Raw genomic sequence first — 72,089 nt, 5'->3', positions numbered from 1 at the left:
TGTGTTGGCTTAATGCTTTTCTCCTCTTCCGAAGACTCTTTTTTTATAAGTACACAAAAAATGTTCAGCAGACCGTCCTCGGAAAACTAACCCATAGTGGGGGTATCAATCGCGTAACGGAATTTATAGACGGGCTACAACAGCTTAAGCCGGTGGACGTCTCGCTTTTTTTCCTCCAAAAAATGTTGTTTTGAGCATCTTTGTTTTGCTTTTTCCTCGATATCCAAGGTTTAAGCACTACTTCTACTTCTGCCTCTTCTTCCCGAAACAAATAAAAATATTCAGCAGTTAAAAAGAAGAGAGAGATTTTTTTGTTGAATTGAACCACATCAAGCTGTGTGTGCTTGTGTGCTGGCCTCGGACGCAAAGGTTTAATAAACAAATAAATCCCTAATTCAGTATTCACGCCACGGCCACGGCACTGTTGTTAGTTTCGCTTCATATTTATTTATGATAAATTTTCGTACTACATGCGCTAGTCGCTTTACTTAGGAGTGCCCGGGGGGGGATGGGATTGGGTAGCATCGCTGAAGATAAGCTGGTTGGGCCTGGGCCCGGCAGTGTTATGGTAATCGCGAGTAGATCGGCCTGCTGAAGCGCGCCTAACCTGGTCTAATAGGTGACTTTATATCAATCGTAAAACAGGACAACGTGGCGAATCGAAAGTTATTTAATTTAAAATTAAAAAAAAACGATAAAATACCACCAAGATGTGAAATAGAGCATTTCTTACATGATGATGAAAATCCGTCAAAAATATTGGTGCTATTCATTTTTCAGAAACAAGTCGTCAAGTCGGCTTCTAATAATAGATCGACCAAGTGCAATATCGATACATATTTTTTTAAGTTAATCATAGACCAACATTGAATGCTGAGTACCCTTTACATTTTTCTAATAATGTGAATCCAATATGTTTTTCTTTATTCAATATCACGGTGTATTTTTCCGAGAACATTAAGATAAAAAATTCGGCAAGTCTGATATTTGGCACCATGAAAGAAGGGCTCTTTCCCGACATTTTGCGGGGTATACCGAAATATTTCGTCGGGGGGTCTAGACAAAGGGCAATTCACTTCTGATATTGCACCAATATGAAGCCAATATTGGAGTCGATACGGTATGCAGCCTAGGAATACTGCGCGAGTATTATGCGCGTATGATATTCACGCTGATATTTGGGTAGATATGACCTCAAATGCGACGAATATGGGGTCTATATCGTCAATACGGTATGCAGACAATGATAATATTATGTGCGTATGATACGCGTATGCAGTATACTCGAAGTGATTAGCCCCTAGGGTCTAGAACATTTTTTTTTTTTGATGATTTTTTTCGATTTTATAGGATTTTTCTTCAGAAAAGTCGATAGAAATCGAAGGGTTCATGTTCATATCCATCAAATTTCTTATGAATGTGCCTAAAGCGACTCTTATTTATATATTTGAACTAAAATAAAAAGTTTCCAACACAAACTTAACAGATTTTTTGCTTTCTTCGAAATGACCCCAACATCCAAGCTGTAAACCTCAAAACGACCGAATAAAAATCTTATCTTTGTACAATTTGTCATAAAAAATCAGCAATAGATTGCCCGGATACAAATTCGAGCTTAAACCATTGCTAAACATAGAGTATATAATTTAAAAGCTATTTATTACCCAAAAGGTTCCCAACATTATTTTTTTCAATCCTCTGCCATACAAAACTAAAATATTTTAAAACATTTTCGAATCAATCGCATTGTAGAGAACAGTTTTCTGAACAATTTCCATAAAAAAAAGTATCAATTTTGGTTCAATATAAGCAGAGATATACCCAATTGCGTAAAACAAAAAGTGACTTTCTCCAAAATTTGTGGATTTAATCCCCAATCAAACGATGAACACCGCCTACTGAGTTTTTTTTATGATTCTAATAACATAATTTCAATAAATTTCATCAACATTTTCTGATTTAAGTTTCAGCTAAATGTTTGCATCCTTAACCTTCGGGAAGTCGCGTGTTTTCGCCTTTCTTACAAGTGCCCTTACAAACTGTGTACAAAGTACACGTACGTGACCTCCGGTGGGTTAAAAATATCATAGTAAGCAGTGCACTATGGGGTTTCAGGCGGCCATAAATCGAAAAACCGACATACTCTAATTATTTTTTTTGGTATTTTTTTCGAAAATAAACATTCTAACTAAGAAAAATCCGGAGTTTGAAAGTTGTAGGTTCAAAATTCACTGAATTGCAGACCTTCAAAGGCGAAAATGGTAAGAAAAAACATGTTTTTTGACAAAAAAATGATTATTTTTCATAGTTGTACTGTGTAGCTGTTTATGTATTTTTTCCTGCATCATTATATATATTCAGAATGGTAATTGATTCAACTTTTCAATAACATTTTACAAAACACACTTTTACAGGCTAAAAAAAATAATAAAAATCAAAAAAGATGGATTTTTATTCAAAATTTAGTTTTTTTCAACTTTGTTAATGGAGTACTTTTTTTGTGTGCGTTTGTGCGATCTGAAAATTTTGCAGCTTAAAATTTGAACCATGTCCTAACTTGTCTCCAAATTTCAAAGTGCACTTATGTGCACTTTTTGAGTTATGCCATTTTGAACATTTTGATTCATTCAAGAAAATTAATGATTTCGCGTATACGCTTGGTTAAAATCACATTATTTACCTGCGGAGGCAGAAATGACGTACCTGCTATGTATGTTTTGAAATTGATTTGATATTCATGACTTTGTTGGTACTTAGGTACGTTTAATAAAATTAGAAATTCCTATTCTAAGTATTTTACAGAAACGATTCGTCGAATATTCATATCAGTTCGTTGTTGTGTTCTTTTGCAAGTATGGATAATAATACCGTAGTGTCCCTGTACGATATAACGAAGCACTATTCTGAAAACGTGAGAACTGCTTTCGAGTATATTTGTAAGAATTACAACATTGCAGAACCATCACATGATCAACTCAGGGAAAAACCACAGAGGAAAAACTACGCATGTTGTTCTGTAGCTTCAAAACGAGGAATACAAAATCCCATAAAAGAAGTTCATATTTTAAGTAATCTAACGACAATCGGTTACATAGTGATTTTGATTTAGAAGAATTTATCGTGGAAAACGTGAATTTTGCAAGTGGATCAACAAAAAACGTGGACGAGAATCCATACAATGTTCCATAAAATAAACCGTCTAAAATTCTAAAACACCGCAAAAATCAAATTTTAATTGGAGGGGGAGGGGGGGGGGAAGTCTTCAAAGAGAGGTGGATTTTAACTCAAGAAGAAGGGGAGGGAGATTGAACGGAAATCAGAAACTTTAACATAGCATAAACCGCCATTCCGGGCATCAAATAGACAGAGCAAGAATATTAAAATTCACCACTTTAATGCATGTGGCCTCAAATATATGAAAAAATCGAAAATTAAACTTTTTTTTTTGGAAAAATATCAAAATTCATTTGTTTTCATTACACTAAGTACAAACAACACAAAAAAGTCACAAAAAAAGCAAAAAAATATTTTTGGCCGCTCGCTTATATGGAAATACCCCATAGTGCAGTGTTCATCGTTTGAATAGGAATTAAATCTAGAAATTTTGGAGAAAGTCACTTTTTATTTTACGAAATTGGGTATATCTCTGCTCTGAACCAAAATTGATACTTTTTTATAAACATTGTTCAGAAAACTGTTCTCTACAATGCGATTGATTCGAAAAGGTTTTAAAATATTTTAGTCTTGTATGACAGAGGATTGAAAAAATAATGTTGGGAACCTTTTATTTTTATATAGGTACTCCAAGTTTAGCAATGATTTAAGCTCTAATTTGTATCCGGGCAATCTGTTGCTGAATTTTCATGACAAATTGTACAAAGAAAAGATTTTCATTCGGTCGTTTTGAGGTTTACAGCTTGGATATTGGGGTTATTTCAAAGAAAGCTAGAAATTTGTTAAATTTGGGTTGGAAACTTTTTATTTGAGTTCAAATGTGTAATTTAGAGTCGCTTAAGGCACAATCATAAGAAATTTGATGGATATGAACATGAACCCATCGATTTCTATCGACTTTTCTGAAGAAAAATCCTATAAAATCGAAAATAATTCTTCAAAAAACATTTTATGTCAAAAAACAATTGCTCTGGACCCCCGACGAAATATTTCGCCGGACCCCGCAAAATTTCGGAAAAGGTGCCAAATATCAGACTTGCCGATTATTTTTATCTTTAGTTTGCTCTAGGAATCACACCGTGAATATAATCATCATGCGACCCATAATTTACCATTGAAATTAAAAAAAATAGGCATTCGAGATTGAGCCTAAAATGTTTTGAAGATTTAGGTCCAATTCTCACTGGGTGGTAACATTATGTTTCTGAAAAACTAATTGCACCAATATTTTTTCGGGTTCGGGTTTTTTGAAATTGAATTCTTTGAATTTTGAAGTTTTATCTGTAAAAAATAGCCCAAAAAATACTTTTAAAAATCTTATCTAAGATATAATAATAATATATTTTACGAGCGGTTTTCCAATGATGGAAGGCACCAATTTTTAAGAGCGGACACAGACATTGCACAAGAATTTCAGAAAAAGAGCACTCAAAAATCAGGCTTTGCGTTCCGGGTTTCGGGCCAAAATTCAATTGAAAGAGCGCATCACCTTCAAATTAGTAATAGGATTTTATTCTGGGACGATTCCCTGCCGTGCATGATATTTAGGCTTAGTGATTTTTCACGCTCGAGAATAGCAAATTTCACGGGAACCTCAATTTCAAAACACCAAATTTCACGCAAATTTCGCGGAACGTGAAAAATGTTAAAAAAAAAACTCTGAAAATGTTTTGTTTTTTGAAACAGAAACATCTTTTTATGCTTCATTATATATTGTTCTTCAACTATAAAAAACTTTACTGTCACGTTCAAACACAACAAAAAATCTCATAATTTTCATAAAAGTTTCTACCTGGTTTATGAATGAGCTCTATTTATATTTTGAAACTAAATGTAGGGCATGCGTATACTCATTTATGGAACTTCTTTTCAAATATTCGACTTATAAAGAAAAAACGTTTACGCTGATTTGCTTCTGTTTTATCAGTTTACATTTTATTGAATTTCATATCAAAGCAAGATTCAACAATCTTGCCCAGCCAAAATGAGTAAAATAGTTTGAATTTTCTGCGATATTTAGCCCATTCAAAATATTTTTTAAGGATTTCATCTCTCTTTCAAAAACTAAATTTAAAATTAATAGGCAAAAATAATATACTTTGCAACGAAATCGATTTCTTTTTCAAAATGAGAACAGAAAACGGAAAAATGTGGCATTTTTTAACTTTCACGAGAATTATCCACCAAAATAATCAAATATTGTTAAAATTAAACAGGACTTAGAAAAAATCCGAAATGTTTTTAAAAGGAGTTTTCAAAGATAAAAAAAAACTCTTCATTAAATTTTGGATAAAACAAAGCTTATTTCGTTTAATTCCTGTTGAAATTTTACATTTCAAATAAAATCGTAGTAAAATATTTACTTCAGCTAACAAAATATTACTAAATCTAAACAATTCTTCAAATGGTTCATATCAAGCTTTTCAATTGAAAACTTTTAAAATTTACGTTAATTGAGAAGAAAAAATTGATTTGAGAAAATTTATAAATTTAAAGAATTTCACAAAATTCGCGAAATCATCAAAATTCACGAACCCTGTATTAGTAATTGTACAAGGGTATTCACTCGCTTAATTCTACAGTAGTTTTTTAAATTATTTTTATTCCTATTTGAGATTGATAAAATATTTTGAGAAAAATCGTTACACTTTCACACAAACATAAAATTTCACGGGATTTCGCGGAAGAAGAAAAATTTCACGGATTTCACGCTGTCCGCGAAATCGTGAAATTTCACTAACCCTAATGATATTTTCTAAGATTTCTGAGTAAAGCGTTTTTCCAAAAGTAAACCTCAAACCATTTTCTTATAAGAAAGGCAAAAGTTTATTTTTTACATATTTTTTTTGCCAAAAGTTCACGCAAATTTAGCTGTTCAGTAAACTTACGAGTGATAAATATTCAACAAAAAAAACCAGTAGGTGAATTATCGAAACAAAATTGTTTTTTTTTTTGTATTCTCTTCCTCTGCCTTTCTACAACTTCGATAGTGGCAGACGGATTTATTGTGGGTACCAGAAAACTGTCAACATTTTTTTTGTACTGCCGTATTTCCGTGCAAATTCCTCCCATAACTCATTATGCAATATGTTGCATGCAAAAACGGGTTCAGTGTCGTTTATCGCGCAGGGACACTCGAGGAAAAACGATCACCGATTAGCGGCCAAACGCTTGTTGATTAATCGCAAGCTTTTCCCCGAGTGTTTTTGGGGGGACAAGACGGATTCAGAAATGCTTTCAAGTGGATTGTGGAGTTATGGCCTCTGTGCAGAAGCAGAGAGTTGAACACAGTTTCTGGTTGCATTTTAATCCTCTGCTTTTTTATACATTTATTTATTCTTAACAAACTGGAAATAAACGTACAGTTCAGAGTCGATTATCCGAAGGCCTTGGTTGGGTCTTGGAAAAATTTTACTTCGAATAAATCGCATTACAAAAAAAGGGCGTTTTTTTGTAGAATTATTTTTGATTGTCGTGCTTAAGTAAGTCTTCTAAACTACGATTTAGAATGTTTAAGAGGCAGTTTTGCTCGGTTTGTTCTAGAGGTTGTATCGAGGTTCGCCGATTTGGATGAAAGTTTCAGCGTTTGTTTGTCTATACATGAGATATGAGCCCTCTACGTCAAAGAGAAGTGGGGTTAAACGGGCTTTGAAGTTTGAGATCCAAAAAACATAAAAAATCTTAAAATTGATCGCATTTCCGTAAAACTTCATCAATTCCAACACTCTGATATGCATTCTTAAGGTCTTTTGAAGCACTTCAAAATGTGTTATAGACATCCAGGATTGGTTTGACTTTTTCTCTTAGTTTTTGCAAATTACTGTTAAAAATTGATTTCCTTAAAACCTTAGGCTGGTACAAATATTTTTAAAAGTTTTTGTCACCCCGCCCCTTCAAAATTGGCCCGAAAAATCAGGGGGCAAAAAAAAATATTTTTACAATAAACTTCAAAATTTCAATGAAAATTCAAGTGCAACCAGCTGAAATCAAATTAAAATACATTCTTCTGCGTTTAAAATCATTTTTAGCATGTTTGGGTTTATTAAAAAATCTTAAGATTTTTTGAAAATTTTCGATGCAAAATCTTTTTTTTCGATACAATTTTTGTTTTTGTCAGATCTTAGATTTTTTGAAAACTAATGATTGCAAAACAACTGAACTAGTGTAAAATGCCTTTTAAAACACTTTTTTCATTTAAATGTGAAGACTATGGCTTGTTATTTAAATTTTTATATTTTTTTTATTTTTTTGCCCCCCCCCCTTGACCTCGGCCAGGGCCGAGGGACAAAAACTTTTTTAAATATTTGCATCGGCCTTAATAACTTTTTGCAACAATCTCCAATAGCCATACTCCTCTAGGTAAAAAGATAGGTAATTTCATGGACTATAAGCCTACGGTATTAACTTTTTGGCCAATCGCAGTTTTTCTCATAGTTTTTTTCAATTTTTCTATAACAAACATTTTACAACGTTAGTTTTTGCCCTGTAGGCTACCATAGCGGCACTTTTTGGTCTCAATTTTGTCATATTCGGAATCCTCGGAAAATTTCACGTTAGTTCGAAGTATTTGAGTTGCAAATTTTAATTAAATAGAAAGCTATTTAGGATGAATTATGTATAATATTTTTTAACAATTTGTTGGATTAGGTGTAAAACAGGTTTTCGCCTACTTGATACAACATTTGACGTATTGATCACACCCAGTCACGAAATATTCTAGCAGAGCTGGTTCTGTCAGAATCCTGCTAGAACGGTGGAACATTTCTGCTAGAATGCTCTAAGAATATCCAGCTCTCTAAGAATTCTGCTAGAATCTTGCTAGAACGTCGTGACTGGGCAGGGTAAATAAGATCTATTTCTTTTTTCAAAAATGTTTATCTAATTATTTTTTAAATCAAACTTACAATTGCAATTGCATATTAATTACATTTAAGGAGGGAAAATGATAGTTTTAAAGGGAAAATATTTTTTAAAACGTCGTTCCGATGACTTCCGATAAATATACCGTTATTCTTTGAAATCAAAAACCCAAGAACAATGGATTTCTTTATTCCTAGCACAAACCATTCCAGCATTCTTCGAGCCGCGGACACTGACCATGGAGGAAGAGTTAGTTGGGACGAAGTTTTTTTTTTGCTTTCGAAAAACAACTTCACTTAGCATGATTACTTTCCGATAAGGCGCGTATTTACGATTTTGTCGTCGGTTACACGCCGCGCAGAGTTGGTCAGTCACTACAACGTAAACAAATAAATAACGTTGATAACGCGCAACGTGGTCGCACTCTTACGCTCTGTCGGTAACGGATTAACTGATGTTGCATAGTATTCCTTTTTTTCATCAGCGAAATTAAGGAGCGTTCTTTTATTACGTAACGCAGTTAGAGGGGCGGCCCATAATATCAGGGGCAAAACAACAATTTTAAGAAAAGTTCAAGTTTTCAATGGAAATTTTAGTGCATTCAACTGAAATCAATTTAAAATGCATGCATTGAATGCATGAAAATAAGGCAAAACAAGTTTGTCCCACACATAAGGCTACGTGTAATGTTTTCGCAAAAAAAAAACTGAATTTCCTCCTGATTTCTAATGTTAAAGAGCACACGATTTTTAACCAAACTGCATCAATAACTCAAAAGTGATTGAAATGCATATGAGACATTTATGCGTTCAGGGGCAGTGCATTCCCCTTTTCATCCCGAGCAGGTGGTAATAACTGAAAAAGTTCAAGTTCTGTTATAGTCAGGAGGTCAGAACTTGTTATTAATGATAACAGAGCTTTGTTCGTAAAATAACTCATTCTGTTATCAAAAATGTTCCCGACACCTTTTTTTATATTGGTGAGATATGTGACTGATTTTGATATTGATTTCTTATTATTAGCTAGCTATAAAATTTTAATAGTATTGTACGGTTCCAATTAAATATTACATATTTTCAAATGCTGAATAAAGCCAGTAAACATTGGCTGACAGTTTACAAATTTTGTTCAACATTCGAAAAAAAAAGTAAAATTTAACAGAGACCAGGCAAAGTATCCAGGTGAGCAAATAACCAAAAATGTTTGAAAAATCCAAGCGATAAAATAATAACAAAATATTTCATTGTGCAAAACATTTTCGATCAAACTCTTGGATTCTTCTAATTATTGATATATCAAAATTGGTTAACACATAAGTTCTAGCCATATTTAACCAATTACAAAATAATAGGGTAATTCTCTACCAACTCACACGAAATCGGGAAAAGTTGCCCCGACCCCTCTTCGATTTGCGTTAAACTTTGTTCTAAGGGGTAACTTTTGTCCCTGATCACGAATCCGAGGTCCGTTTTTTGATATCTCGTGACGGAGGGGCAGTACGACCCCTTCCATTTTTGAACATGCGAAAAAAGAGGTGTTTTTCAATAATTTGCTGCCTGAAACGGTGATGAGATAGAAATTTGATGTCAAAGTGACTTTTATGTAAAATTAGACGCCCGATTTGATGGCGTACTCAGAATTTCGAAAACACGTATTTTTCATCGAAAAAAACACTAAAGAAGTTTGAAAAATTCTCCCATTTTCTGTTGCTCGACTGTAAAAAATTTTGGAACATGTCATTTTATGGGAAATTCAATGTACTTTTCGAATCTACATTGACCCAGAAGGGTCATTTTTTCATTTAGAACAAAATTTTTCATTTTAAAATTTTGTGTTTTTCTAACTTTGCAGGGTTATTTTTTAGAGTGTAACAATGTTCTACAAAGTTGTAGAGCAGACCATTACAAAAATTTTGATGTATAGACATAAGTGGTTTGCTTATAAACATCACGAGTTATCGCGATTTTACGAAAAAAAAAAGTTTTGAAAAAGTTGGTCGTCATCGATCATGGCCGTTCAAGGTCACCCGCGACAGACACGGACGACGAAACAAAGAAAAACGCAAAAAGTAACTTTTTCATAACTTTTGACGAAGAACTTCGTCTTAGGGCTCTATACAGGGTAGCAATCCAAAATTTCCAAATGAAACCGAAAAATGAAACGCCTTCCCCAAGCAGAGGGGAAAATCACAGAAGCAGCGCGGCCGACGGTTTTGATATAAATATATACGCCACCCCCTCCACAGCATTAGTTTAGTCGGTGGTCTACCACCGAAGCGAGAGGAGCTCAGCTCTCCTCGCGAGCGCCAGCCTTCTCTCTTCCCTACAAAACCACGGGAAATTTGAAAGCTTGCTTCAGTCGGTGGTCTACCACCGAAGCGAGAGGAGCTCAGCTCCTCTCGCAAGCGCCACTAGGTGGCGTCTTCAGAAACTAGCCTTCCCGCTTCCCTACAAAACCATGGGAAATCGGAAGGCTGGCTTCAGTCGGTGGTCTACCACCGAAGCGAGAGGAGAGGAGGAGAATTTTGATACTGGACATGAAATTTGACATTTTGGCAGTAGTGGCCACCACCTGGAGTGGCCGTAGGCCCCGGGGATGTTCCGATAAGGGGACATTTGCGGAACCATAAGAGTTGGGGCAATATAAGTATCAAACTTCAGGGTTTTTGATACTGGACATGAAATTTGAAATTGGCGGAACCATAAGAGTTGGGGCAATAAAGGTATCAAAATGTAGCTGCTCCTCTGTGATGTTGCTGCACGGTTACGCAAAACGGAAATGAAATTAAATCCAGCCTCGGAATAGAGTTATCTACGTGCGTATGTATTGCGTGTACGTACACGAAAAAGATTGAGGTTAAATTTTGTACAGTCCAGCAAAACAAATGGCGTGCTAGTGTGCGTGAGAGCGGGCTTAGATAACTCTATCAGAATCACCTCGAAATTGACGAGCGATTACATATGTGTGTGTGTGAGTGTAAGCGCGTGCAGTCCAAAAATCTCAGCCTGCTGCGCCCCACTTCAGCTCATAATTTTTGGATCGTCGTCGAGGCCACATCAGCTGTAGCAGAAGAGGGCGCAGAAGGCGAAAATTTCCCTAGGCAGCCCAACGGACAAACAACGAAGAACAACCGCTGCACCGCAGGAGAAGCAAACCACAGGCCAAGGTTCCGAAGGAGAGAGGAAACCGGCCAAGCCCGCGGCCCGTCCGCTGGTTGACGAAACGAATCTGGCCGCCATCACCCCGAAGGATCGGAACTTCGGAACGAATCGCCACTGCAGACCATCGGGAAAGAAGAAGAGCAGCTCCTCCACCATCGCAAGTGTAACGGACAAGAAGCAAAAGCCCCGCCGCAAGTAGCACTTAGGAACGTGGTGCTGATGCAGGTTGATCCAGACCAAAGCCATGGACATCTTCCTCAACGTTGACCGGAGAAGCGGCCCGAATGAAGCACTACACCTCGCGGAAGATTTGATAAACAAACGGCCCTTTTCAGGGCCACCAAATATCTCACGAAAGAGTTGTTCCTTCAAAATTTCCCTCTAAGAATGTTCCCTAAAAATTTAAAAAAAGATCGAATAAAAATCATTTCACCACAGAGTTAGCATGAAACCACTGTTTCTGTGTGGTAGAATGTCATACGCGCTTGTGTGTGTGTGTGTGTGTGTGTGTGTGTGTGTGTGTGTGTGTGTGTGTGTGTGTGTGTGTGTGTGTGTGTGAGCACGGAGAGGGAAAAATCGCCTGCTGCAAAAATGCACAAGTCAGAATAACTTTTTCGAAAATTTGGAGCCGTCGCCGATTGCTGGCAACAGCCTTAAAAAAACACTGGCTCAGAAAAAGCCCCATCGAAACGACGTTGAACGCTTCAACTTTATCCTCAGCTCAAGCAGTCAGGTATTCCCGGTTTGGTTGACTCGTCCGACCGGGAACTGCGGCCCAGCTCGAGACTACCGTGTCTGTTTCTCGCCTTCACCTTTCCTCATTTGCTGACGCGTCGTCCCTTCCTCGTTGAAAGTCGAGAGTGAAATGATTGCGAAAATGACAAATCGACCTATATTTATAGATTTTTGTTTTGGCATATCGCGGAACGATAAAATCTTGGTGGCGAATGCAGTAGGAAGGCAGAGAGAATGCAGTAGGAACGGCAAAATGAGGAAAAAATCTTGCGTGCTTGTGAAAAGAGGGGAAGTAATAGCGAAGTAGAAGTATAAAAATGCGTTCTACCCTTTCCACTCCACTTAGTTGCCACCGAGATGCTGAACAAGTCGGGTCGGCTCATAATAACTATCTGAGCCGCAGACGCTTGAAGCAGCAGCAGCAGGGAGAGAGAGCCCCAAATTCTCTCTTCCGGAGAAGGATTTCTTCTGAAAAATTACCTTTATTTTCTAGAGAGAGAGAGAGAGAGAGAATCGGAGAGGAGCACCGAAGAGGGCAAATTGTATGCGAATGCCGTAGAATGACACACCATACATACACACTCCCGTTTCATGGTACACGCTGATTGGGTTCGATGCGTCGAGTTTCCCTTCCACGGATGTTCGATTGATGTATCTAAATTCGTCACCTGAAAAGGCCATCAAAGACTGCGACCAACTACAGATACACCCGGGGACGAGCAAAACCGCCAGCGGAGGCAACTTTTAGGCAGTGGAGTAAAATCGTTTAACCTAGTAGACTGTGTGAAAATTGTTGTAGCCCTGTTGTATGGGTTAGTACAACGAATCTACTACGAGCTCGTGTAATTGGTCACGGTCCCGGGATGCACAGCCGGGTCAGTCAGGAAGCTTCCCCCAATTCGTTCAAAGATTTTGTTTACGCCAGTGGTGGCCAAAACCTGGAGTGGCCGGTGCCCTCAAAGAAGGTTCCCCCGGGGCCCGGAGGGCCTTTTACAGAACCATATGAGTTTTGGCAATATAGGTATCAAAATTCATGGTTTTTGATACTGAACATGATAATTGCCATTTCGGCAGTGGTGGCTAAAACCTGGAGTGGCCGGTGCCCTCAAAGCAGGTTCCTCTTGGGCCCAGGGTAACATTAACCGAAACATACGGGTTGTTGCAATATGCACCCAAAGGAAAAATATATCTCAAAATCTGCAACAGTGGATTTGCTGCAGAAAATGTCACATTTTATAACATTTTATGCAGCAAGCCCCTAGATCATTTTTGCCCGCTTGTAAACATTTCAGCGATCTGCAGTTCTCACCAACACATATAATGCTGGCCCGTCCCCGAGCAACACTCTAAAGAGAAGCATATGTTGGTGCTCTTTCACTAACTTTTCGTCAAGCGTCCATGGCGCGGTGGTAGCGTGTCGGATCAAAAACCAAGAAGTTGGTGGTTCAATCCTCGATCTGTTAAGGGTTTTTTTTGTAAAATACAACCAAAAAGCCTTCGGTAATGTCGATAATTGTCGGTAACGGGCAAAAATGTCATACCCCTATATCGCAAAAAATGCATGAGGACAGATTTCATGCAGATTCTGATATACTTTCATGCCGCCATGTATCACAATCATGCGACCGCCGGTTGGGTGTGGGTATCAAAATTCATTGTTTTGATATTGAACCTGCAAATGGCCATTTCGACAGTAGTGGCCACAACCTGGAGTTGCCGGTGCCCTCATGGAAAGTTCACATTGCACAGTGGTCCAGATCGCAAAATTAAGTGGAAAATGGATTTTCCGAAAAATGGTGACGTTTTGGAGCTTTGGTGTCTTCAGAAGAGTTGTTGCAAATGGAAAGGGGCAACTTTTGGTTTGGTTCAAAATTAGGGTGGTTCACGATTAGGGTGATTTTGAAAATCTAACTTTTCAGGAATATTTTTGGGAATTTTTGTCTTCTAAAAGTTGATGGGCTTGCCAATCCAAGCAACTTTGTCGAAGACCAAAATTTTATCTCGTAATCTACGCCTTCTATGACCAAATTTATAAAAGCATCTGAGCAAACCTTCAAAATCAGTTTTTGAACGTGGCAATTCAGGGTTAACTTTTAGAGAAAGTGATATTCGGAGCACTTTTAGAGCTCTACAAAACAAACATTTTCATTTTTGACATGTCAATTTGGACTTAAGGGTCAGTTACAGCCATTTTAAGGTAAAGATGCAAATTTAAAACTTAAATATCTCAAAATGGCGCAAGCCAAATTTTAAGCACTAGGTTGCATTTGAAAGAAGAGATCTAGCACTACAAACGCTGAAATGTTTTTCTTTAAACTTGAGATATCTTCATTTGAAAAGTCTAATTTTCAAGGAAAACCACCTAACGAAATTCGAAAATTGTCCAAATATATGTTTTCCATGTAATTTTGCCCGCTGAATCTGAATCTGCCCTCAGAATTGAGCCAAAATGTCAACAAATCGATTTTGGTCATATTTTGGGTTTCCATGTAAAATTATCATTTAAACCCAAAATATGACCAAAATCGATTTGTTGACATTTTGGCTCAATTCTGAGGGCAGATTCAGATTTAGCGGGCAAAATTACATGGAAAACATATATTTGGACAATTTTCGAATTTCGTTAGGTGGTCCCATATGGTTTTCCCTTGAAAATTAGACTTTTTCAAATGAAGATATCTCAAGTTTAAAGAAAAACACCCCTGAGATTTTTTCAGCGTTTGTAATGCTAGATCTCTTCTTTCAAATGCAACCTAGTGCTCAAAATTTGGCTTGCGCCATTTTGAGATATTTAAGTTTTAAATTTGCATCTTTTTTACCTTAAAATGGCTGTAACTTTTGACCCTTAAGTCCAAATTGACATGTCAAAAAATGAAAATGTTTGTTTTGTAGAGCTCTAAAAGTGCTCCGAATATCACTTTTCTCTAAAAGTTAACCCTGAATTGCCACGTTCAAAAAACTGATTTTTGAAGGTTTGCTCAGATGCTTTTTATAAATTTGGTCATAGAAGGCGTAGATTACGAGATAAAATTTTGGTGTCTTCGACAAAGTTGCTTGGATTGGCAAGCCCATCAACTTTCTAGAAGACAAAAAAATTCCCAAAAATATTCCTGAAAAGTTAGATTTTCAAAATCACCCTAATCGTGAACCACCCTAATTTTGAACCAAACCAAAAGTTGCCCCTTTCCATTTGCAACAACTCTTCTGAAGACACCAAAGCTCCAAAACGTCACCATTTTTCGGAAAATCCATTTTCCACTTAATTTTGCGATCTGGACCACTGTGCATTGGGGGAACATTTAGGACAATTTTGCCGACAAATCTATGAAACAAAATACAATAATCTTATCCCAGATTTCACTAGCAATCCAAAAACTCATTCAAAATGTTTGGTCCTATGTCTTTCGGTTATGTCTCTGACATACCATCTTCAACTTTTTGGCAATATGAGTAATAAATCGCTGGGGGTAATAAATCGATAATTGCGAAATTATTGAAATTGAGAATAACTCTTTCGTAATCAATTTGAGCCCTAAAAAGGGCTTTTAATGCTTGCTGTTGAAATTTACTTGGCTGTCGCCGATGGCTGGCAAGAGCCTTGCCAAAACATTTCCCCATCGCGAACAACATTGAACCCTTCCAGGTTCGGTCTGCTCCTTCGCCACGATGCTTCTCCGCCTTCAGCTATCTTTGTTGCCGCTGTGTCGTCCCTTCCTCGTAGACTGTCGAGAATGATTTGAGTACGCAAATGAAATAGATTTTCGTTTTGGGATTTCGTGGAACGAAGAAATCTAGGTGGCGAATGCCGTAGGAAGGCAGAGAGAACGCCGTAGAAACGTCAAAACGAGAAAAAAGTCTTGTAATGTGTGGGAATAAATCGTTTAATGTGATTCAAATTTGTTGTGACGCAAAGAAAATCTTTAACACATGGTTCAGACTGGCTCTTTGTAATGAATTAGAGTCCTGATAATGGCTTTCAATTATTTCAAAATATTTCTAAAAAATTGTTCAATGCCAAAAGTTTAATTGATGAAATGATTTCAAATCAACTGGCACGAAAATCTTGACATTACGATTAGCTGTGAAGCGTTTCAAAACTTTAGACGTTATCCAACGTCAAAATACCATAAGATCTTAGAGCAGAAATACCATAAGATCTTAGAGCAGAAATAAATAGATCTTAAGAAATAACCGTTTCGTGATTGATGTTGTGGCCAAGAAACGCAAATAATAAAACTATAAAAAAAATCATTAACTTTTGTATCCGAAGTTCTTCGTCATGATGGTTATGCCTGTAGCATTACCACTGCACCTTTTTTTCGTAAAATCGCGATAACTCGTGATGTTCACAAGCAAACCCCTTATGTCTATGTATCAAAATTTTTGTAATTGTCTGCTCTACATCTTTGTAGAACATTGTTACACTCTAAAAAATAACCCTGCAAAGTTAGAAAAAACACGAAATTTTAAAATGAAAAATTTTGTTCTAAATGAAAAAATGACCCTTCTGGGTAAATGTAGATTCGAAAAGTACATTAAATTTCCCATAAAATGACATGTTCCAAAATTTTTTACCCTTCCATTTTTGAACATGCGAAAAAAGAGGTGTTTTTCAATCATTTGCAGCCTGAAACGGTGATGAGATAGAAATTTGGTGTCAAAGAGACTTTTATGTAAAATTAGACGCCCAATTTGATGGCGTACTCAGAATTCCGAAAAAACGCATTTTTCATCGAAAAAAAAAACACTAAAAAAGTTTCAAAATTCTCCCATTTTCCGTTACTTGACTGTAAAAAATTTTGGAACATGTTATTTTATGGGAAATGTAATGTACTTTTCGAATCTACATTGACCCAGAAGGGTCATTTTTTCATTTAGAACAAAATTTTTCATTTTAAAATTTCGTGTTTTTTTCTAACTTTGCAGGGTAATTTTTTAGAGTATAACAATGTTCTACAAGGTTGTAGAGCAGACAATTACAAAAATTTTGATATATAGACATTTTTTTCGTAAAATCGCGATAACTCGTGATGTTTATAAGCAAACTCCTTAAACCTTACTACAAGTGCGGATTTTTATTTCCCTTCCTTGATGCCCACTTAAGTGATATTGATGTACTTTTTGGAAGCCGGATCTCACTTAAATGTATGTAAACTATGCCCGGATCCACCATCCGACCCATCGTTGTTTAGGTTATCAAAAGACCTTTCTAACGAGTTCAAAACATTGAAAATCTGGCAACCCTGTCTCGAGATATGGCTACTTAAGTGATATTGATGTACTTTTTTGAAGCCGGATCTCACTTAAATGTATGTAAACTATGTCCGCATGCGATATCCGACTCATCGTTGGTTAGGTTATCAAAAGACCTTTCCAACGAGTCCAAAACATTGATGATCTGGCAACCCTGTCTCGAGGTATGGCCACTTAAGTGATTTTTATGTACTTTTTTATTCCGGATCTAAAAAATAAATGATATTTTTGCACAATTCCATCATATCAGCCATTGTTGGTAATAAGTGAGGAAGGCTCCAACCACATAGGTGGATTAAGTTAGTTTTGGAACATGCCACTGCTAGCACAATTGACTTTAACATGGTTTTATTTTAGTCACTAGAAGAATGCTTGAAAATCTTATTAAAAACCAGTAAATAAAACTTGTTCCGACATTCCTCAAAACCTACTAGAAAAGTTTTCAAGATATTATCTTGCAAGAAAAGCGAGGGTAGAACAACTCAATCTGTTGATTCATAGTTGTTATGAAACTTGGTTACATTTTTCAAAGCTTTAATTAAACTTGTGAAAAGTATTAGGCAAATCGTTTGTTACTTGGGTAGCCAAGCAAAAAATAATAACAAATTTCTATCACTTAAATATTTATAAGCTAAAAATTATTTAAAAAAAAAATGAGCACCATTTTTTGGTTTTTAACTTTTAACCCAAGAAGTTATTAATTTCCGAAAATGATAATTTTTACACAACCAGCTCTAAATAATAGTCGATATGGGAAATCTCTGAAAATTTCATTATTGTTTTTGTTTGATTAGGTCAACTAAAAAATATTGGAAAGGCCAAAAACAACCAAAAGTTTGCTTATTTATCAGCAAAGAGCTTGACCGGTATCAGAAAGGTTTAAAGCTGCCTCGTATGTTGTCATAAAGCAATACAGCAATTCACCAGAAACAAAGCGTGTTTCTCAAACACGTATCTGTACTTCATTCATTGATAAGTGGTTCTGTAGTATGCTGTGATGAAAATCATTCCTCGTCTCTGCTAAACGTAACGTGGAAGAGATAGACGGGTGAAACAAAAAATAACAACAACGACTCCACGACGACACGTTCTGTTCCGTTCTCAAACAAAATCCACGCGGGCCTAGAAATCATCATCGAAATGAAAATGAACGAAAAAACAACGACGACGAGCTCACTTACGTTAAAAAGGCAAACCAAGTTATGAATCGAGCAGTCTCCACTCGCTCGCTCGCTGAATATAGTCAACATATTTATTCCACATTTTTTACTTCTTCCCGGCGTCGTCGTCGTCGCCGCCGATTTGGTCGTTTTGCCCCCGCGGTATTGGTCGTTATCGTCGTCGACGACGACCGTCCAGAAGAGGCTAAATACGCCATTGAAGACGGGAAGAAGATAAAGAAAATGAACCAAGAAAGCGTCCGAGCAACTCTCAATCGAATCAATTCAATTCAGCTTTTCAGAGGCTGCTCCCCACGATCTTCTACCCTTGCTCCGTACAGACCCCTCTGCTGTGAAACCTCCAGCAAAGAGTCTGTCACACATCTCTTCAGCGAGGAGGGTATGCAGAAGAGCGAGGAATCCTTCGGGCGAGAGAGGGTTCTTTTCCTCCAACGCGTGATTTGCCATCTCGCGCGCGCGTACGTGTCTAGATCAAGCCCCCGACCTCCACTCATCCCCTCATTCCACCTTTTTCAAGATCTTCTCCAGAAACCTCGCTAGTACTCACACTTATTTGCGTCTCCATGCCGCGCTACTACTAACTGTCCCCAACATGTATCCCCTCCCCCACCCCTTTTCCATGGAGGGATTGGGGTTTGAATTGTGTCCACGCATTCGCTGCTTCCGCTGCTGAGTGAAAACGGCCAGCCAAAACCCGCCACCACGAATGACAGGAAGAAGCAGAAGTTTCCCGAACGAGAGTGCGTGTGTGTGCGTGTGTGTGCGTTTGTAAGTGAGTGTGGATTTCACTATCAGGGTGTGTAGATGGTGTTTAAACTTGGGAATTGAAAAGTACGGTTACCATACTGGGGAAGCACGGTGCATCAAATGCCTTTTTTGTACTAGATATTACGCCCATTTGAAATGTTAATCTTTATTTAAAAAAAAATGTTTCCGGAAAGATCACAAAATTTCACAAATGTTTCATTTTTTAAGATTGAAAACCGGATATCTCTGCAACTAATGCAGAGATATCGGCATTAGATAATGTTGGGTTGTTGGGTGAGCCTTAGAAAACATCAATTTTCCTGTTAAACCCTTTGCATGGCAATATCTCAGCAACCAAGTGTCGTATCAACAAAGTTCAAAAAAGCAAAATATAGAAAATTTTCTCAACTCTTCAAAAATTTTTTTTTCCAAAAGTGAAATTCATAACTGCGACTATTTTCAAAAAAAATTACCTAAAAATGGCTTTAACTTGAAAACGGTGTACTTTATCAAAATTTCACTGAAGTACTTTTTGATTGCAAATTTGATTTTACATCGAAAAATGAAGTCGAAAAGATTTTACGACCAATATTTCGATTTTTTGAAAAAAAAACAGTATTGATTCAAAAATTCATAACTCGGTCAAAGATTTTTTGCACATTCTGGAAATTTCAGAAAATTTGACATTTGATGTCCCCTAAAACATATCAGAAAATCAAAAAAATTAAAAATAGTGTTCTTTGCAAATCAAGTTTAAGTGACAAAAATGAAATTGAAAACCAAAAAAAAAAATTACCGTGTATTTTTTTTTCCTTATTTATACATACAACTTTGCCGAAGACACCAAATCAAAAAAAATCTTCAGAAGATACAGATTTTTGATTTTTCATTTATCATTTTTGTACGGAGAGCTGCCGAATTTGTATGTTTTATAAAGCTTTTAATGACATTTTTGCCTTCCTCACTGAGGTAAGGCTATAATCCTGCTCTAAAAATGAACTTTTTATGAAATGCTCGGAGACCCACCTTTATGTATACATATCGACTCAGAATCTAAAACTGAACAAATGTCTGTGTGTGTGTATGTGTGTGTGTGTATGTGTGTGTGTATGTGTGTGTGTATGTATGTATGTGACCAAAATTCTCACTGAGTTTTCTCAGCACTGGCTGAACCGATTTTGACCAAACCAGTTCCAATCGACTTGGTATAGGGTCCCATACATTGCTATTGAATCGTTTAAAGTTTCGATAACTAGTTCAAATGTTATGTATAAAAATGTGTTTTCACATATATCCGGATCTCAATTAAATGTATGTAAACGATGTCCGGATCCATCATCCGACCCATCGTTGGTTAGGTAATCGAGAGACCTTTCAAACGAGTCCACAACACTGAAGATCTGGCAACCCTGTCTCGAGTTATGACCACTTAAGTGATATTTATGTAATTTTTTGAAGCCGACCCATCGTTGGTTAGGTAATCGAGAGACCTTTCCAACGAGTCCACAACATTGAAGATCTGGCAACCCTGTCTCGAGTTATGACCACTTAAGTTATATCTGTGTACTTATTTTTCTGAATCTAAAAAAATAGCTGAAATATGTGTCCAAACTACTCATAATACCCATAGCTGGTAAAAAGTGAGGAAGGCATTAACCACATAAGTGGATTAAGTTAGTTTTAATTATAGGTTTTTGTTCAAGAATCAAGATGTGTGTGTGGGCCAAACATTCAATATTACGCCTTTTTGAAATGTTAGTCTTGATTCAAAAAAATTGAAAATATTTTTTTTTGAAAGATCGGAAAATTTCACGAATGTTGCCTTCCTCACTGAGGTAAGGCTATAATCCTGCTCTAAAAATGAACTTTGTATAAAAACCTTCATGTAAACATATCGACTCAGAATCGAAAACTGAACAAATGTCTGTGTGTATGGGTGTGTGTATATGTATGTGACCAACAAACTAGCTCACGTTTCTCGGCACTGGCTGAACCTATTTGACCCGAACCTGTTGCAGTCGACTTGGTTTAGGGTTCCATAGATCGAGTTTTATACAGATTGAAGTTTCGATAAGTAATTCAAAAGTTATGTATAAAAATGTGTTTTCACATATATCTGGATCTCACTTAAATGTATGTAAACTATGTCCGGATCCACCATCCAACCCATCGTTGGTAAGGTTATCAAAAGACCTTTCCAACGAGTCCAAAACATTCCATTCCGGATCTTAAAAATAGATGAAATTTTTGTACAATTCCATCATATCAGCCATTGTAGGTAATAAGTGAGGAAGGCTCCAACCACATAGGTGGATTAAGTTAGTTTTTTATAGTTTAATATTGAAAATCGGACCATTAGTTGCTGAGATATCGACGTTAGAAAATGGTGGGTTGTTTGGGTGAGACATAGAAAACATAAATTTTCCTGCTTTTTAAACCTTTGCATGGCAATATCTCAGCAACTAAAGGTCGTATTAACAAAGTTCAAAAAAGCAAAATATAGAGAATTTTCTCAGCTTTTCAAAAATATTTTTTTCAAAAGTGGGCAAACATGTGCACTAATTTAAAAAAATGGAAAACTGCGACTATTTTCAAAAAATTTACCTAAAAATGGCTTTAACTTGAAAACGGTGCACTTTATGTAAATTTCACTGAAGTACTTTTTGATTGCAAATTTGATTTTACATCGAAAAAGAAGTTGAAAATTTTTTGCGACCAATTTTTCGATTTTTTGAAAAAAATAGTGTTGATTCGAAAATTCATGACTCGGTCAAAGATTTTTTGCACAACCTGGAAATTTCTGAAAAGTTGGCATTTTATGTCCCCTAAAACATATAAAAAAAATAAAAATAGTGTTTTTTTGCAAATCAAGTTTTAGTGACAAAAAGATCAATTAAAAATCACCAATTTTTCTACCGTGTATCATTTTTTTCAGTGTAGTCCTTATAAAAACCTATAACTTTTCCGAAGACACCAAATCGATCAAAAAATTCCTTCAGAAGATACAGATTTTTTAATTTTCAAATATCATTTTTGTATGGACAGCTGCCAAATTTGTATGGAAAATTATATGGACAAACTAATGATGCAAAATGGTTTCTTTGGGCATACCGAAGGCACCAAAATAGTTTCAGCCGGATTAAAAAATACAAAAAAAAAATCGAATGACCGAAATCTCAGAGAATTGCCTTATGGTAATATATTGACATTAAGTTGAATTAAAAGTTTGCAAAATTAAGTTTAGATAAGGTTAATATAGAATTTCCAGAGTTATATAAACTTTTATTCTAAGTAGTAAGTAATCTGTATTATTTTTTTAATCAGTCAAAGATGCCTATTTGGAGTTGGGAGACTCGATTCATGGTGATTTGTCAACAAATAACTTTTTTTATGTTAATTTTTCGAAAGGTGTACAAACTTTTTTTGCACCTTTTTTGATTTTTGTAGTAGTATTTGTTATAGAAATTTTTATAGAAATCATCTTTTCATGAGCTTTTTGTAGCAAAATGTTCGGTATGAGTTTCTGAACAAAACGTAGTACTAGGTTTCTGTCAAACTTTCAATTGTTTACATGTTTCATCACAAAATATGCATAGTGCCCAAGGGGTGTAAATACTTTTTGCCTTCCTCACTGAGGTAAGGCTATAATCCTGCTCTAAAAATGAACTTTGTATAAAAACGTCGTAGACCCACCTTCATGTATACATATCGACTCAGAATCGAAAACTGAACAAATGTCTGTGTGTATGTGCGTGTATGTATGTATGTGACCAACAAACTAGCTCATGTTTCTCGGCACTGGCTGAACCGATTTGACTCGAACCTGTTGCATTCGACTTGGTTTAGGGTCCCATAGATCGAGTTTTATACAGATTGAAGTTTCGATAAGTAGTTCAAAAGTTATGTATAAAAATGTGTTTTCACACATATCCGGATCTCACTTAAATGTATATAAACTATGTCCGGATCCATAATCCCACCCATCGTTTGTTAGGTTATTAAAAAACCTTTCCAACGAGTTCAAAACATTGAAGATCTGGCAACCCTGCATCAAGATATGGTCACTTAAGTGACATTTATGTACTTTTTTGAAGCTGGATCTCATTTAAATGTATGTAAACTATGTCCGGATCCACCATCCCTCCCAACGTTGGTTAGGTTATCAAAAAACCTTTCCAACGAGTTCAAAACATTGAAGATCTGGCAACTCTGTCTCGAGATATGCCCACTTAAGTGATATTGATGTACTATTTTGAAGCTGGATCTCATTTAAATGTATGTAAACTATGGCTGGATCCACCATCCGACCCATCGTTTGTTAGGTTATCAAAAGACATTTCCAACGAGTCCAAAACATTGATGATCTGGCAACACTTTCTCGAGGTATGACCAATTAAGTAATATTTATGTACTTTTGCATTCCGGATCTAAAAAATAGATGAAATTTTTGTACAATTCCATCATATCAGCCATTGTTGGTTATAGGTGAGGAAGGCTCCAACCACATGGGTGGATTAAGTTAGTTTTTTACATACTGTAGCGGATGATTCTGGATTCGATTCCCATCTGCTCCAACCTTCCATCGGATGAGGAAGTAAAATGTCGGTCCCGGCCTTGGTTGTTAGGCCGTTAAGTCATTCCAGGTGTAGGAGTCGTCTCCATGCCATAAGTACAAACAACACACCGAACCAAGCCTACTCCGGAGGAATCGCTGGCGGCGGTTGGACTCGCAATCCGAAGGTCGTCAGTTCAAACACTAAGGTGGAAGGTTCCTTGGAGTAGAAAGAGGTTTGGGTGCTCTCTCCATTCAAGCCTTCGGACTCGTAGGTTTGAGCAGAAACTTGCAATAGAGACCACAAAAGACCCGGGGGTCGTTAATGTGGATGGTTTGATTGAGGTGATAAAAAAATCATAAAAGGAATCGAACAACCAGCCTGTAAAAAAGCTATCAAGGAATAAAGGGTGTGTAAATGGCCATAGTTTTGAAAAACCAAAGATTCCAAAATATGGTGGAGACGCTTTGTCGATTCTTTCTACAATGCTGAAGGCAATGGAAAATTGAGCAGCCATGCGTCTCCATTGAAGAACACTATCTAAAAACGTTCAATGGAGAAACGCGGTTGATCAATCCATAAAAGTTGCCGATTTCTGCATCCTTCGCTCAGGAGATTAACTCTCGTTACTGTAAAGTTCTTCAAGTACCTTAAACGGCCAATTTTGATTATGTTTGAGTATGTGAGTGCAGTGTTTTTTGGTTTCGCTACAATCATGTCTAGAGAGCTTTTTCCAAATTTCAACCACACCTTCCCTCTCGTGGTCAATCCCGGCCGGAGACTTGCATAAGCTTACTTCCGTAGTTTGAGCAGTACACAACTCCTCACCTCACCCCACACCGGTGGCCCTGCCTTGCCTTTTTTTATTAACAAATTGCGCGCGCGCCCCGGGAGAAGCCCTCTACGCTGCTTTGCGCTGTACCTAGTACTAGAAGCCGACCGTCGAGGGTTGTCATGTGTGTGTGTGTGTGTCAAGACACGAACATAATCTCCACAAATAATAACACCATTCACAATCGCCTCCGCGCACTCTCGACACTCTCGTAAGCCGTTCTCGAATCGACCATCATTCGAGAGATCGCGCTGGCTGCAGAAACAACACACAACTCAACGGTACGGCCACGGCAAGGCACGGCCGGTGTGGCCAATCCCTCGATCGCCTCGGACCAGGTTTTCCGCTGCTGGGCGATCCCTCGACGATGTCGTAAGCCAGCAGAGCAGACTGAACCGTGGGAGCAAGTGAGAGGGGGCATGCGCGCGCGCAAAATTTGCTGGCCCCGGCCGCGTGAATGAAACGGCAAGAGCTGAATGGCAGCCCCGGAGAGGCCTCGAATGAATTAAAATAAAAATATGGCTGAGGCAGCCGGAGCAGCAGCAGCAACGACCAGAGACCAGTTTCGAGAGTGAAAGAGAGAGAGAGAGCAAAAACCGGACGACGAGAGAGCAGCAGCTTTTGGATTTCGTTTCGTTACTCCATTCATTATGGCCGTGGTTTTCATTCATAAAAACGTCGTCGTTTCCCGACCGACCGACCGACGTTCCTGCTGCTGCTGCTGCTGCTGCCTGTGAGTAGTAGCGAATTTGTCCGCTGCGTGGCATTGTTGTGTTCGGCTGTTCGGACGACGACGATGGCACGAAACCCGAAGTGGGTCCCCTGTTCAAGTGTTTGTGAACAGGAAGCCAAGAGCACACGAATACATGGGAGATTGGTTGAATGAAATCATTCATGGGCAGGGATGCCAAGTTGGAATGTGTGAAAACGGGCGCAGTTTTGAATGAAATGTCATCAAGCGACATTAAAAGCAGTACAAAACGTTCATATTTGGAGTTTTTTTTTAAAGGTCCAATAAACCAAATTATCAGTTTTAAGTTTTTGGGTGTTTTTTTATTCCCTGACTCAAGTCGGTTTCAAAACACCCAAAAGCCAAAAACTGGAAATATGGTTTATTGGACCTTTTCAAAAAAAAACTCCAGATATACAGCTTTCGTCGAAAGAAATAAAGTTGATCGGATGGATTTTAAAACCACCATGCGTTTCCATGTGAATGCTTACTTAGCCGACTTTATCTCGTGTTGGCGGGAATCTAAATTTGTAGAAACAGACCAGATTTGAACACACTTATTTTTCTTATCGAGAAATTAAAATTGCAACATGGAGTTAAACTTTCAGTCAAGCTGTTGTAAAGTTTTACACGACAGCTGTGAAAGTTTCACTCCATGTAACCAGCTCACATCTCTCTCTTTAATTTCTCGATAGGGTAATCTCCGTACCCTGAAGGCCACGATAGGAAATCAAAGACTAAAGAAATGTCTATCAGTTAGTCTGTGAGTCTACAAGTGATCACAATTCGCCCAACATAAACATAGCTTAAATAGTATTTGGTTTTTGCTGAAGTCCATAAGCTCACAATTCTCTCGCAGCACAAATATATCACGAATTTTGATGTGAAATAGGCTTGTTCCTTATTTGTTCTTTATTAAATAAAATAATAACAAATTTAGTTAAATGTTTATCCATTGAACGGCTGTATGGAGGAGACGCATGGTTGATCAACTTTGCTACACTCGGTTGAATCAAAAAATACTTTTGTGGCGGGTATTCAGAGGCTGAGCCCAAATTCCAAACATGAGCTCGATTCAACGTAACAAGAGCAGCCGCTTTACCCTTGGAATTTAACTCGTATTTTTTTAATGTCGATTTTTGAAGCGTTCAGACCAGTAATGCGATTATCTTTTTCGCTGGTGCTGATTTTTCTAAAAAAAAACGAAACTTTGAAGGGGTTTGCAGAGTTTCAGAGTGTCAACACTTGTGGATCTAGTCTACATTCCAGTGATGTTGAAAACAAACGTTTTAGTTGCAAAAGTGCCTAAACAATTGACTTTTTCGAAAGAAAAAAAAACTGTTTTTTGCGGGTTCAATCTTATTAAAAATTCAAGGGTGGAACGCCTGCTTCTGTTACGTCCAATCAAGTTCATGTTTGGGATTTGGGCGCAGTACGCTTAGAAGTGAAAGTGTTCAATGCTACCGCACGGATAGAAATTCTGTTAGTAAATCCGATAACTCTATGTTGTCGTATTTATGAACATCGCATAGTGGTCCAGATTGCAAAATTAAGTGGAAAAAGGATTTTACGAAAAACGGTGAAGTTTTGGAGCTTTGGTGTCTTCAGAAAAGTTGTTGCAAATGGAATAAAGCTATTTTTGGTTTTAAAGAAAAGTGATGTTCAAGGCATTTTTAGAGCTCTGAATAAAGCACAATTTCATTTTTTTGACCTAAGGGTAAAAGTTACAGCCATTTAAAGGTAAAAAAGATGCAAATTTATAATTCAAATATTTCGAAAAAGCGCTGGCCAAATTTGAGGGGCCAAGTTGTATTCATAATAGGAGATCTAGCACTATAAAAGCTGAACAAAATCAAGGGTATTTTTCTTTAAACTCGAGGTATCTTCTTTTGAAAATGTCTAATTTTTAGAGAAAAGTGTATGGGACCACCCTAATGAAATTCGAAAATTATCCAACTATATGTTATTTATATGTAATTTTGGCCGCTGAATCTGAATCTGCTCTCTGCATTATAAAAAATCGATTTTTGGTCATATTTAGGGTTTCCATGTAAAGTTATCACACTTTTCTCTAAAACTTATGAATTGCACCGTTCCAAAAACTGATTTTGGAAGGTTTGCTCAGATGCTTTTTTCTTTTCGACAGAACATCCGATGCCTCCGGAATCCTTAGCATGCTATGAAAGCTTTATGAACACCGCGACGCCTTATGTCAAGTAGCTACCACGTGGATATGAAACGGCTGGAATATATAATTTCAAACCTTCTTTCAACATAAAACTGATAATTTGAAATCTTGATATTATTGAAAGTCATATTTTATAATATATCAGTAGAAGTAATTTCAAGTGACCTGAAAAACCACGATTGTTCTGAAGCACAACTTTAAAACGTTTTAATGATGGACGCGTTGTCTTTACAATTGTAGGGGTTTTTTTTGTTTTGAATAGGTCTTATAAACATATGATAACCAATAGATTATAGGACCTTTTCAAAAAAAACTCTAGATTTGACAAGCGACGAACCTTGCAGATAAATAAATCTTCTTGCAAAAAGATAAAACAAAGTATTGTATATTTGCTTCTTGAACGCCGCTTACCCTGAATTTAAGGAAAAATCAGATGTATTTCCAGAAAGTTGCGTCACCATGCATCTCCATCAATCCTGATTTAACACATTAAAACTCCAATGACGACAACGGATTGTTGGCAAATTTAAAAGAAGATCCAAATAATACAACTTTATTTTCGCACTGCACTGGCAACACTTCAACGGTGTGCCCACGCACACCAACCCCGGGTGACCGCTTCAGCGTTGTACAACCGTGTACGGATAGGGGCTTTTCCTGTCACGCACACCACACTCGCCTCCGGGACCCGAACGCTCGGGTTCGCCCGAACGTCGGAAACGCCCTCCCCTCGGACTGCGCATGACGTTTTCTAAATATACGAATTGAAACGAAATTATTTATCAGTCGTTTTAGAGCTTTGATCGTGTACGGACTGTGTGCCGCGCCCGTACGTGTTACGTACGTCCCGAACGCTCCCCGGTCGAGCAGGAGGAAAACCGTCTCTCGTCTCTCTGCTTTTGTGGGAAGGATTTTTTTTTGTTGGTCTACTCGTTCGTGTGTGTGAATAATAAATACACGCAGGAATTAAGAAAAGCGGTTCTCGCGCGGTAATTGCTACCCAATTGAGGTGAAAGCACGCACGAAGGCACTCGCGCGACGGTCGTGAAATCGTGAATCGTAGTCGCAGCCGCAGCAGCCGCGCCGTGACAGGAAGTGAATATTGCGAATGGGTGTGTGTGTGCGACACATACACACACGCACACACATGCACACTGGGTGGTGTACACACACGGCAGGAAGTGAGTGATAAGTTGCGGTGGGTCCGTCCGGTAATTCGTGAATAATTCGCGTGCGTGCGTGAGATGTGACAGTCATTTGTCACGGGCCCGTGACACGCGCAAAAGTTAAGGTGAAACGCACACGCACAGAGGTGGGCAGCACGCGTGTGAATGAACGAGTGAGTGAGAGAGAGGAGCAGCAGCAGCAAGAAGAGAGTGAGTGAGAGTGAGGGGGAGAGAAAATCTCAGCGACGACGCGGCACAGTACGCGCGTCGCGCCTCAACACATACTGGTGCAGTGCCAACACAGCCGACACAGACACAACATCGCGCGCAGCACAAAAATCGCCTCAGAAAAACAACATCGGCGACGAGACCGTCGTGGCCCCGTCGTCAGCAGCAGCAGCATGAAAAGTCGAGCTCCGCGCGACAAACGCCCCAAGCGTGGAGAAAAGGCCCTTTTCAAAAGTGATTTATTTCTGTTCATATTTTTTTCTGGCGACCGAAAAAGAGCATGAAGGAAAAGTAACAACCCAAAAGGGGGAAAATACGAAGAAATATACCTAAAATTGTAGTTAAAAATAATAAAGTTTGTATATTTATATACACACACGAAGAAGCAAGAAAAAAATAAGAGGAAAAAAAGTTCGAAACACCAGAAAGAAGCAAAGAAAAAAAAAAGATTTTTCTTCAGTGCGATCCCCCGTTTCGCGAATGATTTCATGAATGAAACACACAGCATCCCGAGCGCGCACACACACACGCGACACAAGCGAAGGAAACAACACAAATTGAAAAGGTGAAAAGAAAAAGTGCGCAAAGCAAAGTCAGTGCAAGTGCGAAAAGTACGAAAAGTTCAACAGTAGCAAAGCAAAAGTGTTGAAAGTGTGTTTAAACAAGGCGAAATCAAGCCAGCTGAGAAAGAAATCTAAAAGTGTGTGCAGATAAGTCGAAATCTGAGGAAATCGCCACATCCCAGCAAAGTGAAGCAAATAACACGAAATTAGTGCTAGAAGGAAATAAAAGCAAAGAAGCAAAAAGTGCACAAAAAGAGTCAAGCAAAAAGATAAGTTGAAAAAAAAATCAAGTGAAGTGAAGTTCCACGCGTACCGGGCCCAGTTCCGGCCGACCATGTATCTAGTGTTTCCGGCACACAAAACTTGGATTAACATTGGAGGTAGCAGAGCATCGACGACAACGAGGACGACCACGACAACAGCAACAACCGGCTACAGCAGCAACAACGACCGGCAGAACCAGCGACGACCGGAAGTGAGAAGCGCCGGATTACGGATTACGGATGTGAATCGGAACCCGGTTTAATTGCTTATTGATTATGTAAGTTTCCATTTGCGTTTGAATTAGGGTTAAGTCAGTTTAGTTGAGGGTTAAATTTACTCTGCAAAATATTAAAATTAGAAAAAGAAGATGTCTATTGGTGGCATGAAGTTTAAACAAAAAAATTGATGCTGATTTTTCCGTTGTCGTTGTTTTCTCAAAATTATCAATACTGAAATCAGCTAAATTTAAGGAATTTTGCTCCAAGGAATTTTTCAATCGTTGAAAATCATAAGTGAATCATAACTGAATATTTCGGAAACGCCATTTTCAGGATTTATATAATAAATATTTTTCATAATTTCATAGCCGCCCTACACAGAAAATTTAAAATTTATTTATTTTTTGAAATTTTTATAGCTAATTATTTTTCATCTATTTATTTTTTTCTATTTTAGATCAATTTATTATGATTTTTGACTATCATAAATTGAAAACATTTCTTATTGGTTACATAAAGTTAACATCTGCAGTTCAGTAAAACTAGTTAGAAACTTATTTTTTTTCTAAATTTTGAATAAACACTTCTCCAAATGCCTTAGACATGATTTCGCTGCCGCTGATTATTTATTGAAAATATGTTTGTCGTGGAGTTTCAATAATACAAAAACGATGAAAAAATATTGTCGAGAATTCTATTCTGATTAGTTATAAATCAGTTACAGATCAGATTCTGCAATGGAACACCTTGCAAATAAACCCCCTTTTTTGGACAAATATGTTGAGAATTCCATAAACTTTTAAAAATTATGTGTAATAACCTTGAAAATAACATATTTTTCTGAACTTTGTCGTTTATGTTTTTTTTTGTGAATTTCTGAATTTATACAAGATATACGTTAAATTAACTAGCTAGCAAAACGAATTCCATGTTTTCAGTGCTCTTCATATCAATGCATAAAATTTCACTGGACGTAGTACAATGCATTTGAGACATTTATTTGATCTATACTAAACCAATTTCGTACTAATTTCTTACAAATTTGTGTGTAGCGATCACTCATCAAAATTAATTTAATTATTCAAATGCCTTCTTTTGATAACTTTTTTGGAATTTCGTTGTTGAACTATTTACTTTTCCTGTCTTTCTCAAACGACGAAACGAGCAACTTTTCTTTATTAAAAAATACAGAATCTACTATACTAATACTTTTCACTATTTTGATTGTCTTTGTTGAATAAATGTACGACTCGTGCTGTGAAAAATCTTCAATCCATGTATTTTTTTAACTTTGGAATTTGTAGCAGGTTTCAACACATTTTACGCGTTTTAGAAATAGTGAAAATCCACTGGCCACTGGTTGACTATTTTTTTCTCTGAGATTTAGAATGAATCTAATATTGGATAGTGATAATTTGCTCTAAACTCCCGTTAGTTTATGATTATTTTTGTGTCAAAAGTGTGTCAAAAGTAAATTAGCAAAGGTTGATTTCCAGGTTCGCATAAAACGCATTAAAAACTGACAATGATTTTACGGACGTTTTTAAACCTTTTTATTTTGCTTGTTTCAACACATTAGCTCAATCCAATCATTTTGCCATGCCCTACTCACGGAGACCAACGCCAACGCGGCCAGCAAAAAGTGGCAGCCCTTGGAATCGTGACGTGGGTATAGTTATGAATCGATGCCAGTATGTTTCTAGCATTCCGTTTATTCATTCTCGGCACTGTATTTTTTTTTTCTTCAGCGGAAATCTTTGCCTGAACTTCTCGGATCTCTCGCACTAATAAGAATCAGCGTGGCTCAAGCTATAGGGGAAAGTGGCCGATTTTGGTTGCTAGCTCTATTTCCGATTCATTTATACCACTAAGCTTCTACAAATAGGTCAAACCTTTCAAAAATAATACAAAGCCTTATTGTGAATCTTCAATAGTCCTCATAACATTACTAAAACTGATTGTTTTCCCCTACCGGTGCGCAGCACCGTGAATTGCTTGAAACAGCAGCCGCGGCAGCAGCTGTGTCAGTGTTTCAACAATCTATAATTATAGAATCGTAATTGACATTTTTCATTCATAAAAGAATTCGAAAATGCTTTTCAAACTGCGCGCGCAAACACACACACACGCGTCGAGTTTCGCGCACGACTAGCTGATGTCCGTGTGTGTGTGTGGGTTGGCGCACTTTGTGACCGACTTTGCAAAGGTTATCCTCAGCATCAGCAACGGTTGATCGACTGACTGTGGTCAGTTGAGGGTTGCGCGAAAGTTGGCCCCCCCTTCAAAGTTGGCCTAAATAATCAGGGGGCAAAAAAATTTTTTTTTTGAAAAACTTCAAAATGTTAATGAAAATTTAAGTTTAATCAACTGAAAACCACTTAAAATGCATTTTCCAGCGTTTATAATCATATTCAGCATGTTTGAACCCTTTTGAAAACATTTTAAATTTTCATGAAATACCAATGTACAGTCCCACGAAAGGTTTTGTTTGCGAAAAAAAAATTCTGACAATACCTCGATATTTACAAAACAAATGATTGGAAAGCAACTGTACGCATGTAAAATGCATTTTAAAGCACTTTTTTTATCCAAATGTTGAAACCTACGCTTGTAATTTCAAATTTATATACTTTTTCTATTTTTTTGTCAGTTTGGCGATTTTTATAAAGCAAGCTTTTCCAGATTTTTGGACTGAAAACACTAAGTATAACTTAATTAGTAATTAATAATTAAGAGTAATTATTAAATCGACAAAAACAATTTTCAATTATTTTTTGGTCTGATTTAAATTTTAGTTTTTTTTTAGATTCAGATATAATTTCAATTATTATGACAAAATGTATCATTTTTAGATAAAAAATGTTTTTAAATATATTATACACTAGTTCAGCTGTTTTACAATCATTAGTTTAAAAAAATCTAAGTTCTGAAAAAAATGAGATCTATAATTTTAAATCTTCCAATAATGATTATCAAAACTGTAAAATACGAAAAAAAAACGAAACTATTGGCACTACGCCCCCCGGGGCATGGCCTTCCTCTAACGTGGGATTTCTGCTCCAGCGCCTCTGACGAGACAGGAGAAACCGGGACCGACGTTTTACTTCACCATCCGATAGAAGCTCAGTGGATAAGGCGGGAATCGAACCCGCGTCTCATAGCATCATCGGGATCGGCAGCCGAAGCCGCTACCCCTGCGCCACGAGACCCCTCATTTTTGCAATTCCGTCGTGAAACTACTTACTTTTCCTGTCATTCTTGAACGACGAAATAGCCTACTTTTCTGTGTGTGTGTGTGTGGTCCAATCCAATACCCGCTAACCGGTAGCGAAATTATGGGAAAGTATAGTTTGTATCAGACTTTGTATATGCCGAATGCTGATACAACATATCTCAGTCCCGGGTATTAGGTGGTGATAGCCCTCGCGCTGCTTCCAACGACCCGTTTCAGAATGACAGAGCTCCTTGCGGTCCAATTCCGAGGTCGCTGGGCATTGTTCGGCCCCGCCTAAACATAGAAGCAAGCATCTGAAGGAAACTCGATCTATATTTAGACTTCCAATCCCGTCAGGCAAATCAGGGATCAGCGCGTATTTAATATGAGAAGATAACATGTTTCATCACTACGGATCAAATTCACTACTGGAATGTAAACCTTCTGATGGCCGACTGCTTAGCGTCCCAGACCACCAATCCAGAGGTGTGAATTCGAATCCCACCTGATTCATTTTCGTTTTTGTTCATATTCAAAGTTCAAATTCAGCATTCCAAATTTCAAAGGTACCGGCTGGGATTTGATCCCTGAACCTTCTGCTTGTGAGGCAGAAGCCGTAACCATTAAGCCACGGAGCCGGTGACGAAATAGCCTACTTTTCTGTACCAAAAATAACAGAATCGAATAGCAACACTTTTAAAAATAAATGCTGAAAAGTTCTACTTTTCAGCACTCAAATGGGTGCTGAAAAGTTGTAATTTTCAGCACTTGTTTAGAAAAGTATGACTTTTCAACCTTTTTCTTGATTTAAACGATTTATTGACAAAAAAAATGAAAATTTGACATAAAATTTCACTCAGTGTTTGTTTTTTGGAATTGCAAAAAATGTTGCATGAAACTCGTTGCCAAACTTGATTTTTTCAGCTCGTCGTTTTTATTTAACTCGGTGAACCTCGTTGGATAAATGTACGACTCGTGCTGAAAAAATCCTCTTTTTGCAACTTGTTGCATAAACAACTATTTTAATTGTTTTAAGTAGTAGTCCTTGACCATTGGAGCTTTAAAGTTTTTTTTATATGTTTTACTCATTCTGATTTTTCGAGTCAATATTAAATTTATGAAAACTATGAAAAATATGTTTTTGCAATTCCGTCGTGAAACTACTCACTTTTCCTGTCATTCATGAACGACGAAATAGCCTACTTTTCTGTACCAAAAATAACAGAATCGAATAGCAACACTTTTCTAAATAAATACTGAAAAGTTCTACTTTTCAGCACACAAATGGGTGCTGAAAAATTGAACTTTTCAGCAATTGTTTCGAAAAGTAACACTTTTCAACATTTTTTGATCTAAACGATTTATTGACAAAATACATGAAAATTTGACTTAAAATTTCACTCCGTGTGTGTTTTTTGGATTTTTTAGATAGTCAGTTATGACCAACGTTTTCAACAAAGAGCAACATTGATAAATGATGAGTATTGTCATGATTTGCATAAAATTATATTTAAATTTTGGATTTTTTTTTTCAATTGTCTGTTTAACTGCGCCTCAGAGTTGCCAGTTTACCAGATAAATCTGAGAATGCCAGATGTTATTGGAATGAAAATGTAAAATTATCTATTTTGTAGCTGAAAAATCAATTAAAACATTTGAATTTTGGATAAATTCATATGCTCCCTCCCGTTCTCCATTCATAATTGTATGATTTTCGTCTGCCAGATGTTTTATCGGTACTTGGCCCGATTGCTTCAATGTTGACCTGGCAACCCTGCTGAGCCTGTTGGAAATTTTGCAAACCACCCAAACCACATATCCTTTCACAAAAATTTCCCTCGTTACGCCATATTGGCACACCAAGTCGAGGGCGTACCTTCTGCCAACGCCGTGTGTGGGAGCTGCAGCTCCAATTAAGGGGGGTGGGCCCAGCAGCAGCAGCACTCCACAAAAACCGTTTGATGTGGGCCTCCGAGAACACCCAATTGGATTTTCGATTTTCCATACCCTCTCAACTGAGAGCAGCAACAACTTCGAAAATGAGTCCATCTGTGGGCTGTCGGGGGGTTGCCTTGACGTAACACGACGGCGGATGTCCGTGGGCGCGCGCTCGCAAAACTCTCGGAATCACTCCAAAGTTTCGAAGGCACACCCGTTGAGTGTGGGCGCGCTCGAGCCAATTTCGAGCAGCAGCCATCGTGGCTCGGGGCAACCGTGCGGGGGCGTTCGGCCTGAAATAGACCAACGCCGCAGCGCTCGACGCAACCACTCAAAGTTTGAGTGGTGTGTTTTTTTTTTTTTTGCTTTTCGTTAAGGTTTAAGCTTTTTTAATTGGACGGGCGATTTGGCGTTGAAGCCATGGTCACCTGTTCCCAGGGCAGGGATATTGCTGACCACGCGCCGCCGCAACTTTGTCGCATGTTGTTCAAGTCAGCAGCATGCTGACGACGAACTGCACTTTGTCGACCTTTTTGGCAGCTGGACTGGCAAGTACCTAACATACAGAATTACAGAGTAGATTCATACAAAAAAAAACCTCAGGCATAACAAGTGACTATAGTGATCTGATGCAGAATGACAGTTTTGCTGCCATCCATTGCAACGTTTCAAAAGCAGAAAGGTGAAAAGATGAATTACTGTCTAAAGAGCATCGGTTCGAGTCAGACTTTCCCACTCGGAAGCCCAAGTGTTGAACCCCGCTGCTACTTTTTGTCGATTCCTTTCACGACCATCCAGGCCCCTAACGTCGCCGATCGTCAATCGTGTGCCATGTTGTCACTTGTGTGTGGTGGCCGCAAAGCTGTTTGCTCACCTGACAAAGAACACACCTTGCTTGCTGCGATCGTGCCGCGCAAGTCGTCGTCATTACTGCCTACCTCCCTCACCTTCCCCGCCCTCCGCTCGTACGATTTTATTAATCACGGCTAATTTATTTTTCTTTCATTACCCCGTTGTTGACTGTGCAACATTGCTGGCTCTTGGAAGGATTGGTCGCCGCCTTAATGGCCGGGCACGACGCGATTACATTATTGGCGCGAGAGGGGGGGGCCTTTGTGCGCGGCGGGTTTCCAAGATGGCCCTGGGACAGGTGTTGTGGAGTCGGGGCTTCGTGAACAATACCTCCCCGCGACATTCCCGCTAAATGTTAATCAATGTGTGCACTTCAAGCTCATTCATTAGATCGAGCGGCTCTTTGTGCGGCAGGCTTGTTTACTATTAAGATGTTGTTTGGCTTGCCCGACAATGATGCAGTTTGTTAAGGGTAGGACAGGATTCCGCTGTCATGGGGATTAGAATGGAAAAGTTGTGAGAATCGCAAAATCCCTTTGTTTGAACACGTGAACCCTCAAGAAGACTTTGAGACGGTCGAAACATCGGGCAAGCCGGACAATTTACCACCCAAAAAGCCGTCCAGCTCCAAGCGAAATTTAATCGAGTTTTCATTGGAAAGTTTGCCTTATCCCCTTAAAAAAGTGGAGCAAGCACTGTTTTTCAAATTCCTTCGTTTTCTTTTATACTACTGGGCACGGGCAGTTTAGAATCATCAAAATTAATGCAAACCATTCAGTTTAGTGCAGCGAAGTCCCGTGAAGCATTACAACTTCAGAAACAATTGACCTCTTAGTCTACCTCCTAATTTAACAGGCAAATCTTCAAAGTTTGATCACCAGACTGTTTTCTGAACTCAAAATTGCTTCAAAATGTCCAGCGTGATGCAGTCTAGTTTCGTGAAGCTCTGATAATCAAAACAAACTTGAAGACATCGTCTACCTCCTAATTCAGCTAGTAGATCTTGAAAGTTTAAGCATCAGGACTGTGCAATGAAGTCAAAATTGCTCTATTTTTTCAGAGTCATTCAGTACAGTTTCGTGAAGCTCTACCACTAAAGCATACCTGAAAGACTTCGTCTACTTCTATGTTCTCAAACCAGTTAAAATTTTGAAGATCTGGAAATCAACTAATAACTAGATGCTGTGTTTATCAACTTTTTTCCAAAAGAACTCCAGAAGACTTCATGGGAACACACTGATTTTAATACAATTTCACCTTTTCGAAATTACGAGAAAATCAAATCTTTAAGTTCTGGTTGATCAACCAAGAGGTAAACGCATTTCTAGCAAGTTTGTGTAAAATGGTATAACTTCACAAACCTCACCTCAAGCCGTACTCCACGTAACTCCAAATTCAAAAAAAAAAATACTTCACCACAAAAACCAACCTCTCCATACCGGATTGAGCGGTGTCATTTCTGGTTCACGCGATAAGAGACAAACGACGACGACCACGACGTGACACACATTTCATTTCCTTTCCTGGTTCCATCTCTCTCTCTCGCTAGCAGGCTGGCCCCGGGGTTCGATTCCCGAGCAAAATATGTTGTGTGATGTGTACGTTCGCGCGCGCGATAGAGAGCAAAATAAGAAAGCAAACACAACACAACAACAGCCGCCCAACGGCCGCGTACTATCAAAGCCAACGGAAGCAACCACTTCCGGTCGTCGCCGTTGAAGGTTTATGACATCTCACGTACTACACACACTGGTTGAACTGGTGCCCGGGCCCCATATCAGCGCGAGCGCGCCAGACTCGAGCGCGGGCTTATCAGTAGTAGCAGAGCTTCACCCAGTGTTGTGCTCTCGGAGCCATCAGCGTTCACAACTTGGAGATTTGGTTGTAAGTCGGCAGCACACGTTGTTTGCCTCTCCTCCGTTCAGAGCCGGGAGGACTAATCAGCTGATAAACAACGGTGTGTGGTAATCTCGAGTAAACGGGCCGGGCAGAGAGGAAGCGAGATCAATACGGGAGATTATTGGGGGTTTAAAGGGACGTGGCTTGAGCTGGATGTTCCGTGCTTCGATTTATTTGAATACTTTCAATTTCAATTTGATCTATCGAACAGTTTGGAGAGGTCAAATTCGCTTCAAAATGTTCAGTGTGATTCAGTGAAGTTCGGAAAAGCTCTGCCAATACCGAACAAACTAGAAGACCTCTTAGTTTATCAAGTCGATCTTCATAATTTGACTTACCGTACAGTTTGTAGTAGCTAACACAACAGCAAAATATCTAGTGCGACTCAGTGTAGTTCTGTGAAGCTCTACTTCTCAAGAAAAGTAACAAGACATCGTTTACCTTCAAAATTTGGCTTTCCAAATTGCTTTACAATTTGCAGTATGATGCAGTGCAGTTCCGTGAAGCTCTATAACTCAAGAAAAACTGGCAGATATCGACTACATCTTAGTTTGAAAATCAGGTCTTGAGAATTCAACAATCTGGACAGCATATAGATGTCAAAATTTCCAGGCATTTGCTCTAAGCTCTACTACTCTATAAAAAAGACATCGACTATTTCTTAGTTGATCAAGCAGATCTTGAGATTTGTAACATCCAAACTCTTCGTAGAATTCGAAATTGCTGCAAAAGGTTCAGTGTAGTTCATCGTAGTCCCGTGCAGCTCTACTGCTACATTAAAACATTAAGGTATCGTCTACCTACTAGTTTATTAAACAGATCTTCAGAAGTAGACAATCCGGACAGTTCGTTGAGGTCCAAATAGCTGAAAAACGTTCAGTGTGATTCAGCTGTTCACATTGAACGCTTCTGTTAAGAAAAACTTGACATGGACTTAACCTTCCTCTGCGTTGATCATCAGATCTTCAAGAATCTAACTTCAAACCAGTGTGTAGGACTCGTTATCTCACCAAACGACTTAGAGAGTAGAACAAAAATCTCCCAAGACGCCTAATCGGCGCTCATCCGCCAGAAGGTCAACGATTCCGTTCCTTTCCCGCCACAAAAAATAGACCCAGAGCAAACATAAACAACTCGAATTTCTAATCAAAATTTCGCAAGCTTCGTCCGCGCAACACAACCTAATCGCCCGTAAGCTCCGACCTCAAATTATGCTCGCGCGGAGAACCGTTCGTTAATGGCCTTCCCAGGGCGGAGTGGATCGCCGGGTGGCGCCGAAAGTTCACCGTCTGCAGAAAGCTCTCGATCAATTTGGCGCGCAACGTCCGCCGGAAATCGCCATCAATCTTCTCCACGCCGCTGGAGAATCGCTAGGGAGGCATGACATCCGGTTTTTCGAAACTCTCGAATTTTGGGGCGGCTTTCTAACGTTGCGCTGCGCGCTCGCCCGGCCAAAAATCCGTCTGGAGTGTGTTTGTGTGGTGCAAAATGTGCAAATTTGTGAATTCTGGCGGTATTTTGGGTGGGTTACGGGTTGTGAGATTTTCAAGATGTTGACTGCTGCAGCCGGTGATTACCCTGAAGATATTTTAGATGAAATTATGGCGCACACTGGAGCCAGGAAGGAGGGATACGCTGAGCAGACGGCGACGACGACGACGTCGTCGTCGACTGGAAACAGTTTATTTATACGGCGGTACCTGAAATAGTTGCACCGGAAATTGCGCGAGCAACGCGTCTCGTTGCGTTGCTCAGTGCAACGTCTCGTAAAGTGAGTGAAATGTGGAATATTTGGTCGAAATTGGACATTTTAACATTTGACAGAAACTACCAAGTGACAGGTACAAGTTACACAGTTGATCCTATAATCCCTTATACAACTGAAAACATGTTGCACAATGGTTACTGCAGCTGCAGTGATCCAATTTGAATGAAATTCAATAAAATCCAAGATTTTGTCCAGATTTCTCCGCGTTGGACCAGCGACCATCCCGAAAAGGGGGGGAGCGCAAGACTTTTGATTATGTTTACTTTTTGTGTGAGTGCGTGTGTGTGTGTGTGATTTCCCGTCCCGTCTTACGACGTACACACAAGTTTTGAAAGAGTGAAGTTAAAAATAAATCGCTTCATCGCGCACGAGATTTGCTCTCGAGCTGCCGAGAAGGGGTAACCCTTGCGGCACCGATTCCAACTGCATTGGCCCAAACGGCGCGAGTTCTGTGGCCCTGGAGAAGTGCAACAAATTTAAATGTTCACTATATTTTATGAAAGGTCAAACTAGTCAGTTTACGAGTTACGTTACCTTAATTAAATAACAATAGATGCGTCAGAATCGAGGCGGTTCAATGTCAATTAACAAGCTGTCAAACGGAGCACGCTAACAAAAGGTCAACCAATTTATGCTAGTTTTTCAGAAGCTCCCTTAACATTTCATGTTATATGACATTTTACAACATTCGTTATTTTGTTACATCGCGATGAACAACTTGGTTCAAAAGTTCCTCAATTGCATACATCTCGTACATCGCTACTGCAGCAAGTTTAAAACAGCAAAAGTGACAGGCCAAGAGGAGTAGGAGAGAGAGCGCGCGCGGACAACAAACATAAGAACCTCTCACCAACACAGGAGGCCGCGCCAGCAGCTTCCATTCAGCAGTATAACGGCGCTGTGTTGGTACACGACGACCGACAATTCATTAATAGCCGCAGCTTGCGCAAAGCATCCGCACTCGGTTACGTGTGCGCTGGTATTGGTTCGCATTTCATCACATGAAATTGCTGAATGATTTTCCTTTGAGCGCTGTCCCTTAACTACCCCATTTAAATTTGGTTAAAACTCTCAACTAAATCAAAAATCCGAGCATGCCACGACCTCAACTAGAGAAATCTACCCCTTCAAACCCCCCTAAATAAAATAAAAATAATAATAATAATAATCAAAGCCTCCTCCGACCGACAACCCACACGCGAGCACGCCTCCCTTTCTGTGTTGGTGATCGATCACATTCTTCTGAATGAATTAATGTTTCCGCTCGGTCCGCATGCCTCACACGCACACACACACCCAAACACCACATGTCGCCCACTGTCGTCGGCATGGCACACTACCACCAAGGAGCGTTCAGGCAGGGTCGTTTTGCCACACACCATGAAAGCCCACTTCCTGTGTGTCGTAGTGTGTGCCGTGTGTGGGTTGCGCTATGCTGCCTCGCCTGCAAACGCATACAAGCGCACGGGAAATGGAGGGGGAGGGGGGGTGTTATGCGAAAGTATGCGAGAGGAGAAGGCAACATATGTGGCGGCATACTGCGGTTCGTTGTGAATGGGGTTGGGATTTTAAGGACAGTTTATTTATTTTCTAATCTTTGTAATTTTCTATGCATAAGAATCACAAGTGATCACTCGTCTTAAAACATTGAAGCGTCAAAAAGATGTTTGCAATTTTTAAAACAGTACAGTCATAAGATTCAAGAAAAGTTTCAAAAACAAAATACTTTTTGTTGTCATTATCGAACTGCAAAAACATCTAAAGCATTTTGAAACGCTTCACTATTTGCCCTCTTTCCATTTTAAATGCCAGATTTGAATACAATTAAAACTCAAAAAGTAAATTGTTTACATTGATTATTTTCATTATATTGAACTTGCTGAAACAAGTTTCAGAGAAAAAGCAGTGACATTGAAAGACAACTGGCACTTTCTTAAAATATATCAGTCAGACTAATTTAAACACTCAGTGTATCCTGCTCACACTTTATGGTTACATCTGAACGATTGACATTTTCTTAGATACAATTTTTCGATATTATATATGATTTTACCGGATTCCATATTGGGAAAGTTTCATTCAGACTTTGATAGCTTTTAACTAAATCTAGTTGATTTTATATTTTTTGATGATTTAAATTTTCAGGTGAAAAATGTGTTACCTTAATTTGTGACTTTGCTTAAATTTTTAGAATTTTTCAGTCGGCAGCTGGTTCAACTCTTGCAATACTTGCTTGTTGCATGGTAGTAGTCAAATAGAGTCACTTGGATGCACATTGTATGCCAAGTATTTTATCTATCCTCTTCTAATTTTGCCCAACAAAAGCAAGGTGGCAAAAATTATTGCCTAAAATTTAAACCTGCATCAACAAAATCCTGTATAATCGATTTTAAACTGTTTGGAATACGTAGTACATCATTTGATCACCATTCGATCACATATCGGATCAAGACGTGAAACTTGAAAAAAATGTTGTCATAAATTCATTGTCTCTCGGCTCTGACCAAAGTCGAAGAGTAGGCAAAAAAAATATATAAAAATTGAAACCACAATCCTAGGTTTCAACATTTGAATGAAAAAAGTGTTTTAAAATGCATTTTACAGGCGTACAGTTGCTTTCCAATCATTAGTTTTGAAAATATCGAGATATTGACGGATTTTCGTGGGACTGCACATTGGTATTTCATGAAAATTTAAAATGTTTTCAAAGGAGTTCAAACATGCTAAATATGATTATAAACGCGGTAAATGCATTTTAACTGATTTTCAGTTGATTAAACTTTAATTTTCATTAAAATTATGAAAATTTCCAAAAAAAAAAAAATTTGCCCCCGGATTATTCAGACCAATTTTGAAGGGGGCGGGGTGAGGGGGCGACATAAACTTTGAAAAATATTAGCGAAGGCCTTTATTGCGGTTTTTCCATCAATAAACTTGATAATCAGAAATTTTATTGCCTTACCTTTTTAAAACAAGATTTTTTTTACTTTTTTGAATGAATGCAAAAAAATCACTAAAATAAATTTTAAAACCCATCCCAATAGACTATTTCATCTTAAAATAGCTGAAAACCTAACAAGCAGCTCCCCTTTTTTTGGTTGGTTTGCTTTAAACATCAAATAAAAAAGTTAAAAATTGAAATTACAGGCCACGGTTTCAACATTTGAATGAAAAAAGTGTTTTAAAATTTATTACACATCTGTCCAGTTGTTTTGCAATCATAAGTTTCCAAAATTTTTAGTTTGCGGTGCTAAAAATTGCAATTTTATTAAATCTCAAAATATTTTTAAACAAGCCCAAATAAGCTAAATATAATTATCAATGCAGAAAAAGGCGTTTTAGATTGTTTTGAGTTGATTAGACTTCTATTTCCATTGAAACTTTCCAGTTTTATGAAAAAATGTTAGTTTTGCCCCCAGATTTTTCGAACTAATTTTGAAGGAGGGGGGGGAAGTGACATGAACTTTGAAAAATATTTGCAACGGCCTTACTGATGAATATCATTTTAAAAATACATTCTAAAATTAACCATTATACAATCTAACCATCAAGAATTTAAAATTGTTTACACATTTATTTAAATTAGTTTTAGTTTTTTTTTATTTCCTGATTTCTTGGAAAGTTTTGATCATAGTTGGGGATCCAAAACTAGAATAATTGCAATGTTCTCTTTTCTTAACAAAAAAATTATACGCCTTCCATAAATTCAAAGTTTCAAAGATAGAAATAATAGTCAAAGAAGTTACGGGAGACCATTAATCTTATCAAGTTTTTTTTTCCATACACAATATATTTATGAAGTTTTAATAACTGTCATTCATGATCGCAATCACATTAAATCTAAATGTCTATTACTTGAAGTCTGTCATAATTTAACTAAAAGTTGCTTTTATGATTAAACAATAAAATTGTAATAAAATTAGGGGAAAACTTGCCAGCTATACACTTGAATTAAATATTTGAAATTTAAATTCTTCCAAAGCCCAACATTTCCCGCCAACACACTTCCAAAACTCGCTATAGCAAACATCCCACACACAAAAGTCGGTGCTCTCCCAGGACAACAAAACTGCACACCGCGCAGGTGCACAAATTCATCAGAATCGCAAAAAAGAAAAACACACACAAGGGATGTTGCAGGAAGTGCATCCCGATCCTGGCGACGAGCCTAAAACGGCACATACACCCACACACACACACAAGCGATACGACATCCTTTTTGCGGTTGGTTAGAGCGAGAGCCCGAAGAACCCTGACAGAAGGAGAGACCGAAAAAGAATCGGTTTCCACGAAAAAGGGAGGTTCTGGGCACTGAGGCCGCTCTCTCTCGCCTCGTGTGAGTGTGAGGGTGTGTGGCAAGGATATTTCGTTGTTTATTTTGTGCTGTGTGTCGTTCAAAAGATTCGAATTCCGGTGCCGGGTAGGAACCCGACTTCCGGTCTTTTGTGGCAGCGTGGGAGTTTCCTGCCGGTTGAGCAGCGAGCGAGGTTCGTCGCCGTTTTGGTATCAGCTGTCTCGGGGTCGTCCCGGAAGGGGATTGTTTTCGCAGCTGGCCTAGCTGCTGGGGTGCCTAGCGGGAACGCACCCGTGGGAATGCGATTTTGTGAACTTCCTGAAGCTTATGGAGGGGGTGGTTTTAGGGGTTTTGGAAGGGATAAGCTGAAAGTGTGGTAGAATTACACCTTCGTCTGTAATCACTCAAGTTGTTCCAAATTCGAACCTACTTTTTTATACAATTTGTGTTTTTTTTATTTCTAAAATCAAATATTTGACTCATAATTTGTATTTGAAAAAGTTTGAGTTTTAACAAATCTGAGTGTTTGGGTGAAGTTAACAGATTCTTAACACTCAGCGTACCTTCTCATGCTATTGAGAAATCTTTTTCTCTGAAAAAAACAAACTAAAAAATCCAAAAACCAGAATCGATCGCGACTCGAATATTCTTTTAAAGTGAAAAGCCCCTTTTTGACACTCTGTGGAGATAAAAAGAATTTTGTGTATGTGTGCGTTTCCGGTAATTCGAGGGCATTATTCTCTCAGTCAAACAAGAGACCAGTTTACTCTTGGCCGTCTGATGTTGACTAGTTTATCCTTTTAGAAATGGGATTTTAAAATTTTCATTCATGTGATCAAGCTAAATATGAGTAAAATTTGGTATCGTCAAACGTGAAAACGAAAAACTAAATAATTTTTGCGAGCCTAAAATATGTATTCATTCGTTCATGCCAAAAAAAGTGATCAACACCTGTCCCCCGGTGATAACCCGATCCGGTCTACCTCCAAACCCAGCTGGAGACCAGGTTGATCGATAATGTCCACTAGAAGATAGTGGGGCAGGACGCGGAGGCATCATCTAGAAAATTGTGCGAAATTAAGTAAAACTCATTGTAGAAAACAAAGAAGTTACACACATTTTTCTAAAAAGTGCTGCAAACAACTCCCATGAGATCTTTTTTCTTTGTTTTTATAAGTATAGAAAACACTCAAAAATTATTCAAAAAAATATTTTTTGTGCATGAATTGTTTGATAAACATATCAACTCCAAAACCCTTACGCATTTGACGTTAAATTTATCATCATACTATTTCTACAATCAATTGTTTAAAAAAGTGCGCTTAGGGAGACTTGATCCCTGCATTTTAACAGTCACTGGAATCAGCCTCAAGATTAAATAATTGGGTTGGGTCTTCGTACATAGTTTTCTTTAGAATAGTTGTACATAACTTACTGCAGTTTGAGCCATTTTTCAAAAAAATTGTAAACAAAAATTACCAGCTTTTGTAAACATGCCCAATTTTTATCTTAAAAAAGAAAATTTTAAGTTTTTAAATATTTTGCATGCTAAACTTTTTATATTTTGAACACAAACGTACATGTTTAATGTGAAATTGCTGTAACTTATAGAAAATTAAAAGTTGGGATGAATAAGAAACATTTTGCTTAAGATTTCTTCAAAATGCATTTTGAAAATGATGGTTTAAAATATTTTTTTAAAACGCTTGGCATGATTCGAAGAGCTTTTCTGATGAAATACCCTTATCAGCCAAACATAGTTGAATGTTTAAGCTTTCAATTCATACAAAAAGTTTATAGTTTTGTGAGAAATTGACAGAGTTATGTGCGATACAAAAAAGGGGATCAAGTCTCCCCACTCTCCCCTAAATTAATATAATAGTTTTGGTTTTTCTTCATTAAGGTGGCTCCGGGCTGTGCACAGTTCGAAAAGTAGAGTTTGTATAAACAAAATTTGGTCTCTGTTTTGCCTTCCTCACTGAGGTTAGGCTATAATCCTGCTCTAAAAATGAACTTTGTATAAAAACGTCGTAGACCCACCTTCATGTATACATATCGACTCAGAATCGAAAACTGAACAAATGTCTGTGTGTATGTGTGTGTGTATGTATGTATGTGAGCAAACAAACTAGCCCATGTTTCTCGGCACTGGCTGAATTGATTTGATCCGAACCTGTTACATTCGACTTGGTGTAGGGTCCCATAGATCGAGTTTTATACAGATTGAAGTTTCGATAAGTAGTTCAAAAGTTATGTATAAAAATGTGTTTTCACATATATCCGGATCTCACTTAAATGTATGTAAACTATGTCCAGGTCCATCATCCGACCCATCGTTGGCTAATCGAAAGAACTTTCCAACGAGTCCAAAACATTGAAGATCTGGCAACCCTGTCTCGAGATATGGCCACTTATGTGATATGTACTTTTTTATTCTGGATCTAAAAAATAGATGAAATTTGTGTACAGCCAATGTTGGTAATGAGTGAGGAAGGCCCCAACCACATAGGTGGATTATGTTAGTTTTTATGCGTTATACTGCCCATGTTCGCATAAATGTCCCATATGCAAAATCAGCAAGCAAAGAAAAACGCAAGAAAAGTTTGTCCCACACATAAGGCTACATGTTAAGTTTTCACGAAAAAAGTGGATTTCCTCCTGGATGTTATAGGCTTTTCTGAAAGATCACACGATTCTGAACAAAACTACAACATCAACTCAAAAACGATGAAAATGCATATGGGACATCTATGCGATCAGGGCAGTATCTAGGTAATCTCCCACTAATGAACTCCAAAATAAATCAATGAGCATACTATTCATAAAAGAATTTCATCATCAATTTCACAAAAAATACAACTTTACAATTCAATCCATAGAGAATTTGGGGAGCAGTGAGCAACCATTCGTTGGCTGATATGGGCTTATATTCACTCTCGATACGTTTCGGACCAACGATTCAGATGATTCGATCGACAGTGAGTGGTTGATCATTGCCTGTAAGAGAATTGATAAAATCGAAATCAAGTAAAGTAAATTTCCACATCATCATCAAAAAAAAATGAGGTAAAAGTTGAAACTCGATGATGATTTTACCCAACAAGCTCAAATTTTACAACTGTGCCCCCGACAATCTCACTGTCATACGGAAAGCGGTTCCCGTCGTGAATCGTCGCCGCACTAACAAGAAGAACTGGTTTCCAATCATAATCGACGACGGTCGTCGTCCGCGTCGGAGCCACAACAACTTTGGAGACGACGGTGATAATGAGTACAGCAGGGTTGCGATGGTTTGACAACGTTTGTTTTGATTTGCCAACAAAACAAAAGGCTGGCAAACCATCGAATTTTCACTGCACGGACAGGTAGCACACCAGACGGGGTAGGGAGAGTAACCTGAAGATCTGGATTTGGACAGGTCTGAGAGTGTGCGCGCGCGCGCGTCAACGGCGTCTTATTAGGGTGGCGTCAGCGATATTTCATTTATTTTTAATTTGTTTAGCAGATTTCGCGCGCGCATGGTGGACAACACATCTCGATGTCTGAGTCTTGGTGTGGGATTTAAAGACAGACGACGAAATTTGTATGGCGTGCGACGACGACGGGATGATCGCGTGATTTAATAATAAATAAACAAAAGGCGAAGTGAGATGAGCCACTTCTTTGGATGTTTTTTTTTTTTCTTGGGGGGAAGATATTAAGATCAACACGAAGCATCAGTTCGTTTTGATATGTAAACAGTGGAGTTTTCACCAAAAGTTGTTGAGAGTTTGATAGAATATTTTAATCATGCCTCAGTGATTTCAGTTGATTTAGATTTAGAAAAAAAAAACTAGCTTGGACTAATTCATGTTGCAAAACTCCAAAAATACCTCTATCGGGCGCTTGGCTAAGTCCTCGACCAGGTCAAAACGCAGCCATTGAGAATGGACGAACAAAAAGTCCAAAAAAAAGAGAGCCAGATGAATGCTTCATTCTTGATTCCAGAGTTTGGTATCTCTTCGTGGTAATGATCATAAAAGAAGCACCTAACATCGCTCGTTCGTCGTCCGAGTCGTTCCGAGGAATTTCATTGAGCTTGAACTCTGGAAATTCCTCAACGGCTCTTTGGGTAGAGTTGGGAAAGTAACGAAGAGACAGAACTACCTGGGGCCATAAGCTTTGGTACAGGTAAATTTTGGCACCTTCGCATTAGAGTTGGTCCCTTTTGCGCAGCTATAAACCCTGGGCGGCCTGGCGAACCGGACTTTCGGAACGAATCAGCCAATTGGCCCCGGTGCTATTGATCTCATTGTTCGCGCTCAAGTGCTATTGTTTTGCCGGATGGTCTCTTGAAGTGAAGGGGACCCCTCTATTTGTTTACGACCTTCTTCCAGGGACGCGTAGGATCTACTGGAGATCCCGAGAGGTGTGTAATTATGATGATTACTTGTACCAGGACGGGAAGCAATCTCCGAGGTAAGCATCTCAGCCCTCGAGTCCCTTGGCAGGTCGCCGCTGTAAATTTGAGCACGAAACAAAGTGTCATAAAACCCACACGCAGAGGAGGAGCGGTACCGTACGGGGACGACACTTGAAACTTTCCCCCCTGTGGCTATTCTGCCCGGCAGCAGCAGCTGCTGCGACCGACCACTTGGCCGACGACGACGACCGCTACAGGATTAATTTTTTACGACTTGACACATCCAGCAGTGGGTCTTCTCTCGTTCGCCCCTCCTCGCCGAAACCTGTTGTCGTTGAATTTCCTGACATTGGCGTTCGTAGGTCGCCGTGCCATCCGATACCTCCCGGAGGCCTAGGGCGATACCACCTGATTCACCACGTCCGCCGAGCGGTTGCTGCGGTGAAACCCCCTCGGGACATGACCGGAGAACGCACACAAAACTTGATCGTCTCTCGCGACCACTGCTCGAAAAAAGGTATCAGTTTCAACCTGATCTCCGGACGCGACGCGTCCCAGAAATTATAGACCCAACTCCCGTCGCACCCCTCCCCTTCCTCCTCCGGGGATCCCAACGAGGTCACCCGTAAGCTCCGGCTCTCAAATCGGATAAAATCTGTCGATCATCAAATTAAATTAGATTCACGCACCCGCGGATTCCCGGGGCCGAGCTAGGATTGCGTGTTACGTTGTCATCCCGCGTGGTCCCTGGCTGATCGCCGAAGAAAGAAATCTCGCTCTCTCGACGATCATCATCGCTCGTAATTACGTCCGACGTGTATAGGGCACTCTCTACGCAGCTGGTACGCAGCTGTGCGTGCACATGTGAGTTGGTCGTGTGTTGCTCCAGAGTGCCCTACATCGGGGGGAATGGGGCTTTGCGGATCTGCTGTTGTTGCCCAAGATGTCAAACTAAATTTTTTGATCTTTTAAATTTTGTATTGTAAAAAATGTTTCTTTTTCCCCCACCTCAAAAACAAGCAAATTTTGAACAGTCTCAAACCCTGTCCCCAGTCGTACATCGCACAGCAACCCAGCATCGTGTAGAAACGGCTGGAAGATTACCCCAACACCCCGCACCAACGACCCCCTCGCGGACTTCCGAGAGCGCGATCGAGGGCAAACGTGTAACAACAGAAGCTGATCTCTCCGCGCGCACGTCCCATCCCGTCCCATCCGGAGTTGGAGTCCCCCCCGAAACGGACAAATGACAACCCGGCGGCGGCGGGTGCAGGCGCGCGCGCGAGAAAGACGAAGATCGTCATGAACTGGTGAAGGAACACAGAAAGGTTGTTATTACACTCTCTCTCTCCCTCGCCCTGACCGTCCGACGACCGCGAGTGGCCGGGTTTTCGAGAGAAACAGGTCGACCGCGAACTGTGTGTGTGCGCGCCTCGTGCCCCCTGTCCCTGGCCATGATCGTGGAATGAAAGAAAGCATCTTCTTTGCTTGCTTCTTCCACTCTTCTCCACGTCAGGTCGAGCTCGAAGGAGTCGGTCGTGGAGCAAGTCGTGGCGGCGACCAGCAGGAAGAGAAAGAAAACAACAAAACACAACACACAAACGAAATAATAAAACAACCTTTGAGACGAAGGAGGAGGAGGGCAGCAGGACCGCGAGGGGACGGGCACGGCGGATCGTATGAACGGGGTCTGCGGGCCTGCTACTACCGTGAGTCCGGCGGGGAGACTACACCGCCGCCGCCGCCGTCCGTCAAGGTTGTCGACCTCTGACTTGGTACTTTTGCGCGCTGCTGACTGATCGGTTTGGCAACAGGCTGGGTCTGAGGAGAAGCGCACGCAGAAGTTTCAACGTGGAGTGTTCCCGTTGTTGAGCTCGGTTCTGGAATCAAGTCGGGGTTTAAAGAAACCGTGTACCTTTACGTTTTGAAATGGATCAAGTTTAATCTCAAACAGGTCACGTGATACTAATACGGTCCATATCGAAGTACAATCAAAGAACTTATGTACCTTAATCTGGGGTGAAATGGGACTGCTTTTAAGCCATGTATCAACACGATATTTTGATAATTTTCTCTTGTTTCAGTTAGAACAGACATAAAACATCAAATTCATTTTTGAATCGGTTCTAGATCAATTTACGAACTAACAAATTCAAAAATGCTTGGAATTGTTAAACTGCACGACCTTTAACTGCTCTTTAAGTAAACGCAATGAAAATTTGATTTGTTTCAGAAAAAAAACAAATAAGTGTCGCAATGGTTGTTACTGCAAACTATGCAGAGAAAGATACTTAAACAATTTCCAAAACTAAAGTTTTCAACTGTGTCGTCCCTTTTCAGACTGTAGTTAGTCCCGATTTGCTCTAGTGACAGTAGCATATATAAAATATAATAAATAAATAATCATATTTTTTCACAATTCAAGCCAAAATCTGTAATTGTGTTGACTTAAGCAGAAAGCATTTCTAAAGCAGAAAGAAACCATATAAAGTATGCTTGTATCAACATCGTAAGTGACCAGAATAATGAAACCAATTGAAGATTTAAAAAACAAGACGCATGACAAAAATATAAGATGGATATTATTAAGAATATTTGCATCCTCATTTCAGGATATCAGGAATTTCTAATTTGGAATGGATTTTGGTGAATTTCACTCAGATCTAAGTAGTTTCGGTTTTAATGAAAACGGAGTGATTTTAAATGTGCGGGTAACAGATTTATTATTAAAGCTTTTATAAGACCACTTTTCTAATTAAGATAATAAATAGAACTTCAACATGGGAATTCCACAATCCAAAAGTTGTTTCCAGACAAATATGCATTTATGGGCAAAAATTGCTAGAAATATTAACACTTTTTACTTGTTTACTATTTGAAGACAATTCTTATGCCAAATGCTTTAAGGTTAAGGTCCTTTTTCCATCCAATTAGCTGATTTCCGTTAAATAAACAAATGATGTTGCAAAACTTTTTATTGAAATTTGCTGGTACATGTCCTACTGATTTTTGAATTAATCAGTGTCAATTGAAATCACATTTAGGAAACTGTTATTGAACATCAAAAATAATAATAATGCTTGATAATTATTTAATTTTAATTTTAAATGGAATTTTAGTAGACTATCTGTCAAAGTGGCAAATGTCAGTTAACTGTGAATTCAATAAAATCTAAATTACTGAATCGTTACTGAAGTTTCAGTTGATGCAAATTCAGTAAAACTTAACTGAGTTTCAGTGAAAAAAATTTGGCTTCGCCTTAAGCTGTCACTTAATTTTGAAGAAAATTTTAAAAGAGGGAGAAATATACAAATTCAAAAATATTTGCAATTACCTAAACAAAAACATTTGGATTATTAATTAGGTGTTAAGAGTGAAATCGATCAATCTTTGAGTTTTTTCTGGAAAAAAATGTTCAGAATACCATTCGTCTCCATTGAAATCGTTAGACTCGAACAAATTTTGATGGAGACGTATGAGGGCATTTCAATCGTTAGAGAAATCTAAAATCCCATTCGTCTAGCGCGTTTCTCCACTCCACATTCCCTCGACAGCTTGTAAAAAGCATATTCCGCCAGCAGCGTTGGAAAAAAACGAGCCGAACATTAATGTCCTAAAAGAATCATCTATAAATAGAGACGATTTTTAAAAATACCTTCAAAGAGCACACCTCATCTGTGCTGCCCCCCTCCCTTAAGATGCGAGGAATACAGCGATGAAAAGCCATTTTGCCGGCCTACGTCAATCGAATTGGCGTTGTGAGAGTGTGTCTGCCGGTCTTTCCCCAACCCCATTTGCACAAAACACCGCCACACGCTAGGTGAGGAAAAATTTTCCGCTCGTTTCCACACCAGCGAAAGGAAAACTCACATTCACACACGTGGATAAAAATAGCCACCACCCCCCAAATCTGGAACTCTCCTCGGGCCCTTCTTTTTACCCCTTTCTCCAGGCAAAAATAAGAATGACCCTCCCCCACACCTCCCCTCGAACGTACCGGGGGTTGATCTCGCGCCGGACAGGTGCCACTCCGTCGAGTGTCATAACCCACCTGGGTGACGTGTGACCTTCTGGGAGCAGCGCGCGTCAATCTCCCAAAGAATGGGCAGACACGCTTACAAGGAGGGGGACAATACAGAGAAGAAGAAGAAAGAAAATCCGAAGAACCACGCGCGCTTGGGTTCAGCCACCCACGCGCAATCTTTTGTGATTGTTTACTGTTTTTATGGGGGAAAGGTTGATTTCAAAAGTTGAATTTGTTTTTTTTAATTCCTTATATTTCTTAAATTTCTTACATCTTAAATTTCTCAATTTTTTTTAAATTTCTTAAATTTCTTAAATTTCTTAAATTTCTTAAATTTCTTAAATTTCTTAAATTTCTTAAATTTCTTAAATTTCTTAAATTTCTTAAATTTCTTAAATTTCTTAAATTTCTTAAATTTCTTAAATTTCTTAAATTTCTTAAATTTCTTAAATTTCTTAAATTTCTTAAATTTCTTAAATTTCTTAAATTTCTTAAATTTCTTAAATTTCTTAAATTTCTTAAATTTCTTAAATTTCTTAAATTTCTTAAATTTCTTAAATTTCTTAAATTTCTTAAATTTCTTAAATTTCTTAAATTTCTTAAATTTATGAAATTTATGAAATTTTTTAGGTTATTAGTTTTTTCTTTTTTTTATTTCTTAATTTTTATCAAGTTTTGGAGATTCTTAAACTCTTCTAATTTTTGAAATTTCCTAATGCTCCATCTTCGGAGCTTCTTAAGGGTGCACAGCACCCAAGGAAGTTGTTGTCTTCTCATTCCAAAATTGCAAAAAAAAACTCGGACCCAATCCTGCAACAATCTGATTGTAAAAATAGGATTTTTTTTTGTAAATCGCTTAGGAGACAGTACTTTAGGGGATGAATAAAAATTATATCGATAATTCCCGTAGTTTCGAAAACACTAAAATATCTGTAACTCTGACTCTGGTTGATGTGCAACGTTAATGTTGATTTTTTGGAATATCTCTTCACTTTCGCTTGATTTTAAACTGGAAAGTTTTATAGATCTCATAATTATCTTTTTTTCTGTTCAGATAAAAACAACACAATTTTATGTATTTTATAACCCTGTTAATGTTCAAATAATGCTTATTTTTTAACTGTCAACTAACCATCTCTAAAAGGCAAACAAAAGTTTTATCAAAATTAATTAAAGATTTCATTGCAATGTATTCACAAATTATGTCATTAAAAAATTAGAATGTACAAGAAAATAATGTTTTTTTGCAGACCAAAAATGCTGAAATTTACTTCCAATTATGAAAACATTTTTTTAAATACATTTAAGGACTTATTAAAAGAAACAAATTTGGAATTCTTCGGGATTCTAGGTGTCCAATCGTACTCCTCCTCCCGAACCTCATGCAGTCTCAGAAAAGAAAACAAAATCTCGTAGGACGTTGACGACGTCGCGTCACTTTGCATCGTCCCACTTTTTTTTTCTTACGATCTCTATCGACGATGTCCCCGAACGAACAAAAAAAAAGCTCACAGGCACGTGGCAGAGCTCCACCAACGCCCACCAAATCGCGGGCTTCTCTGGGGGGGATTGAGAGTAGGCAAAGCCGGTCTTTGACGGGCCGGCCCACGTGCAAAGTTGGCACACGTGCTCAGGTCGTGGTGCGAAACTGGAACGATTGGGACTGATGTGGGTGGAGCGTACAAGATAAACCTTTTGATGAACTTCAGAGTCCGGGTATGAGGGTTCGGAGTAATGTAGGCTTGAACTCAATCGATGTAAATAAAACGATTGATTGAAGTGATTTTCAGCAACGCAATTGATTAAGATTTACACAGGAGACAGTCGATATTGATAAGAATTATTATGATGACCAAGGTCGTTGCCGTGAAAATCCGATCTACGAACACCTCATGCTCTTTATGGCGTTGATCTCTGCCATTTTACCACAAAATTGGGTGCGCTTTCTTCTCAATTCAAAAGTTCTCGTGTTCTTAATATTGAAACACTACAAAGAGTCGCCAAGATTCCTTCAGTTCCGGAACCGATGTTCATCGCGAATCACATCGACTCCTCCTCGAATGTGTGTCACATTGGCTGGTGCGCGAAAGTAGATCATCTCCAGCGCTCCTCTTCCCAAGTAGCTACACCACCAGACCTATCCATACAAAGTGCGTCCGTCTGCCGTGACTTGGCGAATCTGTCACCGTCGTCGCCACCAGCATTCCTGAACCCCGGACGAGCGTGAACGTCGTCGTCGTCGTCGCGAGATCCCGCTGAAAGCTCAACCAGAAACCAGTTGTGTGTGTCAGCGCTGAAATCGCATCGACAAACTCAAAACCTGTACGCTCTGAATGATCGTCCGGGGGTACGCGCGGGGTGCGGGCCGTCAATAATGTCCCTGACGCCAGTGTAATCAAGCAAGTCGCGCGTTCTGTCGACTTGATCGTCGTCGTCGCCGCCGTAGTCTATACCGTGTGGACCGGTCAGCATTCCATTCTCTGTCTCGTTCGTTCGTTCTCTGCGCGCGCTGGCTGTAGCTATCAGGTCCCGGTTGTTGTTGTGATCGTACGAAGAAGCAGCCCCGAAAAAAAAACACGCGAGACAACGGCGAAGAATTAGCAGCCTCAACCTCGAGGCAGGGAGAAAAATTCTAAACATTCGTAGAATTTCTGGGTTTCTCCTCCTTCATCCCGTCCGTCCGTCCATTCTGCTTCTTCCATTGACACTCTCCGACGACGACGACGACGACGATTGCCGATTCATTCCAATCGCTCTCGGCCGGGGTCTTCGGCGCTGTATGTAAACAAAGTTTTGTGCTCCTCGAACATGAAATTAAGTTCTGCCGTCGTTCTTTATTTTTTGCGCCTTCGGGATTACCTCATCTCTGCTTCCTCCTACTTCTCGTCTCTTTACGCTCTTCCTCCTCAGTTCGTCACCGGCTGCCGTGGGTTTCGGTTGATGTCGTTATTGAACGCGTGGGGACAGGTCAGTTTGCGTGTTTCTTGGAGTGTTGCCTCCATTGTCAGCCACAGGAACCGGGATATGGGACGATCGTGGAGTTTACAAACATTTTTGAATTCTTTACTTAGTCCTGAGAATGTCTTTTTATGTGAAGAAATTTGACACTGGTGTTGCTAGAGATCCTTGAAATGTAAATTTGAAGACAAACCAGTTCAACAATGACCGATGCATTCTTAAGTGGAGTATCTACTAATGATAGTAATAGTAATTTTATTTGATAACGACATCCTGTATAAGAGCAGCTTCAGTGTGCATTTAGTGATAGTTTTTGCGTCATAATTTATAAAAAACGGGCTTGAAACTTTAATTAGTTTTTGCACCCTATCAACCTGGAAAACCGAGTAACAAAAACTTTAAATAAAATGTGTACTAGCTAAGCTTACTAAATTGCAAACTAGTAATCTGCGTTAATCAGTGAAGCCACATAAATTATTTTCAGCTAAGAATACATCGATATAGGTCTTTTTAGAATTTCGTATCGTAATCCTGCAACACATTTGTAAAGCTGTCAATTGTAGAAGTCAAGTCATTGAATAAAGACTTTTTTTTTCAATCTACTCTACTCTGCAGTTCAGAGTTAATTTTTAAATTCTTGATGAGTTTAGCAAACGTTACCTTATTTTTTGATAAAACATCTAATGATCTCCTTTTTCTCAATCTCCTCCACAGAAGGCGATTAAAACAACGATGACGGATCTTGGTGGACCCCGGCTGAAGCAGACGCAGACGCAGCGAAGACGCTAGCCGCATCGAGAGAGCTACATGGATCGCAGAAATGGCGGCGATCCTTTGGCGCCTCCTCGGCCCCCCAAGTCTCTGCCCCGTGTTCATCGTCCCCGGGCTCCCGAGCCGGCCATAATGAGCTCCGCCGCCGATACGACCTCGACCGCGAACCGAAGTCTCAGCAACGTACCGCCGCAACTGTCACCAAAACCTAGGAATCTAAGCTCTTCCAGTAGTAGTACGACGACAACGACGACGCCGGCTGCGCCCCGAAGCAGCAGCAATATCAGTTCATCAATTCCACCGCCGTTGCCCCCGCAGATTGTGCCGCTGACGCCGCTGCACACCCGAAGCCAACACCACCACCACCAGCAGCACCTTCTTCCTAGTAGTCATAACAATAGCAGTAGTCATAGTCTAGTACAGCCAGCAAGTACCTTCTCGCGACGACGTCCACCGGCAGCGCTACCGTCGCTCTCCGTCGCGGTGAGCAGTAGTAACAGCAACATTTTGGGTCCTCCGAGCTTGGAGACGAGCCTGCCGCCCGCCGCCACATCCCCGGTCACGCTGGCTGCGCCGCGACCCGAGAACGAAAGGCTTACGAACGAGTATGTCGACACGCCGTTCAGCAACAGCCGGCTATCGCCACCGTCATCGAACCGGGTGCCGCGATCCGCGGCGACCCCCGGGTCGGCGGTGGCAGCGCCACAAGGTGAAGATCCAACGAGTCGACAGCTATCATCAGTATCGCCGCATTCACCTAGCAGTAACAGTAGTAGTACAACGGGCAAGCCAATCGGATCGACGGCGATGCCGACGACGCTGCACGGCAGCGGTAGGAACTTTAACAATAATACGATCAACACTAGGCCAAATCAATTACCGCTGGGACAGCAGCACAGGACGGTGGGGGCGGCGGCGGTGGCGGCTGCGACGCCGTTGTCCGCGGGTGGCTCACCCACGATACAGTCAGCAACATTGCCAATTACCAAACAACCAGTATCGAACCATACCTTTAGCAAAGATGCGGCGGCGACGGCGACAGGCCTGCACGAGCTGGACTGCATCGAGCTGCACCCGTCGACGAACGGTGATCTACTTAACTCCATCACCTGTCCGCACTGTAAAAAGTGTCGCTGCGAGGAGTGCCAGCGGTCGCGGCAGCTGCCCTCGCGGTGGCTCTGCGACAACAGCTGTCTGTGCAGCGCGGAGACCATCATCGACTACGCGTCCTGTCTGTGCGTCGTCAAGGCCCTGTACTACCACTGCTCGAAGGACCACGAGATGGAGCGCGAAAGCGACACGATATCCTGCGCCGAAGATCCCTGCTCGTGTCTGCCGCACAAGCGAACGACGCGGTGGGGCCTGCTGGGCGCGCTGTCCCTCGGTCTGCCCTGCCTCTGGTGCTACTGGCCCATGCGGGGCTGTGTGGCCGTCTGTGCGAAATGCTACGCTAAACATTCCCGACACGGTTGCCGCTGCCAGCTGCAGAACGGAGCCGGCAGTCTCGCCGGAAGCATCCTCGGCGGCGGAGGCCCCGGCCAAAGTGCCAACGGCACGACCGGACCGGACCACGCCAAGTTCTCCGCCGTCACCGGCACCAGCCCCGTCTTTGGCATCAAGGCGAAACACCACCACCACAGCAGTCACCACCACCACCACCACCATCATAGCGATCTTACGCCCGAGAAGCGGCTGCTCGACTCCAGCCCAGAGTACTGATATATGCTGTATCTGTGAGCGGGCGGACCCAACAAAAAATAGCCGCCCGCTGGCAGACGTCATCGTGCAACGGTAAACAATAGGAGCGGAGGAGGAGGAGTGCGTCGTGTGCGTGTCGTAGGGTCTAACAACAACAACAATAATCATAAACTCGGCGCGGGTAACACAAACACACACACACGTGGGATTCGATAGAAATGAGATCGGCGAGATCGAATTGGAACGGGGAGGGGAGAACTGTTTTAATTATAATTTAACCAAAGACTGCAGACTATTATTGAGTTATGTTTTTTTGATATAAATAATAATTATTTTTTCGTATGAAAACAAACGCAAAAAGAGGAAAAGAGGGAGGAAACGGAGGATTAACCAATATCGCGACAAGTCGACTATTCTATTGCTATTTCTATCAATCTACCACACACACACACACGTGCACACGCACGCACACTGTTAGGTTATGTTGTGTTTGTTTGGGCAATTTGAAGGGGGGGATCACCGTCAGAGAGACGCTTGACAGCTGTCAAACCTAGTGCGGATCTACCCCTTCAGGTTGTCAAACGAACACAACATTGGGCTTCACGCACTTGCAGAAGTCTCTGTCTTATCGCGAAACGCGAGAACGAATCGCACGCGAAAAGTACAGAACCGCGATTCTGACGGAGAGCAAGGTTCTGCAAGTGCGTGAACCATTTCGAGCAGATTGCGCCGCCAAGACGGAGAAAACCGGAAACGCTAATTTATTCTAACTGTTCAAACGATAAGTGGGGTGGGTGGGGAGGAGGTGCGGGGAATCTCTCAATTTTCCAGAGAGATTCGAGTATATTTTAACGAGAGAGAGAGAGCGAGTGTAAAACGATTTGAGCGCGCGCGTAGTCGAAAGAAAAGTGTTAGGGACAAACTTAGTTAGGATGTTTTTTTTTTTTCAAGAGTTGCGCGCGAACGAACGAGAGTAATTTATTTGCCTGTGCGCCCGCGAGGGAGGAGGTGTTGGGCAGGTGGAACGACTGTTTGTGCTCGATATTTTAAAAATATCGATCCGCGAAGCAAATGGGGCAAAACGAGACATTCTGTTGGGGTCGAGGGTCGCGAGAGTAGGTAGGTGATTAAGGTAAAACAATTAGGACAAACAAATGAAGAAATCGAGGTGGTATGACCGAGGAAAACCCTGTAAATATCTATACATATTTATCCAAATGACTAATTTAATGTAGACAACCCCCCTACATCAGGCAAACCGAGAAAAGGGAGAAACTATTTTTCTTAACAAAACAACAAAAAATATGTGTATGCAATTGTACGCGAGATGTATATAAACCACACAAACACACAGGAAGTAGGAGAAGCTGAAAAATGAAGGGAAAAATCATAAGCATATTTATATTTAAAAATACACACACACACGAAGGAACCACTGAAAAATGTGTAATATATATTTTTTTTGTTCGACGGGGAGCACATTCAACTGTGGGCTCCACGTGTCTCGGCGAGTGAGTGAAAAGATGCACGAATGTGAATGTGAGCGAGCGAGCGAGCAAGCGTATGTGTGCTTTGTGTAAATATTTATCGCGCGCGCAGGAAGGAAAGGAAAAGAAAACGCAAGAAAGAAAACAAATCAGCATTATCCGGTACGAGCTGTATGGATTGCTTTATTTTCTCGAGAAAATCATGGAGCAAAACGTGGAAATCTAAAACTGAGAGACTGGATCAAATGTTGGGATTTTCCAAAATTGCTGGAAGGTAGCTTGCGGTCGGTGAAACGTTGACAGAATAACTTTGGGAAGATGGCAACTCGATTCGACGTCACAGCACAATGTTAGAAGCGGTTCTTTTGAGGGGCACTCATTTCTCGTGGTCAATTGGCAATTTGAGTATCGCATTTTTAGCAACATACGATCTAAATCAAGCCAGACTGAAAACATAGTGAAAGGCTCGTTTGACCCCGGAAAAAATGTCCCAAATTTCAAAGAAGTGTTCCTTACTTTGTCAAATCAAGTTGCAATCTTCGACAAAGTTACATAGATCTTCAACAAACCAAGGCGCCTTCCATCGATCAGGAAACGCCCAACTTTGGCCGCAATCGTTGCAGCGAACTCCGCGAGAGGGGCAGGGTCCCAAGTTCGGGGGGGCTGCCGAATCAACTTCTCGTAACGCACGTATCAATTCTGCTCACGGCATGCAAAATATGTGCAGAAATCATCACGTTTCCAATCAGCCGCCACCCCGAGTGTGAATGTACTTTTAGCAGCCGCCACACAACTCACAAGTAAATATAGCCCGAAGAAGAAGAAGAAGCGAAAAAAAATCAGTTCATTGTTATTTAAATTGATAAAAGCGCTGATTAAAGTGGTGCATTCACCAGCAAAGTCGGGCGAAGGCGACGACCATAATTGAATCGATTGTGATGTGGCCACCGCCACTTCCAGCATGTGGCCCCGCGCGATTTATGCTGCCCTTGCGAAACTGGATCCGCCGGATCGATCCACACGAGGTTTTTGCGCCTTCTTCTTCATCTCTTGTTTTGCTAAGGCGCGAATAGTGCGCGAGAGTGTCTACGCGCGCGGTCGTCTGCGAATTTTATTTATTTTCGAAAGTGATAACCTATATGGACAGCACCCGGGAACACAAATAACACAGATAGGGGCGAGTTCGATTGGTCGTCGTCGTTGTAAGGCGCCCTGCGCGGCCCTGCACGTCAACCGTTTGAGGCGGGAGCAGTTGTAATTCAAGCTTCTTCTACGGGCAATTGCGCTGACGAGGGCGGAAAATAGGCTAGATGCGCTGCTATTTTGGATGATAGAATCGTTTTGATTGGGGTTGAGGGTGGATATTGTCGCAGAAGGCGCTTTTTTCAAAGGCGAACAATTTTAGTTGGCGCTTAAAGATTATCAAGGCGCCTTCAGTGTTTCAACACTGATTCCAAAATTCGTTAACAGTTTTGGTTTGAATGCAGGATTCTAGGTAGGTTAGATTCTGAACTTCGCCTATTTGATAAAGGCGCCTTAAAGTTTTTAGAGGCCTAAACCATAGACTAATTTTGACATTCGCGTACCATGTTTCAAGATTATGCCGTTGACGTAGATATTGATATCGACGTTGAAGATTTAACTTTTCGTGGCAAAGGCGTCTGCTTAGAATTCGCCTTTTAGCGTTGAGACCGATGAATCAAAAATTACACCAAAAACCTGTGCTGAAGGTGGAATCACTCCGGGACCGCCACAAGCTGTTGCCGTCGCTTCCAGGAAGCTCAACAAAGATCCTCCTGATGGTGTAACTTGCGTTGATCCTTTTTGGTACTCCTCGGATCGACCTTTCAAGCCTTGTTTCTTCTTCTGTGTGTGTGCCCTGCTGTTGGGAAGGGAAGAAGAAGCGACCATCTGTTCAGCTGCTGCATTCCCCGAACAATGCCAACCCCGAAACCGGGATATGTTGGATTATGTTCCTCCCCACACACACACACACAGAAACCTACGTTCTCCAAGGGTTTTTGAAAGGGAAATTGTGTTTTCCTCTTTTCTTTATTGGAATTTGATACCTTGGTTCGTCGGGACGGCATCCTGAGCCAAGGCCGTGACGTAATTCAGGGCCTGTCCCGCGCACGCAATCTTCTAGTTTCTAGAACTGTCAGAGATGTACGCGCGCGCACACACTGGCTGGAGAACGACGACCCGAAGGAAATCTCAACTCAAGTAGAACATTTATCGTTGGAGATTTCCTCCTTCGAAACGCACAGCCAGCAGCAGCACCAGGAGGGGTTTTTGAAAACAGGAAACGACTGCCATTTTCATTCATCAAATTTCACTCGTGGGCGAACGCGCGGCGGCGACGGCGGCCAAAACTCGTCGCGAGCGTGAGACTATTTGGCCATGCGCGCAGGTGCCAACCAATATCGATGGTTGCGCAGCCGCCGGAACGTTTTGCGTCGTACTTGCCGGCGTAACCCTTGGTGTAGTGAAGTTGCATGAATGCAAGGAGTTTTTGCTGAGTTTTACAGAAATTTAGCAAAATGAACATTTATTGCTGAGTTTAGCTGAAATTTTGCTTTATTTTGTGTTGTTGATTTGAAATTTCGTCAATTTAAATCAAATTAACAATGTTGGCTTAGTGTGCTGAAGTTCAGCAAACCTTGCTGTTTCTTATAAATTTTGCCAATTTTGTCAAAAAAAAACTGCGCAATGAAACAAACGAACCTTGATCGCCAAGGGTGCATCTCAAGTCGCGCTGTTTTTCAAAACCGCCGAATGAGAATTTCGTTCGTTCATGCCCGCATCCGCTCACTGCTCACAGCATCCACCAACCGATCCGAAATGGACCACTCTGGTGTGCTGCTGATGTATGCGTGTGTGTGTGTCGAGATGTTTTTTTCGTTATTCCGCTCGTCTTTTTTTTATAAATAAAATTCATTCATAAACTTCTATTTAAGTTTGATGAAAATAAAGCGGATGTTGTAATTTTTCGTGCTAAATTTAAATTCGAGAAAAAAAGCGCTTGTGTCATCGTGAGTCGTGCGATGGACGGGGAAAACGAGAACGAAAAATTCTCAACAAGATTCGACTCTGCCACCCCGAACGTTCCCAACCGAACCTGCGGAATCGCTGCAACGAGCAAAAATAAACAACCTAAACACTAGTAAAAGCGAAAATGCAGTACCTAAAAACAAGATGAAATCCTTAAAAGAAATTGATACACCAGAATTTTTAAGTAGCGAAATATCTTTTGGACAATTGGATAAAATCTATATATTTTGTATATCATCAAAAGTTACTAAAAGTTTAATGAAGAAGAAAAAACTAAGACAGAATAGGGAAACATCCGATTAATTGCCTTAATGAAATATATTTGCTAGGGAGAAAACTAAAAACTAAAAAAAAACATAAATTAAAACCCCGAAACTTATGACGTTTTGTACGCTCGTCCATGTGGATTAAGAAAAGTTAAGATTTTCCTCGCATTTTTTCTCTTCTTTTCCTTGTTTTTTTTCTCAAAAAGAACGTTGCGCAAGATTGTATTTTTTTTTCTTTATTTAGGAACAAAAACAAAACCGTATAGACGAAGTTACGAGAAAGTAAGCTGAAGCAAAAAAGGAAGTAAAACTGAAATGATTTCGTGTAGGATTTAATTTCCAGTATTATCTAGTCGTGCATTATAAAGTAGCAGGAAAATAAAATAAAACTGAAAGAGATGAATGAAGCGTTCTTTTAAGGTGATGAAAACCGAAGTATATAATATTCAAACAAAAAAGCAAGTAACTTGAAGAAGAAAAAACAAAAATAACACAAAACCCAGCACAGGAAGAAACCAACTTAATTGATGCGAAGTGGAAAATAAAATAAAACTAGTGTGTTTACCCTCCCCCACGGCAGGTTAAATCTGCAACTCTTTCGGTTTGATTTTCGAGGAAGAAACGTTGTTTTGACTAAATTTACGAAGAGAAATCTAGAGAGAAAATAAAATTCTAAATTACACCGTTAGGCAAAATGAAGCTAATCTTTACAGCAACACGCAAAACAAACAAAAAAAATGTCCAAAATCTCGATGTCCGACAGCAAAAGAAAGCACATATAGAATCTTATCAGCATTAATACAACATATGAAATAAAAGTTAAAGAAAAAAACTAATTAAAGAGAAACAAAACATGCGCTATATGATATATAATAAAAATGGAATCATTACATTGTCAACTGTACCTAAGCTGTTATTTTTTTAATAAATGGTTGAAATAAAACAAACAAACATGGACGATGTCAAATATATTCGAATTCCTAACACAAAAGCCTCTAATACACGTCTCGTCAGTCAAATCAAAACAAAAGCTGTATAACTGTTGAACATTAAACAATGGAGAAATAATAATAATTAAACAAAAATGCAATACTCCCATACTCCTCGGTTTTGAGCACTATTTTCATTCTTCTGTTAAAAAAAACAAACCCACACATGCATACAGAATATACCCGCAAAAAAAAAACAACAATGTCAATGTAATCAGTTAACCAACCAAAAAACCAAACACTCAAAACCACCCCCCTCTAAAAATGTTATTAGGCCAAATCCGGCGCATTGAAAAACGGAGAGTAAATGTTACTAAAGAAAACAAAGATATGGGCAACAACAACAGAAGAAAAAGGCACCTTTGAATATAAGAGAAAACAAGAATGAAGATTAAATTTATTATGTTTTTCGGTAGAGTATGTGTGAGTGCAGGGCCGTTGAAAATGGAAAGGAAAACTAACAGAGGAAAATAAAATAAAAACAACAAAACTACTGAAGGGAAGTATGAGTAAATCTGTGTAAATTTCTGTACATACTTATATTATTTCTTCTTTGGAAAATTATAATTATTATCTAATGTTAAAAATAATAACAATACGACCAATTTAAAACACCTGACTTTTCTGTGCGCACTTTTCCGAAATTCCCTCATTTTTGGTGTATACTGCTCTGATTTGTCTTAACGTCGTTGTTGTCTACCTTGATTGATGAGAAATAATGTATTGGTGAGTATTGATTATAAACGGGAATCAGCATGTGCCCTAACTGGGATACGTTCTCATCCCAGTTACCGAACAAGTACTGTAGCAGGTTGAATCCAAGGGGCTGGAAACTCTAATATTACTTAGGAATACTTAGTATACTAACGATATTCCAGTATACTTGTTAGTATACTAACCGAAAAACAATAAACTGTTAGTATATTAAGATACTCTCAGTATATTGGTAAGTATACTGGAGATATGTAAAGGAAATAATAAGTATACTAACATATATTTTGATATACTGGTTAACATAATAATTATAGCTCTAAGAGTTTCCAACCCCTTGGTTGAATCAACTACCCAGTTGTCAACCTGGATAATTAAAATGAATAAATTAAAATAAAAATTAATTATTGTCAAGTTCCAGTCAATGTTCTTTTTCGGAAAGAGCCTAGGAATGCGTGATCCTAAGCCATCAATCCTAAGGATCAAATCAAAAACAAAACATTTGAAAGTTGATATATCGAGCCAATCATTTCATTAGGGCACAAAACCAAAAATCGCGATTCGAGAAAATCGCTTGCAAAAAGTGGACAACTTGTTTCAATTCCTATTTAAAAAAGAAACTTGACTGATGTTATTTTTACTGATGAAACGATAAAACACATCATTATCCTCAACTCTGCTGAAATGCTTCTTAATTTTTGTTTATTTTCGCAATAAAACTCATAATTTAAAAAAAAATCGTTATTGGGCCCTTTTAACTTTCCAACTATTGTTCATAATGGGCCCTTTCTAAACAATTTCGAAGAGAGCTGAAAGGGCACTAAAGCGCTGTCACCGGATTGTTGTTTTGAATGATGTTTACGGGCCCTTTTGTTTAGTTAGAAATAATGAGGAATTCAGTAGAAATTTTGATTATTGGTGAAGTTTTGTGATTAGTGTAGATAAGGTATGTGAAACATAAAAATTCTTCAAAAGTTTACTGAGCAGCAGCCGTGGGACCGTATTAAATATTGTTTTTTGACGTGGTTTTTCTCTGCAGAAATCCATGGTGAAAAGTAAACCAAACTTTTTTTTGAAGTGAATTAGTGTTAAGAATGTATGAAAAGTGCACTTTATAACACAAAAAGTTCCTCAAGTACAAGAACCTAACGAAAAATAAAAGGGCACATTTGAACTTGTTTGCAGTGAACATGGTTATGTGCCCTTTTGTGTTTTTGATTTTTTCAATAGGAAATTGTTTGTTTTCAATCTGATTCTTGGAGGGCATGTAGGGAGTGTACTAATTAATGGAATAGTGAATGTTTACGTTTTTGTTTTGTGCCCTAATAAAATGTTTGGCTCGATATCAACATGTGTTTAAAAAAACTTATCGCAGGAACCGTCTACTGTGAAGATATTTTGTAGATTAGTAATTGTAATTTAAAAAAAAATACCTGCCACGTGCTACATGATTTCGGACGAAAACAAAAAATGTTCTTGATGGACGAGACTAAAAAATAATGCATAGTTTTACAACACTGTGTAGATAGGTTTACTAAAAGTGTATATTCAAACATTTATAATTTATATTTTTTCAAATTAAATAAAAAACAGCGAACAGAATCAAATCACCACGACATAGTTTCAAAACATCACAACATCGAGCAGCATAATTTGTTCAAACGAGGTCATCCAGCGGCACCAGCGGAGAAGCCGGAAAAGGTTATCAACTTATGGTCGTTCCACATGATGCGTTGCTCGGCTCCAACACACATCGACACATCCTCTCGCGTCATAATTGTCATCGTCGTCGTCTTCTAATGAGCGCACATATGTTTGGAATGAAATTTTCGTTTCGTTTTCGTTTGGGAGTTAAAGATGAAGCTGGTTGTGGAAAACAGATTCAAAAGTCGACTGAGCTGGCTTGCCAGGAGTTGCTTGAGTTTAGTTTCGATGTTAGATGGTTTAAATTTCCAATTAATTTATATCAAACCATAGAAAATAACACGTAACAACATTTTGCATTTCCCAATATCAATCGTAAATTTGCCACACCATGCGACTCCATCCCCCCTCCTCTCACCCACACCCCTTTAAGTTCCTGCGACTACTTTTCGCCGGTCCGTTTCGTGTTAAAGTCCGCGGAAAATATCAAGATTCTCGGTGTGGAACTTTCCGCGAGAATATTTTTAGATCCTACCAGGCCACCACGGAACGGACGGGGTGCCGTTTTGTGCCGCATGTGTGTAATTAAATATGGCTGCTGCCTCGGGTATCGAAGGTAACTTTCTGAAAATCTTTCACCAATCCCCTGTCAAAGTGTGACAAGTTCCCTGGAGATACACTCAGAAAAAAGTACTGGCAAAATCCATAAGAACGTCTTATGACCTTTCGACATCAGGATTTTATTCGGATTTCATAAGATTTTCTTATGACTGGGAGGGGAAATTTGACAAAGCCGTCAATTAAGATTTCCATTGAGTTATCGTATGACATTCATAGATGGAATTGTGTACAGAATATATGGCAATGCTCATAGAGATCATATTAACATACATTGTTTTTTATACAATTTTTTCTGATTTTTAATTGAATGAAAACAAAAGTTTATTTAAATTTTAAATGTGTTTTATTTTTGAACTTCATTTCATTTTTGCTTCGAGGAGATGTTTTCTCCGATCTTGTTCGTGGTCGCCCCACTATTCCTCCGCTGCTCGTCGTCCTGTTGGTTTCCGATGCCTCCGGTTTAATCGTCTCTTGCTGGTTATTCGGCATGTTCTGCCGGATGGCCAACACCTTCGACTTAACTTAACCAAACTTAAACCCCTTCGACCGCTGCTCGGAACTGTCCTCACCGATGCTATTCTCCGGATCCTTCTGGAGGATGCTGAGGAGGGCCGCCGGTGGAACCAACAGCCATTGATGTTACCTAAAATACCAAAACTAAATATTCAACTTCGAATCAAAACCCACGAAACACCCGCCACAGAACTTACCTGAGTCTTGGAGGTCGCGGTAAATAAGAAAATTTATTCGTCCGATCAGAAACTCATAGCAGCGGCGGCAGCTTTGTGAAGTATTTACCGGAAAGAATTACGGGGCGATTTGGAGTCGCGAGCGTTCAAAATTGTCTGCTCAATCCGTCCTTTCGCCATCTTGAAATGTAAAAAAAAATCACACTAGCATCTTACGCGAAAACCATTGAAAATTACAGATGAATTCCATAAGAATTTCTTATTAAATCCATAGTCTATCAACAGTGGACCAAATACATAAGTAAAGTTTAGTTATAACCATATGAATTTATAATGACGGTCATAAGATTGTCTATGAAAATCGCGAGAGGCTAGTGGATACTCAAATTAGGCAGCACATAAGATGTAGACTTATGAAAATCTTACATTCTTTTTCCTCAGTGTACACAGCAAAAACAAACTATGGTAAATTCGCATGCAAAAGAATGCCACATTACCTTTGTGAGCAAAGTATCTCATAACTTATAGGACTTTTTCAAAAAACGCCAGAAATGCAATATTTCAAACTTGTCAGATTAAAACCCAGCAAACATAGATAGCACTGTGCCTCTGCAAAAATGGCAGTCAGACCTGTGAAGAGTTTGAAGGATTATATCCAATACGAGTTTGACATTTTGTTCGAGTACGATTTCCATAAAATAATAAAAATACGTTTGACCAGACATTCAAATTTCGGAAATTTCGTAATAAATTTTCAATAGAATGAAACCTTGGATGTAAACAAGCAGCTTATCCTACTCTTACTCAACACGAACTGCCACTAGAGCAAGTTGGATCTATCCAATCCCTTTTGAAAAGTTACTACGGAACTTTTTGATTTTATTGTGCACTATGCATTTATCATGAAAATATTTTTTAAAATGTTACCTCTGGAATTAAATGTTGTAAGATTTGTTGACTTCCGTCACAATACAAATCCATTACAAACATTACAAACTAAGTAAAATATTTGATGTTTTATGCATGTTCATGAAGCAACCTGAAACAAACCTCGATTTTCTCAAATCCACAAAAACCTTTTGTTGTTTTGAAAATGTTGCTTTGACGTTTAGCGTTGATTCAGCAAAAATCTTGATTTTCAAATCCAGAGTTTTTTTAAAGGTTCTATGAGCTATTGTCTTTCATATGTTTATAGGAACTAATAAAAAAGTCAAATAATCAACAAAATGTTGATGTGCCTTTTTTGCGCGTACATAAAAAATAACTGACTTTCAATACAGCCGAACAATTTTTAACGTTTTCCAATCGTTTTTAATACGGACATGAATGAAACAAAATCTATAATCAAAATATTCAAAAATATGTAAGCCCTGGTGAGGATGGTATTTTTTACACTTTAATTAAAAAATGTCAAATGTTTTGATAAAATCCTGCTGAAGCTTCGAGCTATCGGCCTACTAGTTTGCATTCATCTATTAGTAAATTATTCGAAATAATAATTCTTAATAGAATGATGACGCACATTAAAGAAAATTCAATTTTCGCTGATGAGCAGTTTAGATTTCTCCTTGGGCATTCAACTACTCATCAGTTGTTGAGAGTTTGAAATCAAATTCGAAGCAACAAATCTGAGGGCTATTCTACTGGCTCTGCTCAAATATTTCGCTATACCCCGCAAAATGTCGCGAAAGAGCCCTTCTTGCACGGTGCCAAATATCAGACATACTGATTTTTTTTTATCATTGGTTTGTTCTAAAAACACACCGTGATTAATGATGTTATTTTAAAGAGGGAGGATCAAGTGAAATATTTTGGACTTGCTTTTGACAAAAATTTTACTTACACGTTATTTTTTTTAAGTTACACGTTATTTTAACTGAATGAATGTACCGTAAGCCGGCTCCAACCCACCATGGGGTATTTCCATATAAGCGAGCGGCCATAAATATTTTTTTGCTTTTTTGTGACTTTTTTGTGTTGTTTGTACTTAGTATAATGAAAACAAATGAATTTTGATATTTTTCCAAAAAAAAGTTTAATTTTCGATTTTTTCATATATTTGAGGCCGCATGCATTAAAGTGGTGAATTTTAATATTCTTGCTCTGTCTATTTGATGCACGGAATGGCGGTTTATGCTATGTTAAAGTTTCTGATTTACGTTCAATCTCCCTCCCCTTCTTCTTGAGTTAAAATCCACCTCTCTTTGAATGAATTTCTAATTTTAATAAACGTACCTAAGTACCAACAAAGTCATGAATATCAAATCAATTTCAAAACATGCATAGTAGGTACATTATTTCTTCCTCTGCAGGTAAAATAATATGCTTTTAACCAAGCGTATACGCGAAATCATAAATTTTCCTGCATGAATCAAAATATTCAAAATGGCATAACTCAAAAAGTGCACATAATTTAGAGACAAGTTAGGACATGGTTCAAATTTTAGGCTGCAAAATTTTCAGATCGCACAAATGCACACAAAAAAAGTACTCCAGCGTGTAAAAGTGTGTTTTGAAAAATGTTATTGAAAAGTTGAATCAATTACCTTTCTGAATATATATAATGATGCAGGAAAAAATACATAAACAGCTACACAGTACAACTATGAAAAATAATCATTTTTTTGTCAAAAAACATGTTTTTTCTTACCATTTTCGCCTTTGAAGGTCTGCAATTCAGTGAATTTTGATCCTACAACTTTCAAACTCCGGATTTTTCTTAGTTAGAATGTTTATTTTCGAAAAAATACCAAAAAAATTAGAGTATGTCGGTTTTTCGATTTATGGCCGCCTGAAACCCCATAGTGCAACCCCCTTCATTAAGTGTCCACGTGGTTTGTGGATGGCCCATTAAAGGTGTTCAAATTTTATTTTTACGTCGAATGTACTGTCGCTAAGGTTGCTGATATAGATTTTAACAAAAAAACAGGGTTAATATTTAGTTAACAGAGTTTATCAGCTTTTTAACAAAACACATATAAATTTTTAATTGTAATAAAATCAGAATTTTGCCTTAAATGTGTTTAAAATTATCAATTATAATGCATTTTAAACTGAATTCGGAGCACGAATCGAAAGTTTGCACATGTTGTATGAAATTTGTTCTACTGAAAATGCATTCAAATTTGTAAATTTTATTTGATTATGTTTCCATAACACATCAAATTTTAACTTGTTTACCTTCTAGTCAAAAAATGTCCGAAGAATCCAAAAATGCATTCCGTTTTCCGATTTGAAATCATGTCCAATGAGAAAATCCTGACTTTTTGATAATAGGAAAGTCAGTCTGAGTAAAGACAGTAGTTTTTAGAGCACTTAAAGCAGGGGTGCCCAACCTTTTGACCCTGTGGGCCAGATCTGATTTTTCTGATGCAGTGGCGGGCCGGAACTAATGTCGGTAAAAGTAAACATTTTTTTTTTCATAAAGTTCATTTTGTTAGGTTGTTTCAAAAACAAATAAATAAAGTAGTGTTGCAAATAAAGTTCATATATCCTGATTTAAATCATGTGGTTATTTATTTTATTTTTATTTGTTTTGGTTAAAATCGTATTGTAATTGTTTTGTCGATTGAAATTAAATACGCTGATATTATTGTCAAAAAAATAAACTAATTTCGTCGTTGCAATTTTTTTTCAAGTTTAAAAAATCTACGAAAAAAGATAAAATTTATTGAATCGAAATTTGGATTCAAATCTTATTTACGGAAAAAACAATTGTTGCGTTGTTGTGCATCTTTATTCAAATATTTTACAAAACATTTTAAATGATTTTTATGACACGAAATTTAAAACAGTGTCGATAAATATATTAGGTTTAGGTTTTAATTCGTCTTTCTTAAAAAATCGGATTTCATGACGTATTTTGTTTTTTTTTAGTATTTTAAAAAAATTAGCAGCGATCTTTATTTTCGACATGATTGATTTGATTTTTTAAGCTTTGTTCCAACCAAACTTTATCATTGAAAAGTTGTTGTGAAGTAAAAACAGCCAAAACTATAAGAAATTTAAATTAAGTGTCTTTCAGTCTTTTTGCACATTTTTTAACATAAATAATTGATTCTGAAAAATGATAAGAAATAAATTCAAACATAATAAATTTTTAAATGTGAAAAAAAAATTAACAAAATACAAACAAAACGATGAATAAGCCAAATTTTATGTAAAAAGCAAAAATACATAAAATAAATGTTTTGTTATATCTGAAAATTTAATCTCAAGATTATTTTTCTAATTTTGACACACAATTTATTCATTGAGTATATCATGAACAGCCTTTAGGGCCAGTCATAGAACTATTTTCAAAATGCCTTCGCGGGCCGGATGAAATGGCCTCACGGGGCGGATCCGGCCCGCGGGCCGGACGTTGGGCAAGAAAAAGGGGATCAAGTCTCCCCGCTCTCCCCTACATAGTAAAAAAATCATGGTAATAATTCATCTGGGAATGGGTAGGGGAGAGTGGGGAGACTTGATCCCCTTTTTTTGTATCGCACATAACTCTGTCAATTTCTCACAAAACTATGATCTTTTTGCATGAATTGAAAGCTTAAACATTCAACTATGTTTGGCTGATAAGGGTAATTCATCAGAAAAGCTCTTCGAATCATGCCAAGCGTTTTAAAAAAATATTTTAAACCATCATTTTCAAAATGTTGGGGGTAATTTGATCCTCCTTTCAACATTTTGAAGAAATCAAAATGTTTCTTATTCATCCCAACTTTTAATTTTCTATAAGTTACAGCAATTTCACATTAAACATGTACGTTTGTGTTCAAAATGTAACAAGTTTAGCATGTAAAATATTTAAAAATTTAAAATTTTCTTTTTTAGCCTAAAATTGAGCATGTTTACAAAAGCTGGTAATTTTTGTTTACAAAACTTTTGAAAAATGGTTCAAACTGCAGTTAGCTATGTACAACTATAATACTAAAGGAAACTATGTACGAAAACCCAGCCAAATTAT

General features: G+C 38.9%; 1 protein-coding gene across 1 annotated transcript; it reads left to right on the top strand.

Moving 5' to 3' along the window:
• Positions 1-28,206: 28,206 nt before the first annotated feature.
• On the top strand, positions 28,207-63,921 carry LOC6041966 (protein sprouty). Its single transcript, XM_038258849.1, has 2 exons — positions 28,207-29,912; positions 55,917-63,921. Exon 2 carries the CDS (start codon positions 56,010-56,012, stop codon positions 57,690-57,692), a length of 1,683 nt encoding a protein of 560 aa, XP_038114777.1. The 5' UTR covers positions 28,207-29,912; positions 55,917-56,009; the 3' UTR covers positions 57,693-63,921.
• Positions 63,922-72,089: the final 8,168 nt, after the last annotated feature.

Source organism: Culex quinquefasciatus, chromosome 3 (assembly GCF_015732765.1).
Source record: "Culex quinquefasciatus strain JHB chromosome 3, VPISU_Cqui_1.0_pri_paternal, whole genome shotgun sequence".
In the NCBI taxonomy this organism is placed as follows: domain Eukaryota; kingdom Metazoa; phylum Arthropoda; class Insecta; order Diptera; family Culicidae; genus Culex; species Culex quinquefasciatus.
This window is presented reverse-complemented; position numbering and strand designations above follow the sequence as displayed.

Excerpts from the sequence above, each read along its gene's own strand:
- LOC6041966 (XM_038258849.1), top strand. The coding sequence starts at position 56,010 with ATGGATCGCAGAAATGGCGGCGATCCTTTGGCGCCTCCTCGGCCCCCC.